A 72,089-nucleotide genomic window follows, 5' to 3' on the forward strand; every position below is an offset into this window, starting at 1 on the left:
TTTAAAATGACACAGCGAGGATGATAGCAAGTGACAAGTAAAGCAACAAGCCTACTTCCTACTGACTTTTACAGTACAGTGAAAATGGTTCTGCTCATCTGCTTATTGAGAGCCAAAAGATATGCAATTAAGTTGCCTTATTTAAAGGGTCAGTTCACCCCCAAATCAAAAATATATATATTTCCCATTACTTTTTGTGGTATTTATCAGTCTAGATTGTTTTGGTGTGAGTTGCCACGTGTTGAAAATATCGACTGCAGAGATGTCTGTCTTCTCTCCAATATAATGGAACTCGGTGGCACTCAGCGTGTGGTGCTCAAAGCGCTCCAGAAATCATGACCTGGTTACATATCTAATATAATCCACAGACTTTGTTGTGGGCAGTTTCATGTAGGAACTATTTTCTCTCTAATAAACTAAACCTGCCAAACATATCACAGCGCAGAAGGAAGCATGCAATGCTAGTTCACCTAGCACCACTGAGCTAGCTAACATTAGGAAGAAAATTTGCATCTTCTCATGGACAAGAGTCAGCATGTAAACATTTATGGCACTAAGCTGTAATGTTAGCTATCTCAGTGGTGCTAGCAGTAGATGCATGATTCCTTCTGCACGGTGATACGGTTAGCAGTTGTGCTTTGGTAGAAAGGAAATAGTTCCTACATAAAACTGCTCACAACAAAATCTGTGGATTATGTTGAGTAACCAGGTCATGATTTCTGGAGCACTTTGAGCACCACACGCTGAGTGCCACCGAGTAGGCCGACGGGGTAGTTAGCCATGCCCTTGTTCCCTCGTCACAAACCCTATGTGATTTTTCTGTTGGATTTTGGATGATTACAGAAAATTCAAGAGTAGGGTATTTGCAGACATCTGTTGTAGACCAAAAGGTGAGCGTCTCTTAAGCTTGTGTTACTATTTCAGGCATTTAACCAAAAACCCACTGGCTTTGAGACAAGGTACTGGGAGCGCAAAAATGCTTACTGGGTTTTAGGACTCATTCTTGGGGCATCCTATATATTTCTTTTGGCACTTTTAGCACCACAAGCTGAGTGCCGCCATTTCCATTATATTGTAGTGGAGGCAGACATCTTAATAGCCGATATCTCCAATGCTCGGCAACTCACACCAAAACAATTTGATTGATAAATTGCACTATAGTTACAAGGAAAAATATGTATTTTTTTGATTTTGGGGTGAACTGCCCCTTTAAGAATGTTTTACCTTTTTTGTGTTACTGGGTAATATTGTTTTGTCATCATTATAATATTGCTGGTGTGAGGCAAAATTTGAATTATTTCAGAATCCCAAACAAACATCACAAACAAACATATTTCACAAGTAAACACAGATGCCTCTTATTTTCTATCAAAACAAGGTTTTATTGCATAAACATATATGGATATATATTTTTTTTTAGATTAAACAGATTAAACTTGTTATTTGCATTTTTAAATATCCATTCAGTTGGCGACTATTGCTGTTTTCTTTCTCCTTTTCTAAGCAGCATGCCAAGGTTGTAGTACATATCTGTGTTTAGTTTTTATCTCTATACAATCTACAAGGTAAAAACATGTTTTGGTAAAAACAAATCTCAAAAGCAACTTTCAAAAACATGAAAATCATGAACTGATTCCGTCCTGTTACAGATGTACAGTATAATAATGTAAACTTCAAAAGTGTTGATAAAAGGTCTTTCAAACGAGTTCCCCTTACATAGCCATGCAAGGATGTCTGAATGGCACAATTATTAGAGAATTGTAAAGATAAAGTGGTCTATGCTGGTTTCAAAAGGACCATGACGCTATTAGACAAAGGTGAAAACATGGTCCATTGGTCAAATGTCAATGTGCTGAGAATATCAAAGACATAAACTGACTCACGAGGATAAGTGTAGCATACATTATACAGCAGTTTATACAGGACTATGAGGCAGTGAGAACATTCCATAAAAACCTAATGTGACTAAAACACACAATATATCGTAATCAGTGTCAATTTAACCATCCACAGTGAGGCCTACAGACTCTACCCTAGAGGACGTGAAACAGAGATGATGATGATGACGATGATGATGATGTGACCTTGTATTTGCATATTTATGAAAATGCCCTCTCCTGCACTCTGGTTTGATTAATAGCTGGTAGAAACTAGAAAAAATGGCTATTACAGTATAAACTGGAAAGTCAAATATGTGACAGTAGTACATACATACCTACATTTAAACCAAGGCTGTGCCACCACAAAGAAAGATTAAATGGATTCCCCTGTCTGTCAAAGACACGAAAATCTAAACAACAACATGCATACTGATTTACAGTATAATACATTTTTGCTGTGATACTTGATCTTACAAAGCTATTTTTTAATTTCAAAAGAAAGCCCTCTCCCTATCATATTTTAAACTCACATGGCTGCACGTTAGTTTGATTGAAATATTTAGTTTTGCTTTCATTTGAGGACAAATAATCGCTTCAAGGTAGGAATGAGAACAAACCACGCTCTGAGCCAATGAAGTCCAAGGGGAGCACCATGCAATTTAGGGATCCACATATGTCGCTGTTATGGCATATAACATTGCAATGAGTAGTATGAACACCAACGAGTGTATTTCAAAGACGGCATCAACATAGGCATGGGGGGGATTATGAGACAATGGGCCCCTGGGCACAGATATACAAAACCACCACCTGTCCTTCACTGGAGCAAGACACAGACTTTGTGGTGGTTTTGCCTCCTCTTTTTTTTTTATTGTTTTGCATCTCTTTATAACCATTATGCATCTTTCTGTGATATTGTGTCTCTTTGTGATAAATTTGTATGTGGTTATTTTGGTCATTTTGTGTCTCGTTGTGGTTGTTTTGCCCATTTTTGTAGTTATTCTGTGTCTCTGCAGTTCATTTGCATCTCGTTTTGGTCCTTTTGAGTCTCATCCTGGTTGTTACTTGTTAATTTGAGTGACATTTTGCAAGTGAAGGCCAGGGGGAGGCCCTGACATATTGGGCCCTTGGGCCTGTGCCCTGTAGGCCCATTCAGCAATCCATACATGAACATAGGGCTGGGCGATTTGGTCAATATTAATTGATAAAATAATATAAAAAAAATTGTAATTATATATTTCAATATCACAATACAATACAATAATCATGTATAAAAGTTATGTTTATTGTGATGAACTGTGTTCTACTGACTATAGATGTGTTTAATAAAAACTTAATTTCAGGTATTTTAAGTTTTGAATGACAATTTGTTTAAAATCATTTGTTTGAACGTCAGAATTCTGGAAAACAATAGCAGAAGATGGACACATGATAACGATACTACTCCAACGGTGAGAAATAATGACATTTCTTTATCGCCCAGCTCTACACCCACATAAAGAACATCCTCAAATTTAATCTGTGTTGTCACTGTGATGTTCAACCTCGAGGGGGCTCTATTATAAACAGAAGGAAGTGATTGTAAACTCCTACAAGGTCTTTCCCAAACTTTTCCCCCCCAGTAAGCTTTATAAAATTGTAGTGCTATCAGGTCTAGACCATAAAACATAGCTATGACCACAGACGTGACAGGTACTGCAGCAGTCACCTTCAGTTTCTCAATCCTGAGCTGTACTCTGGTGCAACAACACAGTTTGAGTTTGGGCTGAAAAATATCCTTGCTTTTGCCATTAAAAATAGTGAATGTTCACCAACACAGACCAAACTGCCCTTGCGACACTGACACGAAACATATCAAAGCTCAAATTCTCTGGTGTTGTTCTTCCCTTCTGAACACTTTGTAAACATGGCTGTTTAAGCTTTTAGCTGCAGTTCTCATTTTAACCACTAGACTGCAACCTTTTCCAAGAAAACAGCTGTACCAACAGCATGTCACAGCTCTGCTGTATATCCCTGATTTGTCTCACTAGTTTCTACCCTTCGTACATTCTGCTGTTGCAAAGAATAATACTTTACACAAGATAAGTAGCACTATATATACAGATAAATTAATGGGAGTTAGGGTTAATGTTTGATATGGCAGTGTATATACTGGCATGCTTTTTGCGTGGTTTATATTAACCACAGTTGGGCAGTATTACAATGAGATGCTGAGGTGAAATATTTTCTACAAACACATTACTAAAAATATTATAATTTATCTCAGACTGGTCCTACTGTTAACCCATACCATCACTCCACTATTATTTGATTTAAAATCTCCTTCTTCATGCATTTTAAATCTCTCTGACAGCCTGAGCTCACATTATCCACTGTCTTCAACACATCCACACAAATATTAAGTGACCAGTCAATCAATCTATCAATCAATCAATGCTAAGACTTCATAGTAGAGATAACGGGACAGTGATGATTCTTTACTGGTCCCTCACTGAGTATTGAGTTGTGCTCCTTGTAGATACACATAAAGACTTCATGTGCCCCAAGATCAGTGGACTGAGTCAAGGGTTTCGATGTTTTACATATAGTGTGATGTTTCCACATGACTATATGAGGTGACAGATTTACTATGCATCTACTGTGCCCAACATTCAGTGCCCACATTCATTCACATTCAACGCTACTTCTCTAGGGTAAATATGCAATTGTCCATAATAACAATTGTTTGCTTTTTAAATTAGGAATGGCTCAAAGCACCTGATAAACATTTTCGGTAATTAGAAAATCAAGTTTAAAGGGTGGTCTCGGTCTTGAAAACAGCAAAATAAAACCCTCCGTTTATTCTCCCGGTTCATATAAAAACTTTTTTTTTTTTTTTTTCCAGTTCAGGTTCCTTGTGACGGGTAAGTCCAGTAACTCTACATGGTGACATCTTCAATGCAAAGCAAATATATCTGTCTTCATTTCATTCACATTGTCTGCTTCTATAAGGTAAGTTCAAATTAAACTCAAAAAACTCAACTGATTGTTTAGAGAAGTGCTCGGGTTGTGGCTGGTCCTGCTTTGGCTGCAAAGACAAGATGTGAGGTCATGGCTGTTCTGTCCACTCCCCATGCTCACAGTGCAATTGGTTACTCCATGCCGTTCCGCAGCATCTGATTGGCTGCAATGAGCATGACACTGATGATGAAAGCCATAGCGAAAGCGCAGATCAGGCTTTTCCTGACACACGTCTGCCGATTCTTCTTCTTGGGATGGACTGAGAGGAGCCAAAGACACGAGAGAAGACATGAGACAAGAAGACAGTTAATTTCAATGTAGTTGATGATTTTAATGTAATTATACAAAATTAATATAAAACACAGCTTTAAAGGAATGGTTGACATTTTGGGAAATACACTTTTTTACAGAGAGTTAGGAGGCTTCCACATAAGGGACCCTGGCTCAGATCTCAGTACACTTGACCCCAAAGACCAGTTCTATTGATTAGTGTCCACTTAAAAGGTGGTCTCAAGTGCAGTTTATGTGTACTCAGGTACACTTCACATCAGGTAGGGAAACCAACTGTACCAAAACACAAAAGTGGACTGCTATTTAATGCATGTAGCAGTCGGCGAACAGAGTCTCAAAAGCATTTCTCAGCGTGGTCTCCACAGAAATCTGACCAGGGGTCCGTTTCACAAAGCAGGTTCAACAAACTCTGAGTCTAATTCTGAACTCTGAGTTGATCTACTCTGAGATATCAATTTCAATCAATCAGTTTTATTTATAAAGCCCAATATCACAAATCACAATTTGCCTCACAGGGCTTTACAGCATACGACATCCCTCTGTCCTTATGACCCTCGCAGCGGATAAGGAGAAACTCCCCAAAAAAACCCTTTAACGGGGGAAAAAAAACGGTAGAAACCTCAGGAAGAGCAACTGAGGAGGGATCCCTCTTCCAGGACAGACAGACGTGCAATAGATGACGTACAGAACAGATCAACATGATAAATTAACAGTAATCCGTATGACACAATGAGACAGAGAGAGAGACAGAGAGAGAGAGAGATGCAGGTAATGACAGTAGCTTACAACATTATTGAAAGTAATAATATTATAGTTATAGTTCTGGCTACTGTGGTACAATATGTTGAAAGTATGTATTAATATCTGGCAGTATACATGTGTGACAATAGTCATATGTGTATAATAACAGTAGAAGTATGACTAATGACTAATGATGGCAGCAGCAGCAGGAGGCATCTGGCAGGACCACGGCAGCAGCACAACCACACACGTCACGCTGTCCAGGCACTGCTGTGATATGAGTTAATCTGAGAGACAGTGGAGCTCAAAGGCTCCGGAGAAGAAGCCGAGTTAGTGACATCCAGAATGGCCGGGTTAGCTAGATGCAGTAATAGAATACGAGAGAGAGAGAGAGAGAGAGAGAGAGAGAGAGAGAGAGAGAGAGAGAGAGAGAGAGAGAGAGAGAGAGAGAGAGAGAGAAGGTGCCTGGTGTATTATAGGGGGGTCCTCCGGCAGACTAGGCCTAAGTCAGCCTAACTAGGGGCTGGTACAGGGCAAGCCTGAGCCAGCCCTAACTTTAAGCTTTATCAAAGAGAAAAGTCTTAAGTCTAGTCTTAAATGTGGAGACACTGTCTGCCTCCCGGACCGTAACAGGAAGATGATTCCACAGGAGAGGAGCCTGATAGCTGAAGGCTCTGGCTCCTGATCTACTTTTGGAGCCTTTAGGGACCACGAGTAACCCTGCGTTCCCAGAGCGCAGTGTTCTGGTGGGATAATATGGCACTATGAGCTCTCTAAGATATGACGGAGCTTGACCATTTAGAGCTTTATAAGTTAACAGTAGGATTTTAAATTCAATTCTGGATTTTACAGGGAGCCAGTGCAGAGAAGCTAAAACAGGAGAAATATGATCTTGTTTCTTAGTTCCTGTTAGTAAGGGATAGGAAACTCTGAGTGTCCGGTTCCAGAACAGCTGATTTGAATCAGTTTAATCAACTCGGAGTAGTTTCACCTGGAGTTGAGCGCGTGCACCACAACTATAAAAAGCCAGCATCAATGGAGCCCCGGTTCGACGAGTCACCATGGCAACGGGGACGGGGAGGGCTGCATTTTTCACCCCACTAGAATTAGAAATCTTAATGCACTCATACGGCGAGTTTGCACACGTTTTCAAAAAGAAGTGCAACACCGCTGCAGCTGCAAAAGAGAGGGAGACGGCATGGGAGAATGCATAAGTTTAAATGTAGTCCTTTGCAATCACAATAATATTACAGGGGAAAACTGCTTGAATGGTAGCCTATTCATTTATTTCATTTAGGTGCAATCCTGCGGGGGAGAAGCGCACTTGGCAGCAGTTTAGGATGAAATATAAAAACATTGTTCAAACAGGTAAGACCTTGGCATAATCTCATGGGGGTACCTCATTTTGATCATGTTTTACATTGTAAAGTAAATATTAAGTGGCTGTTTGACTGTGCAGTTGTTTTATCCCCAACATAATGCTGTTTTCACACACATAAATGTCTTCTCATCTATATCATGTTCTGTTAAATAGGCTAATTAAGCCTATTTAAACTAACACAGACTTCTACTCAGCCAACAGAAAGAAGGCAGATACCCGTAAAACGAGCACACTTTTCTGACCGCCCTGCATACATGTACAGTTGCCTCACAGCGCAACACACAATATCTGCTGGGATGTGAGAGCATGACTATGATTGGTAATGTTGCAAATGTAAGGACGGATTAGGTTGTGTATGTAGATGATGGACTGTGACGTGAAACGGTACCGCTCAAAAAGATAATTGTCTGGAAATGCTAAAACATCTATGCGTGGTCTGATAACCATCCCCCTACGAATATTTAATTCTCTGCGCAGTAATTCTGCACCTTCATCCACGGGATCGTTATCAAAAGGACATGCCATGTTAGTGAAAAAAGTGCCTACTACTGTGCCTAATGGACTTCTAATATATTGACTCTGATTTTTTAATGATTTTTTTTTAAAAGACAGACGGCAGAACGGCTACACCAAAACTCGCCTGCTGACTGAATGAATGAGGAAATCAGATGGAGTACGTGGCTCTGAAAGAGGGCGGAGACAGAGAGAAACTCGAGGTTCATTGAGATAAACCTGGTCCCGACCAGGTTAGGTTCATAGAGTCTGTTACTACGGTAACTGACTGACAGCTTAAGTTACCTCTCTCTCTGAAACAGGCTAGAGTTACCCCTGGTTTGAGTTACCTCCCTTTTTGAAACGGAAAACTCAGAGTTTCCCTCATTTCAGGGTTAACAGACTCTGAGTTTTCACTAAACCTGCTTTGTGAAACGGACCCCTGATCTCACTTTCTAAACTGCACAGCCATGGGTAAGATAGGGGTCATTCCTAACACTGTCTCCAAAATACAGGCATAATGCAAAGGTTGACTCCAGTGTACGGGCTTGGGATTTTGTGATTGGCGTGCCTCGTTACGTTTTAACAACAGCACGAACAAATGTCGTGTGGGGGGGAGAGATACACAGTTAATACTCAGGCATGATTAAAACAAACATCGGATTTGCAGTGTGGCAAGGGGTGTGGACTGAAGCCTGGCCACCCTATTGGCCACCCCAGTTGTAATTTTATCTTGAACAGAATGGTTTTCTGTTAGTGGTGAAACCATTTATGTACACTTATGTGTGCACCCTGGAGTGCCTCTGGAGACTTTATAACTGGCAAGTGACAGTCCAGTAAACCAACAATTGATTACAGACAGGCTATATCAGATTGCTTTCCGATGCTTTTATTTATTCCATCTGTGACTGTATCTGTTTAGCAAAGTTTAGAGCCCCAGCATGCCAGGAGGAAAAATAGCAAACAAAGTAAGGTAAAGTTAGCTCCCATGAGTACACCAGTTAAAGCTGAATTATATTTTGAATATTTTTATCAACAAAATTGAAGGCAATATTTTTGGTCACGTGCGATATCGACCTATTGTTAGTGTGCAGGTGTTCATTCACTGCTCATTACTGCATGTTTGTGCATTCTGTTTTATTTCAAATAGTAATTCATCTATGCCATTTCTGCCAAGCTTCCTAGTAGGGGCCTGCTTTAAGATAATCCAATAAAGTTACAACAAATACACTCTAACCTCTGCTAGAGGATACGCTCATTTCCTGTAATATTAAACATATTGCTCCAGTAACTGATTAGATTAGCTTTATTGATATAAAACATAACAAGCTTGTTTTTACCGTGGAGCCATCTGTCATGGCTTGATAAGTAAGGCAGGCAATTTCATAAACATTCATACAGTTAACTTTGCTACAACTTGTTTTAATGATGGTAAGATTTTATGTACATGTTGATTATATTTATTGGTTACATTTAATATAATTAGACTTTGATTAAAAACTCCATTTAGTGATGTTTCTGTCAATGTCTGTGTATCCCTGATGATACAGTGATAGAGAAAGAGCTAACAGTGCTGCTGAGCACCATACGCTGTGCTGAACATCTGCTCTCAGAAGGGCTGATACGCTGTAGAATGGGACTCTTGTACTTTGTACCTATAGCGTAAGCTTCTTTGTTACTTTACCTGCAGGAATAAGAAAGAAATGCTGGATTCACTGAATATAATTTGATCTATAGAGTTGTGTGTAGGTGCCTCAAATTGCCCCTTATTTTCTAGTTAGACCCGTTTTATGCCTCCACGCTAGTGATAGCCATGGTTGGAGGCAATATGTTTTCAAGTTGTTCATCCGTCTGTCCATCCCGTTCTCATAAACATGATAACTCAAGAAGACCTTGAGGGAATTTCATCATATTTGGCACAAATATCCACTTGGACTAAGTGATAAAATGATTTGTATTTGGTGGTCAAAGGTCAAAGTCAATGTGACTTTGCATCCATCTCACTCTAATGAACCCAATTTCTTAAGAAGGCCTTGAGGGGATTTCATAGCTCAGGAATTCATGCTCTAATTATGACAATATATCACACAGATGTCTAATATGATAAAATGATAAGGTGGTGACATTTTATATCCTAAAGGTCAAAGGTAAGCTTCACTGTGACATCAAAATGTTCTGCAAAAACACTTTCCTGGCCAATACTCACAGACATTTGGTCAGATACTAATCTAGTAACGCTAATTTTGGGAGTCCATCTTGAAACTGTGTTGATTGTATAGATCTCCTATGCCGTTGGGTTGAAGATGTGCGAAGGATTCACGTTTTAGAATTTGTAGTTTATTTTCAGTAACATGCATATTTGAAGCATTGTCAACTGTCATGGCGACAGAGTCTGGACAGACGTGAATGTAAACTGTAACTGCAACTTGACTGGTTCGCAGAGACATACAATTGTGTTGCAGTAATTCTAGTTTATATTCATAAAGTAGTGATTTCTGTGCCACCCCAAAATGACCGCTGGACCCATCCTGGCCACCCTATTGAAAACTACTTAGCTCCACCACTGGGTAAAGAGCAATCATAATGTGAGATAATATAAGTAATATGAGAAAACCCTCATTTATTTAATTCATAAAAATGACTTCCAGGCATAGGCAACCAACAGAGACTGCAGGAAGTGACTGCACCTGGCCAGGGATTGATCCAGGAAATAACCCCCATAAAATCCCAGTTGGCAGTTTATACACTTTGGGTTTTGTATAAATTAAACAAACAAGATAAAACATTTTAATTAATAAGCTTTAAAGGTGTCAGTGGGCAGATTCTTTGGACACAGCCTGGATGGCTGTTTCCCAGTCTTTATGCCAAGCTAAGCTAACCATCTGCAGGCACTATAGCTTCATATTTAGCACACAGATATATTAGAATGATATCAATCTTTTCATCTGTCAACAAGAAAACAAACTGTGTTTCCCAAAATGTCAAACTATAAACAGTAGCTTCAAGTAATTGAATAAAAATGTTAGGTACAAACAATAATCTTTGAACAATACAAATTTGCCAGTACATAAATTACAAAATGCACCATTAAAAAGAAGTCAGGGGAAATCGAGGAAGCCATTTACGCCTGTCATCAAAGACCATCCTATAACAGTGCCAGAGCTTATGCTCTCCCGCCCACATCCACCTGTCATTATCACATACCCGCAGCTCATGTGATGACACCTGAGCCACTTCCACTTGCTGAGTGAAGACTGTGACAAGCTCTGCAAAAGCTAGTAAATAGACTTTTGAGTTATAGTGAATGAATCTAAACCTGTTTCTCAAGGTGCAACTCTGTTCTCTGACCCAAACAAATACCGTACGGATGCAATAGCAGTTGATATTTCTGGTTGCTATGTTTTACTGCTCATCTCTGAGCCAACTCATCAGTGGATGTGTCTCTTGTGATGTACACATGAGGGGCACAAACTGGTTTTAAACTCTCTATGCTGCAGCGAAAACAAAGACGAGAGGAGGGAGGTGGAACTTTTCTGCTCTGTTACCTATGTGTGTGGGCTGAAAGTCAGTTTTTTCCCCCAAAGACATAATCTCAGGAGATTGAAAAAGTAAGAGGAGTAGAGACAGATGTGTCCTCCAACAGGCCTTGCAGCAAGAGCAACAACCAAAAGTTTCCTCTCTGTCAGCCCCCTTGTCTCAGTTTGTTAGAATCACACACCGCATCAATAAATCAACTCGCAGCTCTGAGTCGTGGATCTAAGAGGGACTGTGAAAGGCGCTGAAGTCCCGACGGACAGGAGGAAGATGGGAAGGAAGCAGGCATGAAAGAGGGAAGTTGAGGATGTGGGAAGAGGGTTAAATGTGGGGAGTAATACAGCTGTTCTTTACAAGAGAGGCTCTTTCTACTGTTCTTATTCCTCTTCCTAACTCCTTCCCTCAACACCAAAAAGTTTGGGAAAGAGAGTGCCAAGCCAGCAGTTCCCTGATCCCTTCTTTAGCCTCTTATCTCCTCCTTCACTGTCCCTTCTCTGCTAACTTTCTCCATTTCCTCCCAGCTGTCTCTTTTAGGCCTCCCCGAGACTGTAGGCCAGTACCCAATGGATTCATTAAGACTTTCCCAGTTTTGCGGCGTGTTTGATCTGTCTTTACCTTTGTCCTAGTCTGACTTTTGAATGTTTCACAGCAGAAAGGCAATTTCTAGCTCTGCACCATGACTAACACAGGGTCAGAATTAGGTTTTTTTCCCCATCTTCTCCCTAGAGCAACTTAACTTGGTTTTATGTCTCCAGTAAAATGCCGTCTGTGTTTCACTTTGGCACTCATTAGCAACCCCACAACCCTCCCATTCTGGTTTTGGTACTTTTAAAACATTAATGCATGACCTTGAGATTAATAATCAAGTCTGTTTTCTTGAATATGCCTCAGCAGCATTCTTGACCTTGCTCCCAGGATTACCCCAGATGAAACCTGTGGTGGATATTCATGTTGGTCTAGCAGCAGATAAAAAATTGAGGATATCACCTTGAATGTTGCCAGGCAAGACTTAGAAAGTCATTTAAAAGTTTGTGTTCAAATGTCTTTTATCACCCACAACTCTACACTTTGTCTTTTCCACTTTATTCTAACGGTCTGAAGAGAGACTTCAGAAAGAGTTTTATTCTGCAACTGTGCAATCTCACTTTTCTTAACCTTTCTTCTTGCCTTCACACTCCTTAATATTTTCCTTTATTATTTCCCTCTGCTGAATCTCCTACCCTAAAATGTTACTCATTATTTTTCTGGCAGATTTAGACACCTGTGTTGACTTGTAGTCACATCAAATGGGATTTTAAAAATTCAATCATTGCTCCATTCATGTCTATTCATGACTATTGTTGCAAAGACACATTCAAAGCTACGAGTGTGTAGGCCTACTTGCTTTATACCAACACATCTGCATCTGATACATATTTATCAGTTAGGCCTACTGACCACATCAGACTTCCACACATTACTCATCACATACAGATGAGCACAATAAGTTCTTTCTTATCAACAAACCAACATAAATCAATAATAGCCTATTTTTACACATGATCCATGATGATGAAGATACAGGCAAAAATATGCCTGACAAAAATAGCATATTGTCAATAACATAGAGGCTTCTCTAAAACTTCACACATCATGTATTCAGGGCAGCTCAAGTCTTTTTCTGAGGACCCAAGCTTCCACTGACCCTCTGTGTTGGCACCCCGCTGGAGGCAGCTGTAGATTTATAAATTTGTCTCTAGTCTGACATTTTGGGAAATATGCTCATTTTTATTCACATGCTGTAAGTATTTGTTGAGTCTTGTCACTGTGAGGTTGCCAGGCAACCAGGGGAAACTGTAGAAAGTCACTTCACCCAGCCACCGGTCACTAATAAGTGGCACCAATTGTAGTAATTACATTTCTGTTTGTGTACGGGTAAAAAAAAGTAAATAAATGTTAACTATAGTGAGCTTTAGAAGTGCTGGTAATCTGTCTGAACTTTGCAGAGTCAGAGACGCTCTGAACAGCAATTTAGTTTCACACTGTAATTTGTGTCCCAAATGCCAGTTTTGGGGCGTTGAAGCCTCAGTGAAAAATATCTACAATTAATCAAAGCTTCAGCCACAGGGGGAGAACTGGAGACGAGGACATAAGATTAACTTTTTTGAAACATAAGTTTTCTGTCGATGCACCTAGAATACTGGCACAATGCATGCAGGTTGCAGTTACATTAGCCATCATAGCTGGAAAAGAAGTATTTTGCAAGATGGCTGAGTTGTTACTTACAGTTTTCTGGTGATTTGCCAAGCTCCTCTCAGAGTTGTGACATGCCAGTTTCCTTTGCTGCATCTGGCATTTGATTTTTTGGGAGTCATCCTTGCAAATTTTGAGACTATTCCAGATGGTTGACTTTTTGGACATCTCACACATGTGGTCAAACTGTCCCAGCTTCAGTAGTGACAGACTGTTGGTGACTGACGTTAGATGAGAGTGAGCTGGTGTCACAAAACTATCCCAGAGTTTAAATGTTCTTGTCTGAGAACAACTATGAATAATTAATGTTGGTACATAATGCATAATGATGGATTATTAAATCTTAATTTTGGGGCTATTTGAGTATTTTGGGGTTATGCATTTGGACACTGATTTGAACGTTGATTACATGGCATCAATCAAAGGTTTGAAGCATTCCAGGCTACTATTTTGTATATTCAAATATCGCCTCTTGGTCAGCGGACTACATTTGACGCATTAGGTATCCTCCTGCGTCTGTTGTTGACATTGACGCCGTGTCAGTTTACACTTGTTACATGTAGTGCATCTTATAATACACTTCTGTTTTCACAGGTCATGTACAGTGTCTGCTGGTTAGATGCATACATTCTTTTTCGATTCACATTTATGTTCTTGTGCAACAACATCACGTGGTTGGGTTTAAAAAAAACATGATGTTTTGGCTCAGCATGCACACAGAAAGCAAACAGTTTGTTGGACCTATCCGCCACACCTCCCGCCTGCCCTATAGGGAATTTCCAGCTGCTTATATCACGTTGTTACTGACGAAATCTCGAACTGATGCCATTCGGCGGCATTATAAACTGACGCCTACATAAGATGCCTTTTTGCGTTGGTGCCTGACACCGAAATCATTGACAAGGCAACGGTATTTGATGACTTGGGAATGAGAATGGGCTGGTCCAGTGGACATAATTGTTAGATGATGCAATAGTTGTTGAGCGGCTGCTAGGAAGAGTAAGAGTAACCTGTTCAGCTGCGTCTTCTTTCACTCCTTCTCATGAACATAGTAATGTGGGAGGATGGTGTTCCTATTTCTAATCCACCTAGATCTAATTGGTCTATTGTCTCTCATAAATAGCAGAAACAGTCATCAATGAGCTTAACACTGAACCCATTTGAAATGCTGAACAAATTAGAAATGTGGCTAGTAATTCTAATTTGGCCTTTCTTCCAGTATTTATGCTAAGCTAAGCTAATTGTTTCTTGGCTCTAGCTCCATACTTAGTGCACAGATTTAAGAGTGGTATCAATCTTCTCATACAACTCTCAGCAAAAAGACAAACGTGTATTTTCCCAAAATGTCAAATGATTCCTTAAAGAGTTTGACTGAGGATACAGGTAATTATTCTGAGAATGTTTTTGGTCATGGATACGTTTTCTTAGCTCTGTGTCAAATTACTGCTGTAAAACATCATATAAATTGTATAACAAAATGTCTTTTTATAAGCACTGGTATTTATAACAGAAAAGTTTCCACGAGAACAGCTTCCTCACCTCCCTCATACTCAGGGCAGTTCCCTGAGGTTTCATTGAGGCTCTCCTCCTCGGTGATGATGATGTTCTCTATGTCCTTCATTGTCAGGTGGTCCCGGAAGGCGTGGAACAGCACCTGCTTCAGCTCATCCAGAGACAGCTGCTGCATGTCAAACTGCAGGGGCACAAGACGATCAATGCAGAGACACAGTCATCCACAAATGAGCTTTATGAGGGCAGATAAATATAGAAGATTAGAATGAAGTGAGAAATGTACAAGCTGCTGTATTTTATTGCCAGAATGTGTAATTTCCAGGTATCATATATAAGTAGGAAAGGAGTCAGTTATAATGTAATAGCAGCTTGCTTGCCTATGCATCACCTGTGCTATTTTTGGGTGCCTGAATCAGTATGCAAACCTGCATGTGTGTATTGACAAAAAGGGATAAATACAGGCAAGCTCAATTGGTTTAATGGATGTATCAATTACAATGGAAATAGCGGCACATTTATGTCCTTGTAGGTGTTTGTATTCTCAGTTGTGCGTTCATGTTTGTGTTTAAAATGATAAATGGACTCTAAACAATCACTGACTCGAAGTCTGTATCCTAGCCTCTGTCCTGTTCCCTGCCTGCTCTGAGAAAACATCATGTCCTTCCTGTCCCCTGAGCAGATCCCCTCTGCATATCCAAAGACGCACACACACACGCCATCTTCAAACCCACTAGCATCGATGTCCAGGTTATTTACCTCACTGACAGCCGCAAATACAATCAGTCGCTTGGTTTAGCACAACAGATGGACATACTGAGGCAGGCGAGGCAAAGAGGAAGAAAATAGGGGGGTATATATTGAGAGAGAGAGAGAGAGAGAGAGAGAGAGAGAGAGAGAGAAAATAGGAAAGTATGGAGAGGTCAGAGAAAATTGAGATGAGGAGTGTAGTGGGAGACACAGATGGAGAAAGCAGAACTGGCAGACAATTATGGTAGCTAGAGACGTAAAAGAGTTGCGATGGTAATGTGGAGATGCTCATTTCAACAAGGGAACAGCAATACTGCTCATCCTTTATTGCCATGCTCGCTAAGCACTAAGAACAGCATCTGTCATGCTCGACCACCTTAGGTAGAACAGCAGATACTATTTACCAAAGGAAAACTATCTGATGAGAGGTTAGAAATTGTACTACTAGTAGGACTGGGTATCATATCTCAGTGGCCTACTGGTACCGACCAAAATGTGTGACCATCAAGTACCAAAACTTGACAGTGAATGCCTGTTTTGGGAAACAGAATCGCTCTCTTGCTGCAAGTTAGATGAAAAGATTGATACCACCCTCGTGTCTGTCTGTTAAAGGAGCAGTGTGTAGGATTTAGTGGCATCTAGTGGTGAGAACTGCAGATTGCAACCAGCTGAACTTCTCCCATGTGCCAAGCCTGAACTCCCAGTCAGGATTCCCTCAGTGTTCATTACTCAGGAGGGTTTTACTGGGAGCCGAATTATCTACAGAGGTCTCTCCCTCTCCAAATCAAACAGACCCAGGTCAGACCAATGATTTGTGGCGAAACAAGTTGAAACAGGCAACTACTTGCAATCTTCTGCGATCTTCCGGTTCACACCATTGCAACTAGATCAGACGGTGTATCTGTGTTCTGATTTCCAGCTTTTCAGGCTTATTTTGTGGCTGAATATAATTTGTAGCTTCTTAAAATATGAATGAGGACAGTGATAGTGAGAAACTGGCTACAGCTGCATTTGTAGTAGTGAAACAGTGAAAATAGCAATATCTCTGCAATGTTCTAAAACAGTTTCATCTCATCAGGAATGTTTGGTCTGAACTGGGCTTTAAGCTGGTAAAAACACTGAATGAAGCAGTTTCTCACAAAAAATAAAGATAAAAAATCTTGTTTTTCCAATGCTGCTCATCTCAGAGGGGCTGCTAACTATAGCCTTTTTTAGATAGGAGATGTGCAAATTTGCAGGAAAGCCCAATCAGTCTTTTTTCAGCATTGGCAGTAAAAAAACAAAATCGGGTAATACAGAATGTGCCTTTTCCGGGGCAATGGGGGGCGTGAGCAAGTAACAAACCATGTAGCTCAGTGTGTGACGTAAACAGTGACGTGGGAGGGAAGCCGCGGCTAGTCAGTCCTTAGGCGATTCTCTTGTAAGTTGGCCCGTTTTTCACTGTTCCTGTCATATGACGGTTAATGGCCTCTTCGTTTGCGAGGAGGGTGCGCAATTCCTTGTCTCCCCAGTTGCTCATCTTTACAGTGTCTGTCAGGTTTGCGTTTCCTTCTTGCTACTACCTGCTTGCTAATTCTTCTTGATGACTTCTTGATGAGGACCCACTCCTTATGTACATGTAAACATCTAATTTTCAGGCAACAAAAATAATGATTCTTATTTTCAGGTGATTTTGCACTGAAACACAAACATACTTATTATATCACATTTCTGCCCATATATCCCCCTGAATCCTACACACTGGACCTTTAAAGATGAAGCATTAGCTTAGCAACTGGTAGCACGGGGAAACAACTATCTCGGCTCTGTCCAAAGGTAACAAAATCTGCTTACCAGAACCACTAAAGCTCACTTTATTTATGGGAGGTTATGTGCCTGCATTGACTTTATAGAATCTTTTCGTCACTGTGAGGTTGCCAGGCAACTAGCAGAGAATCCAGCAAGTCACTGCTCCTGGTCAAGAAGTCCAGCATATATCCCCTAGTAAAACCTCAACATATCTTTTTTAGAATGCAGTTTTTATAAGCATTAAACAAAGGAGACAACATGCTAATTAGTGACCTTTAAAGGTGCTGGTAGATGGAATGTTTTCAACTTTTGGAGAAGCCCAGCTGCTTCCAGTCTTTATGCCAAGCTAAGCTAAGATATCTCTTGGTTATAGACTCATATTCAACAGATAGGAATGTGGTATCAACGTCTTCATTTAACCCTCAGCAAAAAAGCAAATAAGCATATATGTGATATTATTCCTTTCACCATATATTCCGATTTAAAGCAAGATTTGGACATTTATTTTATTGAGCTTCTCAACTGTCAAGACAATATCAAGATTACACTTAATACTTGAAAATATTTATCAAAGTAAGGTACTGAAAAATGTTTCACTTCAATATTTTAATCTCAGGTATTGTTTTTGCACTTGACTTGGAAAAAAAAAAAATCAAATTATACCCAGCTGTATTTATCAATGTTATCTGCAATGTCAGATAACAACACTACAACAAAGGCAATCAGTGGAACATGACTAAGATATTAATGATATCATCTACCAACAGACATACACACACGATAAGAAACACACACACACACACACACACACACACGAATATTGAGCTGTTTCTTATTTGTTTTATATTTTGCATGTCTGCTGGTGTGTGCACTGATGTGCAGCCATAATACACTGCAAATGTGTATTGATCCAATCTAACCATTCAGACTGACTTTTCAGGTGATTTACACTGTAATTATGGAAACATGCCTATGGACGCACGCATGCACGCACGCACGCACGCACGCACACACGCACCACGCACACATTAATAGCAAACCTGGGACACTGCAGTAAACGGAAAATCTTCTCACTTATACACAGACAAACACACTCATTAAATTGTGGAGTCTCTGTCTGGTTTTCTATCGTTTACTCTTCCCCCTCGCTCATGCAAATACTCTATTTGGTAGTTACGGTAAAAAGAGAAAACCTCAAAAGAGTGTGGAATCAATATTATTCACAATTTGGCAAACTTGATGAAACCAAAATGACCTTTTTCTTTTGTTTTGGAGAGGGCTCCGTTTCTCTCCAAGGCTATTTTGAATAGCTAACAAGCAAAAGTGACAGGAGAGGATAAAGACAGAGGGTCTGTCTGACACAACAAACAAGATTCAAAATAACAGCATAATAAATTGCATGCACCTCGGCCACAGCGAATGGGAAAAAAACAAATCAAAATGTGAACAAAAGTGTTTCACCACCTCCAAAGTCTTTGAAGGTGCTCCACGACAAAAACACAATCTCAAATTAATCTTCATAACAGGCCTACATTTTCAATAATGTTGATTTTTATCTATGTCTGATTTTTTTTTTTATAATACACGTGATTATACTTCAGATTTATGCAGCCAAATAAAAACACAGATTGGATGTTTAACTGCTCTGACTCATGCAACCTCGTGTTGCACTCCAGGGCAGAGAAACAGGGAGTGGCAGCTGCAGTTTGAGGGCCTGAGCTGCCTGATCTCTGCTCTCCTCCTTGCCAAAGCTGTCTCTGGGTTGAATGGATGCTGGAAAATGGAGGAACAACTCTTTGGACTGCAGCCGCAGGACAGACAACATGACAGCTCAGAGCAGGAGCACGGAGTATGTGCAATGTTCCTGTCTGTCTGAGGGGGGGGGAAAGCCACAGTGGAGCTGCTACCTGTTACCAACCAACAGAGTGATTTCTCCTGCTGCCTGGTCTCTGAAGGACATACACACACACGCGCACACAGATGAACAAGGGATGCAAAGACTCTAGAGTTTGCCTGTCTGAGCATTTCATCTTTCACTGAATGAACTAAAATATGTGATGTGTGTGTGTGTATTTGTGTGCCTGTGAGTGTGCGTGTGACAGGAAAACAGCAGGGGGCCGTGAGCGGTGACCGGTGACATACTGAAGGAGCCAGGACACATCAATCAGAAGAACAGGTGCTTACACGCCGTCCCTCCCGTCTAATCCTGCCTGCCCTCATACAGAACAAGCTTGTTTCGTCAGTCGTCCACCTGCTTTGTCTCCTGACCCTTCTCTAAAAAGTCACCCAGAGTGACAAGCTGCAAGCATTGTTTCTTTTATTCTGTACTTTCCTATTTTTCTGTCCGGCAGCAGTGTTGTCAGGGTTAGATGGCACCTTCAAGTCCGAGTGAAGTTTTTGTCTCACTTTGTATAAAAATGCTTTAACCAAAAGGAAAATGTTTACAAAATGCCCTATACTATGTACACAATACACACACACACACACATAGAGGCAGTGCTGTAGTACTCGAGATACACTTTTTGAAGGTCTTGGTCTCATGACTTGACCGCAGTTTAAGTCGGTGTTGTCTCAATCTCAGATAAAGAGGACTCTGGATTTTATTCCTCAGGGATAATTGTCTGTGCAAAAACAGAGGTGTCGAATAGAGATGGTTAAATTGATTTCAGCTCCTTGTGTGTTTGCTCACAGAAAACAAAGGAAAATTCCCACACATGAAAGTAACCTCTGCAATACCCTTTGATTATTTTTTAAAGATATTTTCACGGTACATTTATACATACACGCATATATACAGTATGTCGATAAGAGAGGTGAAGGTGAGTACAAGGCAGCACCTGCTTTGTCTCCTTTGTGGTGAAAGAGGTGAATGGGGAGGAATCATTTGTTTTTTTGTGGTGGTTTTTATGGAGATGTCGATCTTTCGGGTCAGTTAGAGGAGTGCCTGTGGTTTGCATGTTCCACATTTTATCATGTGTCATGCAGTGTAGGACTCGCCCTGGTCTGACCTCGGTCTCGTCTCGGCCTCAGTTCACCCTGGTCTTGATTCTTGATCATGACTTGGTTTCAGTTTAGGTGGTCTTGACTACAACACTGCATAGAGGACACATCTTGGTATAAAATTGCAGGTACAATAAGTTATTTTTAACAAAGACAGCAGAGGCTACAGCCAACCACGAATGAATAATAGATGAATTAGGTCCACAGAAACAGAATCAGTCACAATTGAATGTGATGAAATGCAATCCGAAGCAAAATGTTCCACAGTCCAGGCACGGAGAGCGAAGAGTCCCTGTCCCAGTCCCTTTTTAGACACCAGAGATAAAATAATTGCACTCGTGGAGGTGCACTTTGGATGAAACCATTCACCAAATGGCAGTTATTATGTAACGTTTAAAAAAAAAAAGAAAAAGAAAAAAAATTACTCTACATTTGGCATCAGCGGTCATCAGTATGAACACTGCAGACTGTCTCAACAGATGCAGACGGCAGTGATAAGCCTGTCACTGGCCGGATATTTCATTCTGCCTCCCTCATCCCTCTTTTTAGTCTCTGTTTTCATTGAAAATATTACTGACAGGTGGTCGGCAGAAAAACCCTGTGTAACTTAATATAACTTTAACCTAACACTTGTAATATGACTTTTGACATAAATAAGTGCAGACTGGATGTTCACAAGTTCAAAGAGTCTGCCATTTGATTTTCACACAGTGGAAATAATTGGACATCATTGCCTGCCTGGAGAGACTGACCTCAGCCAAAAAAAATGACAGTGTAGTTTTTCTAAAGTGCTTAAAATGACCTATGTTAGTTTACATTTTTCTGGCAAATGGTCTCTTTCAGTCGGACAAATAATGACTGTTCTGTCGTCTTCACAAAGGTGGGAGAAGAGTGATGATGATGATACTGTATATTATTTCAAAACGTCTTGGGCAGAAGGTCAGGGTGGATAGATGGCTGTGCGGTGTATGTTACTTTGATACCTGGAGACCATGACTGGCATCCCAATCTTTAATATCAGTCATTCTTTCAACCATGACCACAAGTTTCCCCTGGAGTAGTGCAGCATTTTGGGAAATGTGCTTTTTACTTTCTTGCCAAGAGCTAGATAAGAAGATCAATACTACTCTCATATCTGTGTGCTCATTAAGCTGGAACCAAGAGGCTAGTTTTCTTAGCTTAGCATAAAGAGTGTTGACGCCACTGTGAGTCTCCAAACGGAGACTCCGGGAAGCAAGTGCACATGCACAAGAAATAGTCCTGCACTTAACTTTCACGTTAAAACTACAACTTACATAAAAAAAGGCAAGGTGGCAGGTGGACTGCTGTGTATTGTTGGACAAACCCAGGGTAGCTGATTCCTGCTGTTTACAGCCTAAACCAGTGACTGTATATAAAGATAAAAAGCATGACAGCTCCCAAAAGTGAAGCCAAAACATCTAGATCGCACCCTGGTGGCTGGCTGCAGTATAGGTCATAAACTCAGCCCCCTTCATATCAGCGGATGGAACATGTTGCGAAGTAAAACATTAAATTACACATCAAATACATTTTTCCAAAGATGTTTCTGTCATGTTAGGTAGTTCTCATCATGCTGATGTATCTTCAAGTGTTCATTTTCTGATAAGTTTGGCTTTAATTAGTTATATGATGCCATAAAAACGGGGTGTGATGTCATGATTAAGAGCTGTTTGTCCATCAGTGTGCTCACAATCAATGGTGCTGTTCTCCATTGGGTTGGATGGATTGATGTATGGATTGTAACTTGATACCATCGCTTCACTTCCTGATCGCTACTGTGCAGACTCTGGTTCCAAAACCCGCAAAATGGCAGCATATTTTGGCTTCATTTTTGTACATACTGGATGTAGAAAGACGCAGTTTACCTTTAAAAACAGCCTATGGTCTAAGCTACACTTCCGGCTATACTTAGCATCATTGCTGTGTGTGGTTGGGTGTGGTCAACCACTTTATTGCTTTGTTGCATGTTAAACCACAACCAACAGTGATGTCACATGGTCTCAGAGTACATCTGCACATCACTGCAGCAAGGAGTATGCTATCGTTATCGACTCTGTGTGTGCTTATATCACTTCTACAAAACTCTGGTGCAAAAGATCTGCCTCTGAATTTTGGAGATTGTGTGGAAAATATATTTATATTGGTGGAACTTTTATATTGAAAGAGAAGTGCTCTATCAAAAATATCACAAACACACTTAGCTATGCTTCTGTCCCTTCATCTAGATGTTTTTGTCTTCCTCATTTAATGATAAATAGGGGAAGAAAGCATGGAAAATTTGGGATGAACACTGCATCAGTAACAAGCTTAAAGGAGTTTCTTTGAAGATGTTACACAGACTTTACCCAGTACAACTTTTGCTAGAAAGATTCAGACTGAATATTGATTAGAAGTGTGATTTCTGTGGACCTGAATTGGAAAGTATTTCACATCTATTTCTTCACTGTTTATACACAAGAACATTTTTGGATTGATGTAGCCACCTTTCCAAAAAAAAGGAACTCATGATGAATGTTAAAACAAATGTTTGATGTAATGTTTTACTTCAGTCAAAGAGAGTTTTTGGAATATTCTATATTCATGAGAAAAAAATGGTCAGGAACCAAGCTGAATTTCCTGCACTTTATTAATGAATTTAGACCTGTAGCACCATCTTAATATTAGAAACAAAAAAGCTATTAAGACCCTTAAGTCATAAAACAATTATAATAGGATGCACGTAACACAAGCTCTGATGTTATACATTGCAAATGTAATTTTTATGCCTCTGGCCAGAGGCATTTTCAGCTTGTCCATGCATCTGTACTATTCTCCTGAATGTGATATCTCAGGAACGCCTAGAAGGAATTTCATTACATCTGGCATAAACGTCCACTTGGACTCAAAGATGAACTGATTAGATTTTAGCGGTCAAAGATCAAGCTCACTGCGACCTCACAAAATAAGTTTTGGCCATAACTCAAGAATCCATAGGCTAATGATGAAGTGATGACATTTTATATCCAAGAAGTCAAAGTTCAGTTTAACTTTGACATTATAATGTTCTGCAACAGCACTTTTATGGCCATTAGTCAACGCCATAATTCAGGAACAGAAGAGGAGACATTTGGTCAGATACTGAGTTGGTAACACTAATTCTGGATGTCCACCTTGAAACTGTGCTGATGGTATAGATCTTCTGTGCTGTCGGGTTGAAGACGTGTATGAACTTCAAACGTCTCATCATCACTCGCAAAGCTCTCCACAACCTGGCTCCCTCATACCTGTCTGAGCTCCTTCACTGGCACACTCCCTCCTGCACTCTTAGGTTTGCTGATGCCAACCTCCTGGAACTCCTCCTTACTCTCAAGAAAACCCTCAAAACACACCTTTTCAAAACTGCCTATAACCTCAAAGTTCAGTGTACTTCACCCCTTCCGCAGCATTTCTCTCCCTTCCTCCCTATGGATTTTGTTTTGACTGCTGTTGTTGTTGTTCTCTGTGAAGCATCTTTGAGTATCCTGAAAAGCGCTATATAAATCCAATCCAGCCTATCCCAGCTGACATTGGGCAAGAGGCGGGGTTCACCCTGGACAGGTTGCCAGACTATCACAGGGCTGACACATAGAGACAGACAACCACTCACACTCACATTCACACCTACGGACAATTTAGAGTCACCAGTTAACCTGCATGTCTTTGGACTGTGGGAGGAAGCTGGAGTACCTGGAGAAAACCCACGCTGACACGAGGAGAACATGCAAACTCCACACAGAAGGGGGGTTTGAACCAAGAACCCTGGTTAGCACTGTGAGGCGACAGTGCTAACCACTGTCCTACCATGCCACCGCAATTGCATCAATTATGGTAACACCCTCATTTATTTTATTCATAAAAAAATACATCCAGGCATAGACAACCAACGGAGGAACTTCAGGAAGTAACTGCACCTGGCAACTTGACTGGTTGGCGGAGGCATTCAACCACAAGGCAGTCATTCTAATTCTCTTTTTTGTTTTGTTTTTTATTATCTATATATATCTGTTTTTACCTCTGCGCATGTATACAATAAATAAAGTGAACAAAAAACTAGAGAAACTAGAGCAAAGGTAAAAAAGTTAAACCTCTCGAGGTCAGCAAAAACCCAAACCTCTAACCCCCAAGAAAGAAACATTACTCTTTAAAAAGAGGGCTATACATGGTTTGGTGGTCCTTGTGGGGGCAGTTACTCAGGCGATAGAGCAGGTTGGGAATTTATTGTACGGTTGGCTCAATTCCCAGTTTCTCCTGTCTACATGTTGTATCAAGTAGAGCAAAACCCCCCAAACTGCTCCTGATACGTATTGTCCTTTAAGACAGAAAGCATCTGCCAAAGACACTGATAACATTTCTCGCTACTGTACATCAATTTAAGATTCTTCAGACCTCTCTCCAGCGCTATCTCAGCGTAAACATATTGCTTATAGACCATAAACATTGTTGTGATATTGGCTTGTGTTTGTTTTCCATCTTTAGGCACTCTGGCTTCATTTGCGATGGAAGACTGGGTGCTCCCTTTTTCAAATCTAATTTACTGACTGTCAGCAGAAAAGAGGCAACTTGAGTCAGGAGTTTTTCAAAGCAGATACAGTATGCATCTAAATCTCCCCGAGCTTTTACCCGGACCACGCTACAGTGGAAAATAAACAGGAAAACAGAAATGTTTTTTAGATATTTTAACGGCACACTGAATCTAAACAAGCAGTGGACACACAAAATGTATTCAACAGATGCACAAAATTCACTCACTGAGGTGAAATGCAATTACACACAAAACAAGCCAACTCCTTCTTCTCCTTGAAGAAGTCAATCATTATACATCTCACTGTGCCAGGAGAATATTATCTGAACATACTGAACTGAGTCATTATGGCCCACCATGATGTGCCTCCTTCTCTTCCATCTTTCTCTTTTCTACACAATGACTCTCCCTCTCTTCCTGTCTCCCTCTGAGGTCTGTGAAATATAAACAGACACACAACATACACACACACAAAATGCTGCTCTCACTGTCCCCAGAGACACACTTCCTCCCACCATTTCCTCCCCCTCCTCCTCCTCTTCCTCTCTCTTCCTATACGCTTTCATTCCTCGCTCCCTCTCCTGCTTCTCTCCTCTTCCGTCTCTCATTTTTTCCTTCCCCTTCTTCCTGTTTTCTTTTAGTCTCTCTGTCTCTTTGTGGGAGGTGAACATTTTAAATCACCCCTGAGACGAACACAGTCTGCGACCTTCATGAATCACAGCCTCCCGTACCTCTTCTTTCATTTTCTCCCACTCTCCTCCTTTGTGGTTTTCCTTTATATTCCTGTATCTTTATGTGGGGCATCCCCCTCGCCAGCACCACCAACACCACCCTCCCCATTCCCCACATATTGTCCAGCTCGCCGCTCTATTCTCTCATCTCTTTCAGCCGTGCTGGCTGGCACACTGTAGTCCGTCTTGCTCCATCCCTGCTTCATGGATGCAGTGTGTCTCATTTATAAAAGGTGTTCCATTTCACACGATGTGGAAAGAAACGGTCTTGATGTTAAAATCAGTCTCTGATGCGTGAATGGCATGGATAGTTTTTTTTTTTTTAAAGATACTTCCTGAAATGATTGCACAATGAAATCTAGGGTAAAAATGTCTATGTAAATGTAGCCCAGTATGTGTTTGTAACCTGAAACACACACACCTCCTCATTTCAGTGACTCACCCTCTAAATGTTTCTCCTCTCATTTGACTCAAGGAAAGCAGAGAACAGCTTCCTGAGAGCTGTCACCCTGCTCAACCAGCCGTCCTCGCGCTCAACCCCCCCACTCCCCCCACCCCCCACCCCCTTCCCTACACACTCAAAACCCTGCACTTTTCATTATTGTCGCATGTCTTACCTAAGAGGCAAAGAAGCACTCTGAGAGCAGCAAATTTTCTGTTCGGAGTAATTTTCAAAAACAAAGCAAGCACGTTCAAAAGCATGTAGATGAGCTGCAGCCTTAATCACCACTGAGGCCATGTTTGGACACTTAAAAGCGCACAAGCTTAGACTTTCCTCATACAGAGGCACATCCCTGAAATCTTTATTATGGTAATACCCTCTGCAACAATGCGAATGATAAACACACACACACAAACCCAAACCCAAAAACATACACATACTCACATAACGAAACACACTTAATTCTCAGCAGGTCTCTTTTCCTTCAAGGCCCTGAGTTGAGAGAAAAAAAACTCTGTTTTTGTCAGAGAACAGAAGAAGCAGGTGGGGGGCCTGAGAGTGTGTTTGTGTGTTTGTGTATGTGTGTGTGTGTATTTTTGCACTTTAGGTAGGTGTGTGCCTGTGCAGAGTCCCTGCAGAAACCAGGATTGTGCTTAAGGATGCAAGACTTGCTCTGACTGCTGAAATACACAGTGAGAGGTGAGGCAGAGTTAGTGAGCAGAGGCATAAAGGATGTAACTGATAAGCGATGAGGATTGTGAGTGATGAGAAACAGACTCCGGCGTCGGGAGGAGGAGGTTTTTGTCTTTCACCTGCCAGAAGATGTTGTCGATGGTGTTGCCCAGGAATCCTTCTCGGTTGTCGGATGACAGCAGTTTGGGCCCCAGTATCGTCATGAACTCCTCAAAGTCCACCTGGCCGTCCCCTGCAGGCAGGCAGGCAGGCAGGCAGGCAGGCACACACACACACACACACACACACACACACACACACACACACACACACACACACACACACACACAGAAAAGGGTAGGGAGACAGACCGGGACAAAAGAAAATCAGAAACACAGACAGGAAGGCTGGCAGACAGGAGCTAAATAATGCATTTTATGCTGAAGTTTATTCGCTTGCTGAAACAAAGAAAAGCGCCCTGAGATAGATCAACAGATGGATGTGCCCCCATCCGTGACAAACACCCATGCATCATCAACACTAATTCACCTATCAAATAAGGTATCTGCACCTGTGCGAGTGTGCGCCTGTGTGTCTGCGTGCGAGCGATTGCGGGCTCGTTTTTGCTTTGAAGCAACAATTTGGGGAACATTTTGCAATTTTAAATTCAGGGGACACAACTTGTAAGTGCATTATGTATTCTACTCCTGCATGTTGCTGGAGATAGCAATCAACAGCCAGCGTCCCGTGGAATTAATACTCGCTGAACATCTCCACAGCATGTCTTATAGCCGAGTTACTGCATAAACTTATTATACTACATATTGCCAATATTGATGTTACCATCAGTTTACAGCGTTATCTAATGTTCTATTTGTTATGTGCTACAAGATGATGTAGAAGTAGTCTGCACCAGTCTCAGTGCTGCCGTGTTAGTATTGGTGGCAGGATAATTTTTTATTTTATGGGTCTGTAATTTCTGAATAATTTCCAAGAAGTTCTCTGGAAAGAACTGTGTAATTTGGTGCTAATTACAGGGAAAATAGAGACAACATTCAATTTGCGCTCTTGCACTGAATGAATTTTAATTAATTGCTGTGTAACAAAGGGGGTGTTTTAGTCACAGCACAGTAGGCCAGCTGAACATGCAAGAAAATAGAGTTCAACATGTATGGAGAATTGAGTTTTCAATTCTATTTACTTAGGTTTAAATGAAGCTGTTATTTCAAGGAACTCACCCCCCCTCCTATGATTAGTGCCAAATTACACAGTTGGTTCCAGAAAATGTCTCCGAAATAACTAGGAAATTGCAGAGCCGTAAATGGAAGCATTACTTTGTAATACAGTATATCATTAGTATTAAACAGCGTCAGTTCTCTGCTCTGGATCCTGACTGCAGTGTCTCAAAAACACAGCTTTAAATTAACATAATAGAATCTTATATTTTAAGACTACTTTGCCTTAAACCTGAGGGCAGGACAAGAATATAATTGTAGAGATCAGTGGATTAATATTATTGAAGAAGGGATTTAACGGCATAAAATTAATCATCTGGAGGACCGTGCAGATTGTCTAACACCTGATAATAATTGACATTCCTAAACTAATTGCGCCTATGCCTGCTTTCAGTGCTTTATTAGTGATGACATCGAGATGATAGAAGTCAGAGGTAGAGGATTTTAAAAGATATATTGTCTCCCCTTGGAACAAATGGCAGCGCTGCTCTCAGATGGTCAGACAACTCAGGGAGGCAAAAGCAAAAAGCTTTTAGCTTTGACCTTTGATATTTACTGCGAGCTGTGGAATCAAGAACAGGCAGATAAGAACAAGTTGAAAGATTGACTGGCTTGTTTGTGATTCAGGGACTGCTTAGGACTAAATGCAATCCTCTGTGGATTTACAAGCAGAGCTGGAGTTTAAGGAGCAGGAGCAGACAGGTTCTCTCTTTATTGTCTCCAGGGGAATTTATTTTTGACAATTGACCACCTGCTGCTCTTAAGGCAGTTTAGAAACAGGGGAACATAGGCTGTAACTCAAAAGCTCATTTTGCTTCAAGCAAGTAAAAGAGGCATTATGTTTTTGGTATCATATATTAACTTTTTTTTTCATTTACATCACATTAAAATTCAACACAGACAATTTGTCATTCAGCTTCTTTCTTTGGAAGGAAATCATTCTCCTTGTGCCCTTCATATTTCAACACAGACACGACGGTAAATAAACATTACACTCATGCAGTTTATGTTAAACAGCCCTTTATGAAAAAGGTTCACTCTGTGTGTTTGCGTGCATGCTCTGTGCATGCACCCAAGTGTGTGTCCTTATGTAGTGCCTCACCATCCATGTCCAGTCTCTGCATGATGATGGCCAGCTCCACTTCACTGGGCATGTAACCCAGGGAGCGCATGGCCATGCCCAGCTCCTGTTTGGAGATGAAACCATTCCCATCACGATCCAAAACACGAAACGCCTCACGGATCTCTGCACGACAAATGGACAATATATCACTGTACATTACTGTCTGTCTGGCTTCGTCTCTTTCCTTTGGGGATATAAGACATATTATTTTACTGTTAAAGATAATTTTGGCCAGTTTTTTATTGTGTGAGTATTTAATGAAATCTACAGAAATAATTCTATAGATAAAAATATTGTTAACGTTGATGTTGATCCATTTATTTTTTAAGTTTTACGTTTTTAAGTATGATTTGTCTGTCTTGGTGCATTTATTTTCTTGTTGTGTATGTGTCCTAAAGGTCGGGGGGTCATCACAGCAGATGAAAATATCTGTTATTAGTTCCTCAGTCTTGTCTACACTGCTTGCTACACTACAAATGTTAACAAGACAGAAGAACAGCAGTATTAGTCATTTGTTCAGGTTCATACACTTGACATACAAATGACACACGTTCACTCTTTCCTGGCAAAGAGTTCTTGTCCTCGTGTGAAGGCAGAAATAGCATGATGTTGTCATAGTGATGTCAAACCTCTTAGGCAGGAGGTCAGGGTGGTTGAGCCATCACACTGTGCGACTGGTGACTGCAGTTTGCGTCCCATCATTTACCCTCCTACCTCTATTCTATATCGGTTTCTTTAAATCAATACTACAATCAGTCACTATTTTTATACCAACAATGGATTAAATGACTACTTGCAGGTTACTCCTAATGACACACTCACAGAGAATTTTCATCTGACTCTGCAGTTTCCCTCCGCTTTTGTTTTCCAGCCCACAACTTATCTGTTTTGGTTCACTGTTTTCAATGATAAAGCTCTAAAAACCCACTGTAGTACACCACCTGTTCAGCACCAAACAGCAGACAGACACAGTGAGCGACTCGCTGGTGCACAAAGTGGAGCATCTAGCAGCTAAAGAGACAGATATTTTCCTCAGGAGTCGGTAAAGACCAAAAACACAGCTAACAGAGAGTGAATGTTGGACTTGCACGCATCACATGGCCAGATACATGACTCCAAATGAATGATAATTTTGCTCTGTATCCACAACTGTTCGCTACTGCGTTCAACTTAAAAGGTGATAACATGTCAGTGTTGTGTTTACAGCTTGTTGCACTGCCACCAAGAGTCAAAAAATCAATTGAATGCAGGTTCAAACAAGCAGTTTTGGTGCTTTACCCAAACCAAACCTTAACCACAGTCTTGTCTCACTCCCAACTCGTCAAATACTGATGGTTGGCCCTTTGGCACCACATACTGATGCATCCAAAAACCCTTGTGCAGCAGTATGAGATACACTGGGTGGCTGCATTTTTTGATGCTCTGAGCAACTGCCGCAGTATAAAGAATTAACAAACTCTGGACTTTCACCCGAGAAACCACTGTTTGTGTCAGGCGTAAAACCAAAAGTCAATCAGGTTATTTTAATAACAACACAGTGTGCTGGTATGAGTAGCAAATTATGCTAGTAGCACATGTCACATGACTTATTATGTTAGTAACAACAGCATTTTAAGCTAAACCTAATTTTTTTTCTACACCTAACCACATGATCGTGTTGCCTAAACCTAAGAAAATCAATTTAAAAACAAAGTGTTTTACCTACGCAGGCTGTTCTCATGCATTGCTCGTACATTTTCCTCCGTAAGGTAACGCACCAATACCCTTTCTGTTTCTGTTCCTGCCAGGCTTGTGTGTTTCAGGGGGCGTGACTGGCTCTTCCCGCTGCAGCTGACGAGGTACACCTGTTTCCACTCAGCTCATCAACCTGCCTACTAGATAATTGCGTCTGTGTCGGTTATGCTTAGCGTACTCCTTTCCAGTGCTGCTTCTGTAGTCATTTCGCGCCTTGTGCATTTTTGTGCTTACTTGTATTTTTGCCCTGTTTTCCATGTGCTCAGCCTTCGTGACGTTTCCAGAGTTTTGTCTCTCTTCACTCGTGGACAACCTCCTAGCCTGCTAGCACCCTGCCTCCACCGCCTGCAATTTTGTTTTTTCCTTCGTCAATAAACTTTGTTTGTTTCTATACATTTGCATCCATCTCTGCTTTGGGGTCCAGCCAGAAACCAAAACCTAACAATATATCCCACATGATCATTAGCCAGTAATTCTCGTCTAACCTACATATTTGGGAAGACTGTGATCACATGACTAATGCGCTGATGGGAGTAAAGGGACTGCTTAGAATGCTCCCCTTAAAGAAGCAGGCTGGGGTGTTTGGAACTGTGTGAATTTTGAATGAACTTTAAGGCATTTTTAGGTACGTCCTCACCGTGTTTCTTTTACTTAACCTACCAAAGTAACTCTACTTCTCTAAACCTAACTAATGTTATGCATGTAACTTTAAGTTAAGTATATTACGTCATTTGTGGGGGGCTAATTTGTAGAATATCACACAAACTGTATGAGGATACGATGACCTACGTTCTTATTTTTAAAAAAGACTGTATGCATTTATCAAGCAGAAACTGTACATTTCCTGTGAAAATGGAAGTTTATTTTGAAAAGACACAATACAATTAAAGAGTGTAAGTTGACACACCATCTCTGGGGGTCCAAAACAGATGCTAGAGGGGTACCTAGAGCATCACAGTTTGACATGTGGGACCTCTAACAAAACGTCAGTATTTGACGAGTTGGAAGTGAGAATTAGTTTTTGACGATCGAGGCACCACATTAAAAAAATGCTGATATGTGTCAATGACAAATGACCCACTTGTTGTTTAGGTTTTTTAATAAGTTGTAACTATAAAAACAACTTAAAGACTTTTACACAATGCAACAGCAAACCATCAGATGGTGTCCGTGAGAAACACTAATCCATGAGATGAAATAAATGATTAACAGATTTTAGCAGGTCTGTAGATGGTGCAGAAGGGTGCTTCCCTGATGCTGATAACAGGCTCTCCCATTAACTGGAAGTGCTGCGGCCTTTCTCTCAGGCAAATCAAGGTGAGGGCAATCTCCCGCTCTCCCTTCGCCCCTCCCTTTCCCTCTCTCTCTTTCTGTCTCTCTTACATCTTTATATACTTATTGTATTTTACAAACCCCAAGGGACCTGTACCAATCCCTCCACACAGCACAATCTCCACCAGCAATGCCAAGAGCATTTCCGACTCTCTCCTCCCACATAAAAGGCTTCCTCCTAACTTCAAATTGTCAGTAAACGAACACAGCTCACGAGGCATCTATCTGTTCGTGCTGCAGAATTACTCAAACCTCTGAGGACCTTCTTACAAAACACCCTGGTCAATCTCTGGCTAATTACCTGTCAATCAGTTGGCACTATCTGAGTGGGGGTGGAGCTTTGAGCCGGGGTGAAGGTGGTCGAATGTATCGACTTGATAAAGACAGCAGGGAGACAGGACAGAAGTCTTTATTCAACATCTTTTCACAAGCGAGCACTCCATTCTTTCTGTGGATCCCTGCACTTCAGGGGTGGGAGAGGGTGTCATTTCGGCTGGCATTCAGCATTTGTGCAGATCTTTACAGGAGAAACACAATCGAGAAGAGTAATAGCCTGCTACGAGACAGAATTTAAATCACAATTTCGCCGAGACTAATCCTTTTCCTAACTTAAACAATGAATTTTACATGAAGTTCATCTGTCTCTCTGTCTCTCTCAGGCTGTGTGTCATTAATATTCTCGTCCTGACATGCTGCTCCTTCCTTCCTCTGTGTAATAAGTCCGTCTCAGATCTGCCTCCTATGACTGTCTTTGCTCTGTCAGCTGCGTGAGAGCCGAAGTTCACTCGCAGCCCCCATATAAGCCTGTGAATATCCCCAGCGGCTGATAACTAGACTCGAGCGCCGAGCCACTGCCTCCCTTTCTCTCTCTCACTAAATAAAGTGAGAATCAGAGGCAAGGGATTGGGAATGCGGGCGAGCGTGCAGCCTCCCAAAACAAAACGAGATGTATTTGTATGCAGCTCAACAGTGAAGAGTACATTTTCAATAGGGTACGAATGAGCTGGTCCTTGATGTATTGCTGTGCGATGCCTGCGTGTGTTTGTACGAGCATGCAGCCCAGCCTGTGTGCTGCTGTGTATTACGATTTCATCCCCCCAGGACTGTACATGTTCTCACTCTGATTGATGAACGCCTCAGAAATCAGAGAAAAGGATAGCGGCGATCCAACACAGGGGTGATTAACTAGCCTTCTATCTACGCTAACAGATGATCCTAGAAGAACCTTCAGCATCTCTCTGAAGTGGGATTAGGAGTTTTTAAATGCTGGCAGCAAACACCACGGATATTTTGTCCACATCAAACACGCCCGTTGGTTGCGTTGGATTTGTGGCTGACAGGGCTTAGATAATACCCGCATCATGATGTCTGGAGTCTAGGAGTCCAAATTTAATTTATATAATTGCTCGACACAGGTCCAAACTATTTTACCCAGACAGAGGCCAAACGGACTAATGATGGTGAGACATTTCAGTCACTGTTCCAGCTCTGCTTTCAGTGCACCAAAGCAACTGTTCTAGTGAACTGGGTTGAGTCGAGATGTGCACAAGGGACATTGGATTAAAAGATTTATGCTACAAAGTACTTCATACCAAAGCTCATTCGAGCAAACTACAATAGACCACATGTATAAACACAAACAAACGGCCTCAGTCAGAAACACACTCTCATGCTCTCGGTCCTGGCTCGGTGACGAGATTAGCTGTTTCTTTCCCTCCAAAGCAACCCACGTAACAAATGTATGCACTCGTTGCAGAGTAGAGGTCTTTGTTTTATGCAGCCTGTCATGCAGCACACATGAGGTTGACATCGGATAGGTCCCAAATGTAATGACATATAATGTGCTTCAGGATCCGACAGTCATGCAATCACTGAACACACACTGACTGCATCAGAGTAAAACCCCTCTGTGTCAGTTTAAGCCAATTTAAAGGGTACCTGCAGTTTGGGTGTTATTTTCTTAACGCTGGCCAATGATTATGGTAAATTTGCACTCAGCAAAGCAATTGCTGAGCTCTGGGAAAAAGCTTTAATTATGTCCAACAGGGCAAAAAGCACAAGCAGTCAGATGATCATAACCTGAAAACAAGCTGACAATTTTGTCAGCTTAGATACCTCTTTATTCGAAGGTAATACTGAAAGTGAGTGCATCTGTAATGACACTAATAATCCCTAATTCTGATGCACAGGAAAACTGCAATTGCACACAACTACAGCAAACACGTTAGGTCAAAATTGAACCACAAAGTTTGGCAGTTTGAAATTTGACTGACCTTGTTTGCAACCTGGCTGTGAGACAATTAAAAGAATCCGCCCAATCATGCTTGTTGTTGCTTGTTGTACAGAAACCAAGAATGAAAGTGCTAACAATTGTTTTTTGGTTTAATGCTGCTATCTCAAAATCCAACCCATTCTCATTCCCTGGTCATCAAATACTGCCACTTTGACACACCCCTCAGAGTCTGATAGTGACGCACAGGGCACCATTTAGCGTATTTATGTGACGCACAGCTAGCTGAAATAAGTACATTTGTTACATAACATTATGCGACATAGATGTTACCTAATACGTTACATTTAAAGTATGTGAGTTACGTAATGTCACGTTAAAACAACACTGACCTCTTGTTTCAAATAGGAAATGAACTGTGGTCTCCTGGGTGATTTTGTTTGACCCATCCACCTCCCCTCCCTCCCACCGTATGCAGACTTTCTCTCTCTTCATACTACGTCAGGTGCTCTCAGCATCAAATATCACTGCAGATGGGTTTAAATTGGAGTTAGTTGAATATCAGGCATGTCTCATAAAGATGTTAAGGGTGCATTTGGCGTCAATGTCACATGCTGAGTGGCGTGACAAAGCATCTGCATCTGACCACTTGCAAATGAGAATGGGCTGCAAGATCACAGGTTAGTTATTATTATTATTATCAGGAGTGCCAAAACAGCACGCATAGATGCTGTTTTGATAACTGTAGCAACTGATTTAAGCTGAAAATGTCATATCAGAGAGTACCCATTATATATTAACGCATCACACTGTACTTCAATCATCGGACAGTCCTGACAGGGATCTTGAAGGCTGAAATCAGGAGTGATCAAATACACCAGACACTCATTTTGGAGTTATCCATAATTATCCTGTGATCTCAAGAAAACAAAAGACATTTTCTCAAGATAAATTATCTCCACAAATCGGCCTTTGTTTTCTAAATCAACCCGTTATCATGAGAAAATGAGTTTTGTTATCTCAAGATAATGAAATAATTAACTCATGATCACGAGATAACAACACTGAAACTGCTGCTCTATTTTTTTTTTCTTACCAATGTTGCCACATTCCCAGATCACCACTATATTCACTCATTTGGTGATTTATTAACATGTCATTGTATCTAATACAACCAATGGCCAGAGCTACAAAAATAAAACCCATGTTGTTTTTCTTTAATCAGTATCATCTTGTATGAGACAACACTCACATAAGTCCTTTTTGAAGTGATCACGTTCAGACATTTTGGTAAATTTTGGACTTAAAATGCCTGGAGAAATAAATGTCATTAATACAAGTCAAGCTGCATAATCTCCTTATAATAAAAGTAACACAGCCCTATTAAGTCTAAATAAGCTTATCAACATTACTAGTAGGTCTAATCATTAGTATGTTTTATCATTGGGTGGCTACTCTGCAGCAAGGTATTTATGAAAAGTAAACAAATCTGTCTATGCACTACTAAATTCAATATTTTCCTCCAAGATTTTTCCCATCTGGATTTGGAATCCACAGCTAAGGAGCTGCCAAGGAGACTCAGGACAAGCCACCACTCTTGTTTTAAAATTTGTTGTACGCCTATAGGGTACACATTTTTACAATTGGATAATGTAAGAATCACTGTAGGCCTACAACAATGATAAATGAAAATGAAAATGTTCAAAAATAACCGTGATTTTTTTCCACGTAGCCTAATTTTTGGTCAAAGCCACAGGGAGCCATTGGAGAGTGGCCTAAGAGCTGCATGTGGCTGCAGAGTCGCAAGTTTCCTCGCCCTGATCTAACCACGCATCTAAGGCCACATTAATTGAATGCAAAACAACATACTTTTGTTTTACAGAGGCACCATTCAATACGAAGGATTTCACTTATGTTTTTGGTTGTTTACAAACACACTGGCTTCACTTCAGCTTAGTCGAAGTCGAGTTTCATTTTCATACATTCTGTCAGTGTTGGTGGCATCAATTTTCATGCAAGACGGATTGAAAACTTGTATTAGGATACCAATACATTGGTGTCCTATTTCTGCTGTAGTCATATATATTTTATTTCTGACATACACTGCTTCACTCTGAGTCCTGTAACTGATTTTATTTCCTAAGCAACATAATTGGAAACCAATGCATCAAGTCAAGCTCTGACAAAATGGCTAAATGGAAAAACTTTTCCCCGGGAGAACTGACGCATTGTAACTGCATTGTTCCAGCAGCGGAACATTAATTGCTAGTACCTCATACTTTACTCTGCACCCCCCAACCTCCCACCACCCCCTCTCTCCCTCTCTGTGTGAGCACACTCACCTCCCAGCTCCTCTGTGGAGATGCTGGTGAGCTGGAAGGCTTCGCTGCCTTCCGTCAGGGAGCTGCTCAGATAGTTGTCTGGATAGAGCAGGCCCGCCCGCACATGGTGGAATGGCATCTTCTCCCTGCAGAGCAGACACACACACACAGAGTCTAAATAAACTTTGCATGTGTGTGCATGTGTGTGTGTGTGTGTGTGTGTGTGTGTGTGTGTGAGCAAGAAAACTACAGGTAAGAGGGATTTGTGTCTCAGTGTGTGCATGTGTATTCAGACTACCAGCACGGTCATGAGCCCTTTTTAGAAACACAAGCTCCTGCGGAGGGAGCATTGTTCCTCATGCTCATTCCTGGGAGAAACCGCTGTCTCCTTGTGGCAGAATCACAGTGACAAATTATGTAATCACATTATAATTCAATGGAGTCACAAAAAATATTTCGCTGTTATTGTTCGGATAAATACCATCAGAGTACAATCAGGAACTCAGTATTATCTAGTGAAAATTCTCTCGTTGTCTTTCTCCTGCTCACTCTTTGTTCAGGAAAAGCACTAATGTCCTGTCACTTGCTATCCTTTCCTCTAACCCCCCCCTCCCCCCCCCATCAGATCCCAGCTGCCACCTAACACCTCACCAAGAGACCTGCAGGGCTTGACAGGGCATCAATCAACCGCGGCCTCTTCTGTCGTATGATCAGAGTGACTCTTTGCTTTGATTCATGAGCGCTGCCCCTCTGAGGGCTTTCCCAGTGTAACATTTTGACACTGGCGATATGCTTCATGTAATATTCCTGCCAATAGTACATGCTGAACTGTCGAGGTGAGAGAGAGAAAGAAAGATAGGGAGGGAGGAAGAGATAGAGATCCCGGGAGTATTTCGTGAGCGTGCCGCTGCCAGACAGAAGAGATAGAGATGGGAGTGGGGATGTCTCTGTCATAGAAAACAAGGTCCAAGTATAAGCCTCTCCTTTCCTCTCCTCTGTCCACACTGTTATTTGAGACTTAAATCCTTTGTGGATCTCAATGAATCAGAGCCAAGGGAGGAGCAGGACACAGACTGAGCGTAAAGACAAAGACAGTGTAAAAGGTTAAGAGCTAAGGGACAGGCGCGAGCCTGCTCTGGTGATCTGTAGAGGACACCAGGTGTGAAAATAACTGTGTGTGCATGAGACAGAGACAGACAGCAGACACAGTGTATGTGCAAAAAGGTGTGTTTGTGCACAAGGTTTGTGAACTCTGAAATTTAGCCTTCAGTCCATCTAGTCCTGGGTCTGCTCTTGTCCCACCTGCACAATAAAGGTACTCAACATTTATCTGTTCTGCAGACAGGAGTTTCAGCAAACAAGATCCATATACACACACACACTGAGGTCTTATTGTTAGATGGAATAGTTGTGTTATATATTCATGGATGGATTACTGAACGGGCCCACTGGGCACAGACCCCGAGCCCCAAAGTGTCAGGGACCCCCCTGATCTTTACCTGCAAAATGTCACTCACACTAACACGTCCTGAGCAGAGACTCAAACTCACCACAAAGAGACGCAATGTATCAGCAAATACATACAAACATAACTACATAAATGGGCAAAGCAACCCAAAAAGACACAAAGCAAACACGAGACACAAAATAACCACAAATGTATACATATCAACCAAAAAAAAGACACAAAATTACCACAAAGAGACACAAAAAGACCCCCAAAAAAGACACAAAACAACCAAAAAAGACACAAAATCAACTCAGAGACACAATGGGACACAAAATAACAAATATATAGAAAAACAACCAAAAAAAAGACACAAAATTACCACAAAGAGACAGAAGAAGACCTCAAAGACACACAAAACAACTACAAAGAAACACAAAACCAAAAAAGACACAAAATCACCTGAGACAAAAAACAAACACAATAAGACTCGAAAAAATAACTACAAATATATATATATATAAAGCAACCAACAAAAGACACAAATTGACCTCAAAGAGACACAAAACAACTACAATGGAACACAAAACGACCAAAAAAGACACAAAAACAACTCAGAGACCAAAAACAAATACAATGAGACACAAAGTAATTACAAATATATAAAGCAACCAACAAAAGACACAAAATGACCTCAAAGAGATGCAAAACAACTACAAAGAAACACAAAACCAAAAAAGACACAAAATCACCTGAGACAAAAAACAAACACAATGAGACTCGAAAAAATAACTACAAATATATATATATATATATATAAAGCAACCAACAAAAGACACAAATTGACCTCAAAGAGACACAAAACAACTACAATGGAACACAAAACGACCAAAAAAGACACAAAAACAACTCAGAGACCAAAAACAAATACAATGAGACACAAAGTAACAACAAATATATACAAAAACCACAAAAAAGACACAAAATTACCACAGAGACAGAAGAAGACCTCAAAGAGACACAAAAACAACTACAAAGAAACACAAAACAACCAAAAAAGACACTAAATCAACTAAGAGACAAAAAACAAACACAATGAGACACAAAATAATTACAAATATATAAAGCAACCAACAAAAGACACAAAATGACCTCAAAGAGATGCAAAACAACTACAAAGAAACACAAAACAACTAAAAAAAGACACAAAATCCACTCAGAGACAAAAAACAAACACAATGAGACACAAAATAACTACAAATATATACAAAACAACCAACAAAAGACACCAAATTATCACAAAGACAAAAAAAAGACCTCAAAGAGACACAAAACAACTACAAAGAAACACAAAACAACCAAAAGACACAGAATTAGCTGAAAGACAAAAAACAAACACAATGAGACACAAAATAACCACAAATATCTACAAAACCACAAAAAAAGACACAAAATGACCACAAAGAGAAACAACATGACCTCAAAGAGACACAAAACAACTACAAAGAAACACAAAACAACCGAAGTAGACACAAAATTAACTCAAAGAGACACAAAACAACCAAAGTAGACACAAAATTAACTCAGAGAGATACAAAATGGACGCAAAACCACAAAAAGATGCATAACGGCTACAAAGACCAACAAAACAGCACAAAGGCCATGTGTCTTGCTCCTATGTAGGAGAGGTGGTGGGGCCTTTTGCATATCTGTGCCCAGCAGCTCATTGTCTCATAATCTGTCCATGGTTATATGCAATCCTTACAGTGTGACTATGTGACTTTGGAAAGAAGAAATAACACATTTTGCCTCTTACAAATAAAAAGAATTTCTGAACACTGGAACACACTGCTGTTCAGTTTCATACACTCAAGGCTTTTGTTGCTGCAGCCTTACTTGGTCTATGACCAGTTGCTTGTTGTTAACTAATCTTAGCTGGTGTTAGTTTGCTGACTTTTTGACTCTTTTCTTCTTGTGTTCATACACTTAAGGTCAGATTTGCCCACTGTTAAGCAAAATAGTTTTGCCTCAAGGTGCTTAACGGTGCAGCATGGTAACAGCAATGAAATATTGCCACATCAAGAGACTAAATTAATTTGAATAAATAAAGTTGAATAAATTAAGTTGAATAAATAAAATAATCACAGAGAAGATTGGCAGCCCCTCTGTGGCATCAGGTTTTTTTTTTAACAACTCAAAACAGCACAAAAGCCCTTTTCTTCAGTTTCTCACAATGGCAGACGAAACAACAGAAAGGCTGATTGGAAAAAGGATCACATCACACATGTTCATTTTAAAGCGATGGACAAAAACGTTTGACAGCAAGCAACAGGTTTATATGAAATATACGACTATAAATATTACCAAATGCACGAGGTAGAGAGAAATTGGCTGGTTTTTTTTAAAGGCATCATATCTAATTTAACAATAATATGTTGTTGTTTATTTCAACAGGTGACCAATTAGGCCATCAGGTGTACCAGTACACATGCATGTACTTGAGTAAACATGTTGGACACACTTTTTATGGTGCTAAGTGAATTTGTTGGAACGTATGTGCAAATACAGCAGAATTGTGCAATGTTAATCTATATGAATGCACACAAGCATGCAAAAGGTTAATTTTTGAGTGTATTTCAGCAGAATGAATACATGTCCATGTTTAAATTCCTACTGGTGCAAGTTTATATGTGCACTTGTGGATGTTGGGAGCATAGATGTAGGTTTTGAGGGTATGCGGAGGACACATTCCCCTAAATATTTGGAACATGTGCATTTGTCCCCCTCCAGTAAAGGCATGAAAGTAACATTTATTAAGTTAGTGAAATTTCCATCATGAATTGATGCAGAAAATGCAAAAAATGACCCTTAGAAATTCACCAGAATGCAGAAAATTACATGCTTGAGGCTCAAAGTTTCCTGGGTGAAGACCCCAAATCCCCCTTTTCATACATGTCCCTGTCAATGTTGAAACAAAACTACGCCCTTAGTTGGGAACATGCATATATATGAGATGTACCACTGTTATTTTCTCCCCTTTAGATGGCGGTGGTGGGTGGAGAATTCACATTATGATGCATGAAGTTTGTCAATATGGATCAGTGATCTCTGGTGCATTTACAAGCGAATATGTTCATGGAAATGACCAAAGAAATGATCACAAGAGTCAAAAAATAATCACGATGAAAAACGATGAACATTTAATGGCTGTTAAATAAGCCACAGCCAGCTGAAAGCCCCCGATTCTTCAACTCCTCAAATTAAACAGGACCCAGCAATTATTTAATGAGTGGACAAATTAATAAGACATATGATATGAAATTAATATGAGAATATATTTTAACAGTCCATCTGCTCTCACAATTGTTCCACTGACAGAAACACCCACTCACTCGTGGCGAAAACCAGCAGACGCATACACATACATCAAACTCAGCCACACACACTAATTCTCTTTCTTTCTACCTCTCTCACTCACTCCCTATTTTTCCTCCCATATATTTTTGGATTGTGGTTTTCCCACTCGTGAAAACACAGACTGTTGTCACAGAGACGGGCATGAGAGCTGACAAGGACAAGCTTTAGCAGAAAACCTCCATCTGATAAGCCTCATCGCCTGGCTGAGAGCGGGAAGAGGAGTGGCAGAAAGACAGACAGATGGACAGACAGGTGAGAGAGAGACAGAGAGGGAGGAGGGGGTGCAAAGGGGATGAAAGGAGCAAATGAAAGCGGTCTGGCTGACAGTGTTTGAACTGTTGGGTCACCTGCACCCCAGGGAGTCGAGATTCAAGTCCGCAGCATGGTGATCAGAACAAATTTAAGCTCAAACTGGAGGGAAGAGGCTGAGATGAAGGGAAAAGGAGCAACTGAGATTGAGCCAAAGGCTGGGAATAGGGAGAAAGGAGAATCATGTTTTCTCCTCACCTCCCTCTGTCCCCATGGAGTGGAATGCATTAGCAGGATGGCAGAGAAGAGCGGAGAGGTCACAACAGTATTTTTCTCCAACAGCACATGCACAGCGCTGCCATCACAAGCAGGCAGACAAGATAACAGTATTAACAGAATCAAACCGTATTCATCAGATCAAAGGAAACAGGTTGTTACTACTGCCGCAGCCACTGATTAACCATCAAAACATGCAAAGCTGTGTGATTTGGCTGCATCCAAGGACTGTGATGTGCATGCGATGTGTAAGCTGGCCAGGCAGACATCAAAATAAATCAACAAATTATTCTGTTTTCACTTCAAGCCACTAAACCGTCAGTTAGCTCTCCACATCTCCTCCACTTTTCAGAGATAAGGCCCCTGCCGCCTGCCAAATATAATGAGGGACCACAGTTGATCAGCTGAAGCACCATGTTGTAGAAAGGCAAACTGCAACTCTGTGATTTGTCAAACAAACTGGACGGCAGACAAATTTTACACACCAAAGGACATGTTACCTCAACAGGCAACCGAGAATAAAATGGCTTCTTATTAGATCTGCAGCTAAATCAATTACAAAGACAATTAATGGAAATCAAATTCTAACTCGCTCTCTTTGCTGTCTCTGCTCAATGTCACACTGTCAGTGTCCTCCTGAAGTCACCTTGGGCAAAGACAAGCAGCCTCCACACAGCTGTGATCTCTGCTGTCTCTCTCTTACCCATCAAGGCAGTACTCTAAAAACATTTCCTGAACAGAGGCGCTGGATGGACTGCCCATCTTGTCGCCTACAGCCGTCTCTCCCGGAGGTCAACCTGGGTCATCCAACACGCTCTCTCTGACCCCACCACCAGCTGCTGCGTCAACTGAATAGTTCTGATGCTTCACCACCAGCAGCCCAGGCGGAGGTGATGTGGACGTGTGCGCCCTTGATCTTCTGTCAGGTGGTCTGAATCGACGCTCGTTGGGTGTTAAGAGTCCCACCCGACGGGTAAAGAGTTGGACACCCACGACAGTCTGCCACACTGCGCGCATCTGCAGCAGAGCGAGCGCAGCTGGACTCACATCGCCTGATATTCAAAGTCGCTGCTACATGTCCCCCTCATTGTACCGAGAATGGGGTGTCTGAAAATAAAATTTTAGAAAAAAGAAAAAGAAAAAGAAAAAAAAAAAAACATTCATGCGCGCTACCCGCCAAAAATGCTCGCACTCACACCGCCCAACACCACGCACGTACCGTAACACCCTCCATCCGTTACCATCCACAGGCGGGTCCCCCCGGGGTATCAGATGATGAATGTGAGGCAGGTGACAGATTTGGCCATCACGCTTTATGACTGTGGAGTTCTAGAGCATCTGGCAATGAAAATGAATACAACTGGGCTTTAGACTGCAGCCAGCCCCCATTTATCACCACCAATATGTGAGCTGCTACAGCCTGAGTGAACAGGAGAGCGGCTGATAAGCCACAAAGCACGATATAGTGATGAAGTGCTGTACGTCCCACTGCGTGCTGAGACAATTATACTGTAATTACACTTATAGCGCGCGTGTGATGGACCTATAATCACCTAATCACACCGATCAAACCCACACAGCGCGCACAGACGCGCGCGACGCACGCAAACAGCTGGAAAGAGATTTTCAGGAGCAGTTGAAATAGTCGGAATTGCAAATAGACACAGACATCATTACGTTGTCAGCCATAAAAACAGCACAGCTCATCTCTACTGTCAACACATACATAGAGGTCTGTTTACACACGCTCGCGCACATGCACGCCCCGCACAGCCCTGATTACAACAGGTGCAGTCGCCTGCGCGGCTCTGCAGCCATCAGCGGCACCGACGCATGGGCGGGCGGTCGCGGTAATCACCTTTATCACCTTTAACACACCAACCCAGAGGTGGCACACTAATTAGCCGTCGGGGTATAGCCTACCTGCCTGTGAAACGACTGGTCCCCCGGTGTGAGATTCCCCCCGCTCGGTTACAACACCGTTGGCGGAGATGCTGAGGGTCTTTTGAATTGCCAAGATGTGTTTAGTCTGTTTGCATCCGTCCTGTGCTCTTGAGGAGTCCGTCCGACAGCCAAAGATGGACTCATTCAGTCTGTGTGTGGGACCTGCCTCGGGGATTCACCAGTGTGTCATGAGCTCCACACTTTTTAGATAGTTATTCAAAAAAATCAACTGGTTAGGTGAGGAGGAGGAAGAGGAGGAGGATGATGGTGGTGGTGGTGGTGGTGCTGGGAGATTTTGTCCGCTGTAGCTGAAGCCCAGACCCACATGAATGGCCTCCCATCCGTTTTCTACATCTCACTTCTCATCGCCATATCTTGAAAATTTGGGATGAAGCAGTTGGTAGGTAGAGTGCCAAATCTTCGTCCTATCAGCTCGCCCAGACGGACGCCACCCAGCCGCCCACGGGTCTGGGTCTAACAACCGAAGCTGGTGCTGCTGCTGCTGCTGCTGCTGCTGTTGCCGTTCGCCTCTTATAAAAAATAATAAATCACGATTAAAATTCAATCTACTCTGTCGAGTCAACACCGGAGGATGCCCGGTGAAAGCTTTGAGCGCAGATCGGCGAAACAGCGGAGGGATGGAAAGGGATCTCCCGACGCTCCCGGTGCATTTATCTCGGCTACTCCCGGTGACAGGGTTAACCCATTTATCGGTCCAGTCCGGTAAGGGAGGGGCCACATGGGGGCCACGGCAGCAGAGGTGCGACTGTGTATAGGTGAGCCGGGAAGGAATAGCCTCTGCGACGCCGTGGCGCTCAGTGGGAGCTGCCCTACTCGCAGGTGTGTGTCTGTGTGTGTGTGTGTGAGTGAGTGAGTGAGAGAGAGAGAGCGAGAAGGGGGGGTGGGGGGGGGGGGGGTGGGGTCCGAGCAATTAAGGCTTCAATGGATCAATGAAGCTACAACATTTCCCCTGGGGAAATGTGTGTGTTTGTGTGTGTGTGTTTTCATTTAGCCACTCTTCACAGCTTTAAGAGTCATTGATGACCAATTATGGTGCTTAGGAAATGACATCAGCCGCAGTACTTAAATGATGCAGTGTGTGTCTAATCCCCCCCTCACCTTTCCTCCCCACCACCCATCCCAAATCTTCATCTCCTTATTCTTCTCTCCACCCAAACCTGCTTTTCGCCGCTGTTAATAGACGTCCTCTCCAATCCTGTTATCTCCTGATCGGGCTGCCTGCGTTTTTCGCTCCCTGCCTCTAGTTAGAATACCCCGCCACTATCCCATTTACACCCCCCGTACTAATTATGTAATAGCCTTTGTGACGCCTCTGTTTTCCCCCCGCCAGTGGGACCGCAGCAGCTCAATTGCAGTCTCAGCCTTGAGGTTGAAAAGTGTGTCTCTCGCGCTGCTCCGCTGTTATAATTAAAAGTGGTTACACCAACTTATTTAACCATGCCAATCGATCTCCCACCCGCTGATCGCAATGGGTTAATGCATTTAGTGTGCGCCTCGGGGGTTTAACAGTGTGATGGGCCACTCAGACTGCTGTTTTCTCTGTGAGTTGAGGCATTACGGAAAAGTAAAGATAACACAAGACTGATGGATGTTTCACCCTGGCGCTCTAACTGCAGTGGGCATATCTAATGAGCCTAACAAAGGTTTTTGAATATTTTCTCGGGGAAATTAGGCCAATCTAAAACACAAATTCATCCAAATTAACCCCTTAATTCTCCTGGAAACCACGTGGAAGAGGTTTAAGTTGTCTGAACACGTGCTCATCTGTGGTGCTGATTTATTTTTTATTTTTTTGGCGCTGTCCACGGTGCTGAAGGGCTTCCTCCAGCAGAGGCAGGACAGATGAAGGTGAAGTGATGCGCCTCATGTCAGCGTTTACAGACAACCTAAACTGCATGAGTGCAATTTATGCGAGTTGAAATTAGATCTGAGTTTGTTCAAAGGCACCAGGATATTATATTGAGAGGCGGTTAGAGGCTATTTCCTTTTCATACATCACCCCTAATTCTATAACAAACCCATAAATGTCATTTGATAGATACAGTGTCACTTAGGATTGATGAGCCTTGTTATCATAACAATATTATAATACGCTGACCCCAAAAATATCACTTTACGACTACTCTCTTTTGGTTATTTCTTTTCAAATAACCAAAATTTCCTGTCTATTTGTGCACTGAGCATTTACAGCTGTGTGACAAATTAAAAGAAAAACCATCATAAGGTGTGTTAGTCTTTTACCCTCCAGTAACGGATATTAAATCACACGCAGCTACAAAAAAGGTCAAGGATGACACAATTAAGCCCGAGACTTATGTTCATTATGGTCCTTCGTGTAAAGACATTACGGCAGGACTATGTGGCATTATACTAAAAACAAACCAAGACAATAAATGTCACAATCAATAAAATAACACTAAAAGCTCAAGATCCAGCTCAATGAGTAATATGTTTTATATCCTCAAGCGTGTGTTTATCCTTTTAACCGAGACTTTTAACTTCTAATGTCTAAGAAATGAACCCAGGCGCTAGATCTTTGCTTAAATTTGCATGCTTATTCTTTATTTTTATACAGTAGATTTAGAAACTCATGCATCTTAACTGGGTGCTTTCTGTACTTGGTCAAGAAATAATCCAACTTGAAGGAGGTCATAACATCAATTAATTAAAAGCATCCACAAGCACCAGTGCTCCTGTCACAGATTCAAGTCTCTTAGAGCTGGGGTAGGCGGTTTCATTTTGGCGTCATTGGGCGAAAATCCCATAATGATCTTTGTGCATATTGTAATTCAAGTAGACTGAGAGAGCACTAGACTTCTTCACCCCCTCTTGGCTCTGTTTCAGGCTTTAAAAAACTAGGCCGTGACAGGAAACTTTGGTCAATCACAGGTCATTTCAGAGAGAGGGCGTTTCTGTTACAAATGCAGATTCCTGTGCACGTCCCTTTGGGGAAAGCCTGATTCAATGGTGGAGGATCCTGCAGACAAAGCTGCTATTACAGCATTGGCAACAACTGCCTACACTGCAAAGCAACCCAAAATAAAGACAGTTAACAATAAATGAAATAAAACACATGACAGCGTCGGGAAAGCATGTCAAGGATGGAGAAAGACTGTTGCTAATAGTTTAGCTTTCTGCTAACTGTAGCCAAAGCCTCATGGCTGCAGCCTCAAGTTCACCTTTCATCAGAGAGAGCCTCCTCCACCGCTACAGAGACAGCCTCACCAGGAGGAGAGCAGGCAGCAGCATCAGAGACGGACCCCCTGTCAGAAGCCAGCCAGCGCAAACCAGGCAGCTGCAACTCCCTGCCCGATCAGCAATCTTTTTTTTTTTGCTGGCATTACACACTTTAGACCCAGTACTGCCACTGACCACCAGCACTAGAGGATTTGCACTGGCCGAATTTAAGCCACTACAGCTGCTGCAGAAGGTCAGTCTCCAGAGCTGCTGCCTGCTCTTCTACTGATGAAGCGGTGCGAGGCGGAGGGACCATGGAGTGACTCACTTGCTAATTCTTGTCTCACTTTTGGACAGGGCAAAAACAAGCTGAATCAATGACGTGCGTGCAACTCTACCATGAAATATGATTAAATAAATTAATGCATAGGAAACACTGGGTTACTGCATACGTCCGTGGTCGACTGGTGGGGAGGGCTTAGGACACAGAGGGGAGAGAAGTGAGCTGCAGGAGGAGGGTGTATTTTCAAATGTTGCTTTTATTTATTTTCTGTGTACCCCAGTTTTAACTCTAGTAGAGGGATGGACACCATACTTCCAAAAGATATTCCCTCATTTTGTGTGCTCTAATAATGATGATGGAAAAGGCTGACTAACCTGTCGCTCTAAATCTGTCACAGGTGGTTATATGGGTAGAGATCTGGTGACTGTGAAGGCCATAGTTTATTATTCACATCATTTTCATCCTCATCAAACCATTCAGTGAGTCTTGTCTCATTTCCCCTTCAATTTGTCGCCCATCAGTAGGTTTAAAGCGTAGACTTTGACTTTTTAAACCAGTTTCAGCAGTGAAATATCAAAAAGTGAATACTGGAATGTAGCAATTGAAATCTATAACGTTCAATCTACTACTGGGTCCCATCCAGGTCCTTGTTCTCTAATTGTTGCCATATTACTGGAGTCCATCTGCCATCCTAATGGGACACAGCTGTGAGGCTGATATCTGGCCAGGTGATAATTTAAATCTCATGGTGAGTTGAGCACAATTTCCTCAGGTGTTAAGAAATCCAATCTAGTGCTTTTTTTTGTAGGCGGAGGGCGAGTTGGTCTTAAACTGTTCATTATGCTGCAAAGATGGTGCATTTGCAAATCATTCACGAGAAAAAAAATCACTCTGTCACATAATGACAAAATGTCAGCAGCTCCTCTTTGTGCTGTCCATCAATACAAACCTCTCCACCGAGTCAAAGAACTTGACTTATTTTCAGCCATGTTGCAGCTCCCTGTTGACTGACTGACTAATACACTTCTCCCTAAGTATAACATGGATTTTACATTCACAGCTGGATTCTGCTAAGGGACCTGATCGAATTGACAATTGGCAAAACCTCAGGCTTCACAAATATAAAGAAAGGAGTCACGAGAGGAAAACCATCAAATAGAGCCACAGGGATGCGCTAACATGGACTCTGACCTCACAGCAAATCAATACAGGGAGTCACGTCGGAAATCAAAAGTGGCTGCCCTATTTCTTCCAGTAATGTTTGCTCTGTCAGACCATTTATTGCTCACTAATAGAGATATGCTTTTATCCTGCCTCCTGAGCTTTAATCACTACATAAATGCGACCATGACTAAAACATAGCCTGAAGTGACAGACTTAACACTCTGGATTTTTCTAAATTAGATTGTTGACAGTGGAGAGTGCCAAGAAATATAAGGGAGCAACATGCAGTAAAAGGTCTTAGGGCTGCATTTGAATCTTGGATTATTTGTGATGATCCCATGACTCAAATCAAGTCCAATTTACTTAGTAAACAAGTAAAATAACAGTTTTAAATGGTCCATCTTTAAAAAGAGAAAAAAGGGAAACGTTTTGAAAAAGAGGAACGGGTCAGAGTGAATTTATAGATTGAATGAGTCTCTGTTGAGGTCACACTACAGCAGTCTTCTGAACAAGAATATTAGCATTTCAAAGTTCAGGTTCAGATATGGCAATTTATTTTCCCCACGACACTGAAAGGTGATGATAATGTGTTGTTTTAATAGCCTCTTTCGGAGTGGTGTATTTATGAAAATGAAAGGATTATCTTGCAGGGCGGCAAAGTTTGTGTGAGTCTTATGAAGATAAAAGTCAAACTGGAGATAATGGAGAATGAACTGTACCTTTATGTCTTTATACCGCAGTGTAAAGCTGTAGAAGACACGGTCCTCTTCTGTACATACTCGTGTGGTACTTCAAATACTCCTCATATGAATTCTGTCTAATTTGTAAAGTTGCAACTGGCAGAGGAGCGGTGCCTTGATCTTGTATCCTGCTCCCTCATGAAGTGGGAACCTGGCAGCCACGGGAACATGAGAGAGCACATTATGGTTTCAGATCACAACCCTGCTGTATAATACATTCAACATCTCTCCAAATCCAACCTCATTTTCATTAGCATTTAAATATTGTCATCATCCATTCCACTCCACATCCCCGCCATGCTTATTCCAAGTCCTGCAGCAACGATGACCTTCCATGGGGAAATAACAGGTTCCTGTCAGCCAGGATTTTGCGGCGTAGGCATCATCGAAAATTCAATTTGAAACCCCTAAAAGGAGGTTAATTCACATTCACCTATGTACCCAGGATTGTGAACAAGAGATACTAAAACAATCAGCAGATAAGTGTGATATTGGGTGTTTGTGTGCGTACGTGAATAATTAAATATTTGGCGAATGAATTAAAGACAGAGATCAAGAGAAATCTGTGGTAAACAGGTGAAGCTGGAATTGGACCTGAAGTCAATGCATCATTTAATCGCAACATTACAGCTCAAAGGTCATCCAGCCCAACAATATGCAAGGCCATCATGCATGCTGTAAAAGTCTGTAAAGTCTAAAAGTCACGCACTGTTTTAATGTATACCAATGAAAAGTAATGCCCCAGAAATGGTACTAACCGACATAATCATGAGCCAGTAATTCTTATGCGAACATGTGACCAATGTGCTGACCGGGATAAAGGGGGAGTCAATATAAAGAGCAAAAGTCTGCATAACAAGTTGAAGTGGTGAATGGGTCAAACCAACATAGGACTTTCCCACAGAAGACCGGTGTTCATGTCCCTCATGAAACCAAAGGCCCGTTTCCACCGCAGGAACTTCGGGTAATTTTACGGGGCCGGAGCCGTTGGTGCGTGTCTCCACCGCAGGAACCACCCCCGAAGGACAGAGTTCCAGAACTTTTACAGGGGCTAAACAAGTCCCTGCCTCGGGGTAGGTACTCAGAACGGCCCCGAAAGACTCCTGGCTGGGGCTTGGGGATTACTTGGTGCTGATTGGATATACACAAGACGGGATGTGACGACAACAGAAAGCAACAAAATAGCCAGCATTTTTAAAACTCAGAAGACGAGGGTTAGCTCGTTCATATAGCTTCCGCCGCCATGTAAAAAAAACTCACTAAATGGCCCGTGAAAATTTTTTTTTTTTTTCCAGCGGATATCTTAGTTACAACATGATTGAGCTAGCAAAGCAGTTTTGTGTTGATATGTGTGGTATTTATTCAGTTTTGGGAAATCACAATGTCTAGAAAGCATCAGCTGACAGGGACAGCTAACAGCAGCAGCAAAGCTCACATCAGGACGTGATCTGTTAAAAGCCTCTCGTTGTCGGATACGACATGAAACTACTCCAGTTAGCTCAATCATGTTGTAACTAAGACATCCGCTGGAAAAAATATTTTTTTTCACGGGCCATTTACTGAGTTATTACAGACACTGCTATCGGCTAACCGCTAACGGTGTCCTTACATCGCCCCGGTCAAAATGGTCGCGCAACGATTACGTCACATCCAGAGCCCATAACTTTACAGGAACCTTCCTCCGACTCCGCTCTCTCAGTGGAGACATGGCGGTTGAGAGGGCCGAGCGAGAGGACGTTCCTGTAGTAGTTCCTGCACCCCAAATAGTACCAGGAACTTCTTCAGTGGAAACAGGCCTCAAGTGAACTTTGCATGATTTTAAGATACCTCATCAACATGTTTCTTTTCCTAGACCTAACCTATGTAACTTTGTAAGTACCTAGCTTTACGTTAAGCATATAACATCACAACGCCACTCGTGGGGCACTTATTCATTAGATATCATACAAACTGCTGTATGTGAATTTTCAAGGATACTTTGCCTGTAAAATACCTTCAAGAGCTGAGGGTAAAACTTAAAGTTGCAACACCACATAAATAATGCAACACTGACTTGATTTAACATGCAGACCTGTGCAGAAAAGACTGTGTGAAGACACAGAAACATTAAACAAGATAATGAGACGTCATAAAAATGACTGACATTGTGTAGGTTGTGGGGGCTGAGTGGAAAATTAAAATCTATTTTTCTCACATCATTTTGCCCAGAGCACTAAGGCTTAAGCCAGAGGCATCCTGTCCATGGTTGGGTAGTTATGTGTAAAGGCACTACATATTCCAAAAATACCCATAAATGTCCTGTAACTGCTACATTACTGAAAGACTTATGAGTTGTGTTGGCTGTGAGACTTTTTTTGGCACACCAAAGCAAGAGCAAGATAGTCAAAGGTAAATGTTTTAAATGTTTAACAGATATTTCAGGAAATAAAATTAATGTTGAATGTTTTATCTGTGTGACAAGTAACTAAATGTGATCGCAATACATCACTGAGCAGGATTACATTACTGGATATCCAATATAAGTACCTGCTTTATAAGACTGTGCAGCGTTTAAAGGAAGTAACCTTATTCTGTCAGTCAGTGTGTCCCCATTCCATATCATGTACAAATAGAGTAGCATACTCTGTGTAGTAAATTGAGATATTTTGGCAGAACCATCACACCACCATCCACCATTTTCCCATCCCTTTTTTCCCCCAGCTGTGAGTAGCTCCTTTGCAGACTGAATTATGGGGAAATGGTGTCCATCAGCACCACACTCAAAAAATGGAGCAATTTTAGATTGCATGATTGCATTAGTGAGCATATTTGATCTAAGCATTTCCCCCACTAGGAATATGCTGTATTTGCATAATGAAAACACTGTCTGATTTAGTATATAGTATGCAACTAGGGCATAGAGAGTGCTTTTGAAAAAGTCAATGAAGCTTCAGGTGCTCACTGTTTGTAAGCCGTCAGCTAAATAACTACAGTGAAGTGTTCTTTGACAGGCTGTAATGACATTAGCCACGGTAACTTTAACATAGTTTGGCGCCCTTGCTGTCCGCAGACCATAAAATTAGGAATTACCGCCAGCTCCGGAGTAGTAACAGGCAAAGTGAGAGGTTGGTAGAACTGCTAATGAGTTAGCAGTGCACTGCGACTACCTCGATGATGACCTGCAAGTACCTGCTGGAGACATGATGGATGTTTCCTCAAAATGTAACAGTGCTTCCATTTGGAGATTACTGGGTGACTCATCATCTCCCTGAAATAGATAGATACACTCAGGAATACACACACTCACTACACAATATGTCACAACATATCATCCTGCTACTTGTCAGTCAGTGTCATTCACTGTGGACATGACTGATCCACAGATCCCCCCTTGTGCTCTTTGCAGATTTCATTTCCTCATTTAATTATCCAGTAATGTTTTGGTAAATTAAAAGCCCCGTTTATCCCAGAGTCTCCCCCAGCATTCAATAGAAGCTGCTAAACCCTGAAACAATTACATTTTTAATGAGGTTTCAGGGGAAGTTTTAGTGCAACATGATGGCCTAAATGCTATTTTAAAAGCTTTTTTCCACCTGAGGGAAAAAAATATGAGGTGATAGAAATCTTATCGTTTTTGGCATGAAAATGCTCAAATGTAAAGCATGAAATATCAGTCTCAGGAACCTTCAATGCAAAATATATCAAGAATCAGTCTTCAAAAAAACCCGTATCCGTGGAACGCTGGCAAACATACACACATACACACACCCACACACACACACACACACACAGCATGAATAAATCTCACACCTTGGTAGGTTTAAGCTGTTCTAGTCTGTTTTCTCTTCTGAGCCAGGCAGCTGCCAGTCCATCATCCCTCCAGACACGGGAATTCAGCTGGTGCAGCAGCATTCCTCTTATCCTGTCTGGTTCCAAATGGTTTGGGTTTGGATCAGCCTGAATATATATCCAAAAAGCACACGTACAAACACAGAGTACGTGGACCGAGTCAACAAGCTGATAAAAAACATTTCAGTGAACACATTCTGTGTGAGTATTGTTGAATCTCTTTGGATCTTTGTGTATAACTGTATGAAAAGCGTTAGTAAAGGTGCGCACCCAACCCGATTTAATCCAGACTGTAGAAAGGTAAATACAAAAACGCAGGAGGAGATGAGCAACAAACAGAAAAATAGAAAAAGTTGCTGAATCAATGAGATAAGACTGAGAGTGCAGCACAGTAACAACATGTCTCTGTCTGAGCAGCAGTATGAGCACGTGTATGAGATTGGTTCCTTTAAAGACTGTTAGACTGACTGGATTTACTTATCACCTACACACACACACACACACACTCACACACACACACACACACACACACACACACACACACACCCAACACACTGTCATGTTTCCATCACTTCAGGAACTTACATTGACTTACATTAATTTCCTGAAGACTTACCCTAACCCCAATCCCTTACCTTTCCCTAAACATAACTCAAGTCTTCACCCTAAAATGTAATGATTTACGTTGTGGGGACTTGCATTTTGTCCCTGAAAAGACAAGGCAAGTCCCCACAATGTCAGTAATACACGCCGTCCCACACACACACACACACACACACACACACACACACACACAGCTGCATGCTGGTAACAGACCTAAATGAGGTTTAATTAAAACATGATTACATTACTTTTAATTCATGATATGGTAATGTCGCTGGCATCACTGCTGCTCTCTGAAAAAGTCTTAGGGATAAAAATTAACAGGATTATAAGTTCATCTGAGCTAAAACTTCATGATTTATAAAGTAAACAAACAATTCTGAGTGCATAACGGCAAATGAGTTGATTCTGACACTAAAAACATACATTAAACTCTACTCAAGAGTCAGTAAAATCCTATATTTTCCCATGTTCATGTTAATTACTGAAAGGCTTTTTTTAAATTAATTATGAGCAGCAACTCAACTATGTTGCACAAAAATATTGTATTAAATTTGCAAATAGATTAACTGCACAATTGCTTTATATTAGTATATAATATTATCTTCTATTATCTTGCAGGTTTGTTGCTACAATCAATTTCAAACTTTTGAATTGTATTTTTTGACAGGAATACTGTCTCACACCTGGAGCTACAGGTTAAACAGAATTGATAAAGCAGCTCTGTGCCCGAGGCATCTTGTTTCAGCAGATACATATCTCAGGTAATACTGCACGGACAAGATTTTACTTTATCTCAGACTTTCGCATCTGTCCTCTGTAGCTTAGAGTAGATCCTTTGGGTTGAATTTAAATGTGCAATACACTTTTGTCTTCGTAGCCAGCATATAGCAGCATGTTAAAACAGTCTGGAGATTATTGCAAGTGAAGACCATTCCCTGCAGCTAATAATTCTCTTGTCAATAATGCATGAAGTCATATAAATCACAATACGTCTGTTTATCTGGCCTCCCCAAGGTCGCTCCTCTTCCTCTGCTTCCTCTTCTCATCTATTTCTCATCCTGCAGCCCTCATTTCTCCCCCACAATGGCTATCTGAACATTATTCCTCATCATCCTTTCAATCCGGCTCTTCATGCTGTCTCCTAACTCTTACTCAGCCGTGTAAATAAGTAATGACCGTCTTGGCATGATTCTAAGTTAGTTTGTTTTCTCCGAGACAAACTCAGGCTGCAAAAATCAAACATTTCTGCTCCGCCGAAGGGCACATCTGTGCATGTGTGCACACTGCACGCCCGTGGATGCACGCACATGCGCGTGATCGCACCCAAACAGGGACACACACACACGCACATATGCGACAGTGCAGCTACACCCCCGAATCCCTGCTGAGCCATCACAAGTCACGGCTCTCTAAATTAAATAACATCAAATTAGATTAAAGTAAATGAAACATCACTGAGGAGCAGGGGACGAGAGGATGGAAGGGTTGTGCAGGGACAGTGAGGGGAAGGAGAGCGGCAGAGAGGTGGGAAAGAGAGAGGCAGCAAAAGAGTTTATGTAGATTTAAGGTGAAGGAGAGGTCGTGGAGAGAAAGAGGTGAGGAAGAAGAGAGGAAAGGGGAAGGTGAAGTTGAGGAGAAAGAGTGAATGATGGAGGAGCGAGGAGAGGGGAAGAGCAGCGAGGTTACAGTAAACAGACATTTGATGAGGAGCCAGGAGGACATGTGTGTGTGTGTGTGTGTGTGTGTGTGTGTGTGTGTGTGTGTGTGTGTGTGTGTGTGTGAGTCTAAATCTGTATAACATAACATCTCTCTTTGTAAACCAAATCTGAATAGGAAAAATGTGATGGAAATACATGTCGTTTCATGTGTGGCCAGCTTGTCAGACTCAAGCAACAGGAATATGCAACTCAGCTGCCATGGGAATTGCCATGGCAACATATTAGCTTTCTGAGTCATATGTTGATAATTGGACCAAACTCGCAGCTGAAACCAGAGCTAATTTCTATGACAACGCTATCAAACGTTTTGCAGTAAATGCACCAGTCAGACAACCGTTTAAAGAGTGCAGTGCGACAACAAAAGGCTGTTTTGTTCCATTCAAGTTCTGGTGAAGGGCCATAACCACACTGTAGAGTGTCGCTATTGCAAAGCAGAGAATATTTTGCAACTACAATAGTACCCTACACTTTTTTTGTGAGTAATGCTCTTCCTCTCTGGTAGCGAAGTGCCCTATAAAGTCCCCACTGCAGCAGGTGAATAAGAGCACCGTGTTTCCTCAGGTATTAATATCACCCCTGGGAGGGAGCACTAAACTGGAGACGGAGGCAGGCGACCGTGCAGGGGATCTTTATTCGGTGGTGGGCAGTAAATCAGCTCCTGCTAAAGGCACAAGGATGCAGAAACCAGAGAGAGTGATGGAACGCCACCTGCCCCATCACCTCCCACCCCCATCGGCTGCAGCCTGTTCCACTCACCCCAATCCGTTGACCTTTCCTCCCCCTTAATTTACCTGTTTCCCTCCACTTTCCTGCCTTCCAGCCTTTTGTCTTTCACATGCATGCCCCCTCTGCAAGTCTCCTCGCCCTCCTCACCTTATTCCAGTGCTCCTGCCTTAGATTTAATTTAACTCCCTTACTCCACCTTTCCCTCCACCAACCCAGTTTTCTCAGCTCATCGTCTACAGTTGCCTTTTCTCATCATCCATGTCTCCCTCGATTCCTCCCCTACACCGTCTTCTCGCCTCCTGCTGGCACAATCCCCAGAGACGCGGAAAAGGAGGTCAGCTTTGTCACAACACAGGTTCACATCTCATTGCCACAGCATTGGGGCTGCCAGGACGCGGGATTGATGGTTTGGGGGTTTTCCACTGGCCCAGAGAGTAGCTGCACAGAGCAAAAATCATCTACTGAGAGATGAATACAAAGGGAGCCAAAGATAGCTAGAAAGTGGAGAAGGAGAAAAATCAAATACACTCTATGGGAGATTAGTTTAGAGGGAGATTAGAGGACCAGATGGGAACCACCGGATCTGTTTTTGAAAGGGTAAATCTGTCAATGGGTAAACCCCTGAGTTCTCGCTCTTAATGCAAAGTCAATAAACTCAGTGTAAAATAAATTAGGTAATTAAAGGAAAACTTCACCGACACAATGATCATTTGTATATCAATTAGTCACGCTGTGTTACCTTGAATTTGTGAAGCAAACCTTCCTGTATGCCTCCAGAGAAAACAGTGGACATATTGATTTATTGATTGATTGGGAACCACGTTTAACAACAACAAAACTATATCAAGACATCAGTTTACAAACTCTCACACAACTCATCCATTGAGTCATTTATCCAGTCGTGCACTCGGTAGGCTACTTCGCAAGTACATGCATTTTTGCAAAAACCTTACTATTAAAAACTGAACTGACGGTGAGACTTATCTATGCTTTCTTCACACAAACTCCAACAATAAGGTATTTTAGGGAAATTGCATGTGTTTGGGAAGGACTGAACAAACAACTGATAAATGAGACTTGGATTATGCTGCGTGAGTTGTGTGAGAGTTTGTAATAGATGTTCTGATATAGGTTTGCTGTTGTTAAACATGGTCCCAAGTCATTCAATAAACCAATATGTCCACCATTTTCCATGGCAGCAAAGTAACACATTGTGACTAAGTGATATACAAATAGTCATTTTGTGGGTAGTCTTCCTTCAATAGTTAATCTTACTTCCTTTAATTTGTATCTTTCTATAAAATCTTGAAGCAGCATCAGCAGTTTTTGTTTGCCAACTCGAGTGTTGTAGAACAAACTCTGAATACAATACTGAGTTATTATGGTGCACGTGTTATCAAACAGTTGCCTATTAACACATGCTGCAGTAGCATTAACTTGGAATTGTGTTTCTGTCCGCAGCAGCCCAGCAAACTTGTGATTGGCTCCAGTGAAAATATTTTTTCTTGGGCCATCGCTTCATCCCACAAATGCACGCTCACATGCGCACACATGTAGGAACACATATTGGGCTGAGATTGTCTGGGACTAAGCCCCAGCACAGAGACTTTACTAGGGTGGCTCGCCCAACTTGGGCTGGTGGCCAGCAGCCGTGAATCTAACCTGTGCAACAACAGCAACAGAATGTTTGGGAGTTTGTTTGGGTGTCGGGGGCAATCCAGAATCAGACCTCCCCTCTGTTTGGGCTGGCTGAATTCAAGGTGCTACAGCCGCAGTCTATCTCAGGATCTTGTTTACGAGTGAGGGTAGGATGCAGCAGGAGATTGACAGGCAGATTGGGGTGGCATCAGCAGTGATGCAGGCGCTTAACCGGTCCGTTGTGGTGAAGAGGGAGCTTAGCCAGAAAGCGAAGCTCTCAATTTACCGGTCGATCTACGTTCCAACCCTCACCTATGGTCACGAGCTCTGGGTAGTGACTGAAAGAATGAGATCACGAGTACAAGCGGCCGAAATGAGTTTCCTCCACAGGGTGGCTGAGCTCAGCCTTAGAGATAGGGTGAGGAGCTCGGACATCTGAGAGGGACTCGGAGTAGAGCCGCTGCTCCTCCACATCGAGAAGAGCCAGTTGAGGTGGTTTGGGCATCTGGTAAGGATACCTTCCGGACGCCTCCCTTGGGAGGTGTTTCAGGCATGTCCAACCGGAAGGAAACCTCGGGGTCGCCCCAGGATGCGCTGGAGGGCTTACATCGCCCGGCTGGCCTGGGAACGCCTCGGGGTTCCCTCGGAAGAGCTGACGAAAGTGACTGGGGAGAGGACTGTCTGGGCTTCTTTGCTGAGGCTGTTGCCCCCGCGACCCGGACCCGGTAGAGTAGAGAGAATGAAAACTACAAGTACAGTCTGTGAGCTCCCAGCAAAATACACCACTGCCCAAAGGCGTGTATCAAAACAGCGGCCCCTGTTACTGGACTGAAAGGCGTCCCTTCCATTCTGCAAACCAGCCTATGATCAGCACCATGGACAGCAGCCGAAGTACCAAATTTGATCTAACAGCCTGCCCTGGACTCGAACTATCATGGCCTGATTGCCTTCCTACATGGGCTCCTGACAGCTCCTGGCCCCCACTGTGCGGCACCTGTTGTATCTATATTTATTATGTTGTCTGTCCACCTGTCCAATATTCAATCTTTCACTCACTCGCTTTATGATGTAAAATTGACGTGTTTCCTTGACAGACAGCGATCTCAGGTTAATACACTATACTGTGGTCCTTTTAGCAGTCATGACTTGTTACACAGCCTATGCTGTGTCTTAACATGTTTCCTGTTTCAGATTTTGCTTCATGTTTACTGACTAACAATGTCTCTTTGAACTGCACTGAACTGAAAGAGACAGAGATAATGAACAGGATGCAGTAAGTGTGTGATTCATTAATACTAATGAGTAAAGCGTCGACAAACAGCATCAAGCAGGTGTGAGCTCTCTCTCTCTCACACACACACACACACACACACACACACACACACACACACACACACACACACACACACACACACACAACAGGGCCAGGCCAGGGACAAAAAACAAGGTAGAATGATGATATTTGCCCTTGTTTGAACTACAACAGTGGGCAAAGGTCTCCATCTGTTGCCAGTTTAATGCCCCATAATAAACTCTCCACTCTATCTGTCAATAATGCCTTCATAACACTGCTTTTATTGCTCTCTATCCTACCAAAACGGACGCTTCTCAAAATCTCAGTGTCTCGTCTGAGCTACAATAATGTCTGACTAGGAAGTCTAAATATGACGGATGTTTGTTCGGCAGTGTTCACAGTGAAATCAAGTAAAAAAAACAAATACTTTCTGTGCATGTCTGCGTTGACATTGAACTTAGCTGCCACCTGCATGTCACCATCTGTCAACAGCTTGTGAGGAAGAAATAAACATACATGTACATGTACCATCATAAACACCAGCTTTCCTATTACATGCAATCAAATACACGCGAAATAACAAATCTAAACATCTTGCGTTGTAAGTTTTAGTGATAATTTCCCAATTTTCAACCAGATTTGTGTCATAACAATGTGGGTAGTATGTGTAAATGAACTGTGGTAAACTTGCCTACATCTTATAAACACAGATCTGCTGGATGACAATAGGGCTGTTGCTCAAACTACAGATTTTATGTCCACACTTCAAACAAGGAAATTTTACAGGGTGCTTTCTGAATCACATACTTATTCTTTTTACTTTAAATAGGAACTGCAGCTGCCTGTAAAAAGCATGTACTATTGCATACAGTATGCACACAGTCAGGACATACTGCTGTCTCATGAGATGACGCCCTGAACTTTGACCTTCTTAGTTTTATATCCGTTTAACTTTAAAGTTATAACTGCATGTAGATTCTAACATTATAATTGTGACAGAGAAATTACATCTGCATTTCTCTGTCATTGTCATTTTTCTTAGTTATGTCCTATTGTTGTTGGTCATTTTTATGATTGTTTCATCACTTAATCAATTAATATTCCTATTATCACTATTTGACTGCTCATCAGATGCTTGAATGGGCTGTTATCCATCATTACAACTTCATCCGTCATGCCGTCACCTGTTTGCAGCTCAGTGGATGAGACGTAGCTTCCACTGTGTAGAGAATTGTGGGTCAGAATAGCCAGAAAAGCATGGCTGAATCCAAATGTCCGCACTTCACCGCACTTGCACACTCACGGACTGTGCGACACTAGGCAGGGTTGATCAAATATGAAATATTCTGGCACTGCATTGCCTATTCCTCATGAGAAAGTCTGTGACCCAGCCGCCATGCTGAAAATAGTGGAGCCGAAACCGTCCACCGGCTGGAGCAAACTTTCTCATGTTACAACTAAAGAGTCCACTAAAATGTATTTCTAAAAACATTTAGGCGTGAAATAGGCAATGCAGCAACAGAATTTTGATTCATATTTGATAAGCGCCATCTAGTTGACTGTTTGACCGCAGTTCATGAGCAGATTGACATGACTGGCAGCTACATTAGAGACTCCTGGGCTCTGGTTGTTTTCTTTCACATGCAGTATAGGCCATCAGAAGCAGGACAAGGCAACAAAGTAGACAGAGGAATATGAAATCTTTCACAAATTTGACTCATGTTCTACCTCGTGGACATAGTGACGGTTTCAGCAAATATGACAAAAGTTATTTTTTATACAGTAAAGTTAGTAAAGTATAGCTGGAAAGCAATAATTATAGTTGGCCAGCCTTTATGAGCTTGTTTATTATTTATTTTTAGTTAGATGTTTTAACAAACCAGCACATAACTCTGATGCTGTGCAGAAGCCAGATGTCAAATCTTCCCATCAGCGCATGAAAGTAAAGAGAAGCAAGCTCACGTAATTGCCACAGCTCGGCGTCCTGCTGCCACAGCCGGTGGCACACGAACAGGGTGGGGTAGGCATTCAGGGACAGGCTCACCTTGATGTGGGACAGCCAATCAGACACCAGTATGTCTGTACTGGTGTCTGATTGGCTGTCAGACACCAGTATGTCTGTACATCTCATGTGTGGCAGCAGCTCTATAAAAAAAGACCTCTAACCGTCCTGGACAATGGACCAGGAAAAACAACAAGCAGAGGAGCGGGACAGATAGAGATGATGCACTACAGTGACACACACCGCGTCTGACGTCCATCTGTTGTGGGCCTGAATAAAGAATTACCTGCGACTCAGACAGTACTTTGTTTTTTTCTTCTATTCAGTCTTTATGAAAGTCAAACAAAACACTGAGAAACTCTTTGCTGCAGCTACACTAACACTGGTATGAGAAGATTGAACGTCCCAATCGATTTCCTGCAAATATCAGTGTATGCGCACGCGTGTGTGTGCCCTTGTTTGTGACTGTGTGCGTGTCAGTATGCATTCATGTGTGTCTGCTCACACAGTATTGATTCTGCAACAAGAGGATCAAAGACACGCAGGAAGAAAGATTCCTAGTGAACAATTAAAGGCTAGTTCATGTCACTCAGCAGGTTCTCATGGAGCTTCACCCTCTTGCTAATATTCATTCGATCTTTTCATGTGGGGCAGACGTACCAAGAACATGAAAGACTGCTTGGATTAATGAAATGATGAGGAAGGAGAGAGAGAGACAGAGAGAGAAAGATCAATCACTTGTTCTTTACAGGGGTTCAGACTTAAATGGAGCATGTGAGGAAGAGGAGACAGCGAGGTTTCTCTGCAATTCTAATGTCGCTGGTGCTGTGAATGGAAATAATGAGGGTTGTGTCTAAACTAATTTTTTTCATTTCCTCAGTCTTTGTCTGCTTATTAGCTTCGTCATGAAAGGGAGAGTGTGAGCCAGCGATATAATGGGGTAAGAATTGGGAAGTGATAAGAGTGTGGCTACGATTGAGTTTGAGTAAATGACGTGTTTGGACTTTGGAAAATGTAAAACAAGGCTGGAAAAAATGTGCCTCTGTGTTTGTGTGTGTGTGTGGGGGGGTCTTTGTATGTTTGTCACGCACGTCTGTGTTGGCGTGCATGTTTGAGTGTATGTATAATCTGATTCAGGACCACATCAGTAGAAGGACAGAGAGATCAAGGGCATACTTAATATGGAGAGGTGCTTTCCATTAATATGACAGCTAACTACAGGGTAACAAAATCTGAAGTCGTACTTTAACTCCTCTGTTTTTATAATCCACTCAGTTTAGCCAGAAAGAGACAATTGAGGATGTTTCTACCTTTTTATTGATTCCCAGCTCAGATTCACATTTATCAAGATCCTCGCTTTAATGTAAGCAGCTTCCCAGTACAGCCTCTGTGTTTACTGGTAAAGCTGAGGTCAAGGACATTTCAGCAGCAGCTGCTGTAGGTGGGGAGATGTACTCTGACTTTCCCTGGGGATTTGCAAAAGCTAAAATCAGATATTTGGAGAAGCTTTCAGGATTCCACAGAAAATGTGAATAGAATAGTAAAATAATAGAATTTGTTGTGTTTACAATATGTTTTGGCGTAACTACTCTCAGTGACTTACAATCAAATCTGAATTTTGAGTGATTTTTTTTCCAGTCACTGCACATAAATCTCAAAGCTATTTGTAGACAGTTTCTGTACAACTGGAATGTGCTCGCCTGTCTTGGTATCTGAGGTGGGGTCCAGTTTTCAGTTAAAGTTACAGTATGCAGAATTTTCCTTAAAAAAAAAAAAAAACAGCAAATAAACAATGGACTCAGAAGCAATCCCTCTCAGTCATCATATTATGACTTTCCATACGTGTTTGGGTGTATTGGGTCTTATTTTCTGAGTTCAGGAAGTTTCTGCAGGCATCCAAGACACACAGTGCAAATAAAAATGCAAAGAAAGAAAGGCGAAATCCCAAACCTCGTGAGCCCGCCAGGCTCACGGAGAAGAGTTGGAATGTTAGCATGGCAGCCGACTAGTGCTAACGCTAACGTCCCCACGCTTCTCGGTCTCCGACTCACTGAGCCTGGCGGAGAAGCGTCGGGATGTTAACACTAATGAGCTGCCATGCTAACGTTCAAACTCTTCTCCGTGAGACCGTGAGCCCGGCTCCCGACTCAGTTGGAGTTGGAGCGTTAGCGTGGCAGCCGAGTAGCGCTAACGCTAACAGGAAAGCAGGGAAATAGCTAAACACAGCAGAGACCGAGAGTGAGTGAAAGACATTGCTAACTGCTAAACTAAGTTGGCTGTTTAGGTTTTATTTCCTCGCCCCTGTGGTGAGTGTGGTGTTGGAGAGCAGAGGTAGAGGGAGGAGTGGCTCATGACACACTTTGTTTTGCTCTACAGGCAGTGCACAACAGCAAACCTAGCGGTGAAACGATTTCGCTTATTGCTCCTTTAACAATATATGAATGTAGATAACATCAAATTATGTGTATGCAAAATAATGACATGAGAAAAACAAAACAATCTACTGGATACATCCTCACGAAAATAAATCTCATCTTACACTAGCATGTCATATTTTGGTGTTTAGGTCCGCTGACAAAGTGGTGGTGTTTGATGAGTTGAGATGATAACGGGTTGGGATATGTTGACGACAAACTGACAAGGAACAAAGGGAAACACATGGGTATTTACTTTACTATATTTACTGTATATACGCACAGAGAACAAGTCACAAAAACAAGACAGCTGCGGGAGTACAAGGACTTTGGAATAAGGAGGAAAACAAGAGGGCCGGCTAACAATGGAGACGATGAGGGGGTAATAGGTAACAACACCAGGGCGGAGCAGACGACACTGATACAAGACAGACAAACTCTGGAACACAGAACTGACAAACTGAAACAGTGATATGAAGCAGATGTGTCAGGAAACAGACAAAGATTAGGAGGTTAAACAGGACTCGAGACATGTGGCGAGTGACCTTCAAAACAAAACAAGACCTTAAAAACTCAACCAGCAATGAGCTTAGCCAATCATCTACATATTTGTCCAGTCGCCCAACCCTATTGACAAGTCCTTGAGGCAGATCTACTTCTTTATCTTCTCATGTTGGACTGAGGGCAGACTGGACGCTACAGTGACTCACTATCACCTCTCAACATACAAGACAGGATGGGCCAAGGCTAGCTGATTAGCTGCTCATTTAAGCTCGAAAACACAATACATAGACGTCTGGACGTCACATCAAATCTGTTACTTTTTCACATTCTGTTTCCCTTTAAATATTTTAAACAAAAAAGTCTGGCTCTATCTCACACACTGCACCTTTCAGGGTCGTTAACTTCTTGTAGTGGAGAGTCTGTGTTGAGAGATGATGTGAAAGACGTTGTGAGGAGGGATTGTCGCATTTGCACTGAGGAGGATCATTCTGTGATTCAAAGGTCACCATTTCAATCCGAGCACAGAGTAGCTGAATACCTTGGAAGTCATGAGTTCCATCTTAGAGCATTTTAGCAAGACACTGAACTCTCTTTTTAGTTTGGATGAGTACAAATTCCATAAAAGGAAAGGACAGGGGTAATTTAAAGTGGGGGATCTAATATGAGTAGACACAGATCTTGTTAGCAGACTTAAAGTATTTAACATACAAATAAGCAACAACTGGAGGTTTAGACTGAAAACGTTGAACAGCTCGTCGCAAAAATATTCTCTCTTATATGTGCAAGCAAAAATCAAAAAACACACAGTAGCCTCACACACACACACACACACACACACACACATACCAGAGGCAGTGTTCGCTAATTACTGACATGAGGATTCTCAAGGGGGCAAAGAAAGCAGAGAGGTGCCCCTCGGCATCCTGGGACCTGTAGTGCCCTCCGGCATCATTGGACCTGCGGTGCTCCCACTTAATCACCGCTGCTCCCAGCTGGTCACATGATCAGGAGGAAGTAGGCCATAACGGAGGAGCAGAGGTGTGTGTGAGAGGAAGAGAGAAAAGGAAAGAAGAAGGGACCATATTAGCATAGTAAGACTTCCAGCAAATAATAACACACACACACACACACACACACACACACACACACATTTTAATATCTAAATATATGTGTAACAGACAAACAGGGAGAGGCTGCCAAATCTCAGATGATAAGATGAACAGCCTGAGGATTTAGGAGGTTGAGCCAAAACACACACTCACACACACACACATACTCACACACACATACCCTTTCTTGCTCTCACTCTCTAAGCTGAATCCATTGAAATCTCTTAAAGATAAGCCGCAACCTGGAATTTATTTTACCGTCTCCATTTTGCTTTTATTTGCATATGTTGTTGAAAAGTGTGACATGTAGATAATCAGCTTTTCTTCTCAAGTTCTCGTATCAGAAAATCAAAACAAGCTTGTTATAGAAGGCGTCCTCTCACAGCACAAATGCACGCAACACATTTTATGGTTTCAAAAAACACAGAAAAATCCTTTACACACACGTCAGTCTCCGACAAAATCAGAGGCCAGGGCTGCAGCTTGTTGTTCTGTGCAAACATCTATCATTCTGCTGTTTCCTCTGCTGAGTCATCTCCTTCAAATTGTCTTTGTTCATGCCAAACAACTGAAATTTTGACACTCTGGTGGCAGAGTTGGAGCTCGTGGAGTGGCTCAGATTGGCTCCTCCAGATGACGTCCTTAATGTTTGACAAGTTAGTTACTTAGTGTTAATGCAGTTTTTTTTTACAGGTTACAGTGGTTACTACTTCTGTTTTTCAGAGCTGGAGACACTTGTCACTTGTCAATGAATTCCAATTGTAACCCTTTCCACGAAAGATGCAAGCCAGATGTTAGTGGGAGAGGGGATTAATATAGGGGAGAGCGGGGCCACTTGGGACATTTTTGTATCGACATGAAATAAAACCTGCTACTGCTAGTCAAAGACTACTTAAAACAGTAATTGAAATAATTTGATCCCTGAACAGATACAAGTATCTGCTAACATTTTTTTTTTTTTTAATTTATGTTTTGCACAGCTAAAATATCAGCCACAATGGTGGACTCACAAATGCGGACTGAGACGAAATCCATAGTTCAACTGTGCACGCAAAGCTCAGATTTTACGACCGGATGGACTCCGTTCCGCGCACCAGTGACTGCTCGGCATGTATTTTTCACATCGCGGGGATTTTTCCCAGACATTTTTACAGGAAACTACAACGCGGAAGTGCGCTCGACTATGAAAGCCCGAATGACTGCAGACATTCCTCGCGGAGTTGATCCCCCCCCCCCCAATGGGCCAATTGGCGATCAGATCGCCCATTGGCACAACCCTAACGGAAAGCTCACATGAAGGACAAGACAATCTAGCGGAGAAGAAAGGGAAGACACAGACTTATAAACACTCTGACGATCAGGGCAGTGGGAAACTTGAAAGGACATGAGGAGACAAACAACAGACTTACAAAATAAAACAGGAAACAACATCACATTCAAACCCGGACAAAAAAACAGTAGTACAAGAAAAATAACAAAGAGGACAAAAAATTACCAACATGCTGCAGATTTGAAAACTGAATGTAAGGAATTGTCAGAAGGTCTCCACTCTGAGCCTGAAGGTGAAGAGGGTGAGGCTGAGTATGAGCACGGTGAAGGCATAGGCATAGTTGCTTTCTAAGCTACTATAAAAGCACTGTCCTAACTGTCCCCCTGTCCGAACCAAAAACGCTCTCCCCTACGCATCCAGCTGACATGAACGTCAGCATTCATTTCAATTCACATTTCTGGCCACGTGGTAAATCTAAGTCTCTCTCTTTCTCTCTGTTTCTGGTCTCCAGAGGGAAATATCTGGCTCTCAAGCTGCTAAATGTTCCACTATGTTCACCAGCTAGTCATTAAATGTGTCTGTCTGCTGTTTGGTGCAGAGCAGGTAGTGTACAGTAGGTTTTTAGAGCTTTTTCAGTGAAAACAGCTGACTGCTGCAGCCAGAAACACCATGAGAGGTGAGACTGATCCAAAACTTGTGGGACAGACAGATAAACAACGAGCTAAAACTCACAATAAAGCTCTGGAAAGCACGAAGGGAGCTGCAGATTCGGTTGCTAATAATCACCATGAGCAATCCCTTTTACGTTGTCACACTGACTATGTCTGCATGCACAAAATATTACGATTTTTGCCCTTATTCCAAAAAAGAAATATTCCTTCTAAGCTGTTTATATGGCTAATGAAAATGAATATTCCACTAATATTCCCATTTATATGCAGTCGTGCAGGTTAATCACATCAAAATATGGGAAAATGACATGGCTATTGCTTATGGCAGGGTTTTTTCCACAGGTGGTGGACTCCTTCTTTAATTTCTTTAACCACCTCCTTTATAATGATATTTGGATATGTGATATTTGCACATATCCAAACGTCTGTTGATACCTAAATGGAATATGCTGTTGACATGACCTGTACCTTCAAAATATTGTCATATTCAGAATAATAGTGGAATATCAGTGTGCATATAAACGCACTCATTGTTTTCACATTGTCATTTCCTACATTGCTGTTATGATCTATTATTTTACAGACCATGAAAAACTTTCAACATTTGAATCGAAGTTCAGTGGAAAGATCAGTGAAGAAGTGAGGAAGTTTGATAATCATGTCTAAATGGTCATAAACAAAATGTTTCTGACCACCGCACCTCAGGAAGTAAAATAAAGACGGTAGTAAAAATCTCTCTGTGTATTTTACTGCTGAAATTCTATGGAGAGAAAAACAGTCTGTAACAGCAGACAAAGAGTTAGACTTTGTAAAGTCACAACGATTGAAATATAGGATATTATTTGATAGAAAAAAGACATTTACATCTTCAAATTTAAATGCAAAAAACCTTTATAGTAAAAGGAAGTGAGGCCTGAAGTTGTTTGCTTGAATAAACTTAGCCGAACCTTTATATCCAAATTACAGTTAAAACAGTTTTGCAATAAAAACAAGTTCTAAAAAGATTCTCGTCTTTGTACAAAATGCAATCAGAATGGCATCAGTAAACACATGACGCTGTGAGTGTTTGAGGAGTCTCATTATCTCCCGGCTTGACAGTATCCTGTCCTATTGATCCATCGTCAAATCAACAGTGTCACCTCCTGTTTGTGAGCTGCATAACAGATGAAAGGAGGCCTCAACCTTCATGTACAGGGGCTGTCCACACAAGGGAGAATCAATCCACTAATATTTGTTGAATGTAAGACACACACACACACACACACACACACACACACACACACACACTTAAGGAACAGAGAAGACATTAAATATTCAGCAAGCCACTGGCTAATTACAACATGCCCTGAGGAACTTGATATTAAAGAATGACCTGTGGTTCACAGGTGCTTTTAACGCTTTTAGATAAATCGATTATAGGAAGACTGGAAAAACAAGACTACCCCGAACCCATACACACACACACACACACACACACACACACACACACACACACACACACACTTGAGATCAATATCTAATTTGACACAGCCTTCACCTTCACCAGATGTGCAGAGCAAAGCAAAATGCAGTGTGACCTCCAATCACTGAGCAGTGATGGTCACCATATACCTCACTTTTTTCTTTCGATGCAGGATGACTTCTTGTAAAAATGTTACTGTAGCGTAGCTTTCATACTAAATGTGTCAAATTTATCAAAAAGGTGTTTCCTCAAGGGGACAGAAGAGTAATGCTGGACAATGTCAACCCTATAACTATGCAAATATGTTCGGAGCAGTCCAGAAATGACAGATGGGCATGGCAATTGCTTATTTTATCCTTTGTAGTGTGTCATAAAGTCGCCCACCTGTTTTATGCACATTTTAATTTCGAAAAAAAAAAAGTACTGGAAACAGACGTGCGAATAAGTCATGACATACATAGAGCATGTGACTTAAATGTTAGTCAAACCTCCACTCCACTTAGAGATCAAAAGCTGCGGCAGGTGAAAATATCAGGTTTGTGTGAAGTGATGTGACGACTGCAACATGCCTCAAATTAGGACATGAAGGTAACACCATATTTCCCTCTAGTCTGGGGCCATTTTGTGGCCGTTTTGGTAAGCAACCGGAACCAGGGCGAGAGAGATAGGATCCGGAATTTGATGGATGCGCCTTTCTGTCAAAATAAAAGCACCAAGCTAATAAAAATGTGGTGAATCTTTTTAATTTAAAGGTATAATATGTAGTCTAAAGACGACTAAACCAATATTATATATTTTGTTTAGTTGTGTACTTTGATTATCAGAAATGTTTCCAACAATTTTTCAAACCCAGATAAATATGAAATATTAATAAAAGTTATGGACTGTGTCATTAGGTCACATGTCAATGGCAACGTAACTCCAGTTACCATAGCCATTAAATGAAGGAGAAGAAGAAGAAGCAGACCGGATGAGACATCAGGGAATGAATGTTACTGTTGCTAGGCTAAGCTAACTCGTCATGGATCATGATTATGCATTGACAGTTGCTGCAACTTCTGACACCAAAGCTGTCCCGGTAAACAAGCCGGTAAAACAGAAATGTTCAGGTCAACCAAGCGATCCCAGAAGAATTTGGGATAAGAAGAGAGCTAAATCAAGGAAAAATATTGGTGTGGCCTTTTTGAGATGGAGAGAGCTTCATGAAAATCTAGGACTACGATTCGACACCGACCTCGCATGTGTTCTACTAGACAGGTAAGCAAACATCTGGCTGATGTTATCGAAATATTAATCATTTCCACCAGTGTATTGCAAGCACTGCTGCCCGCCGGGGCACCAGCGCTCCGGCCAGCGGCCTCCGCTGCGGAGCGGTGTGGAGCAGAGGCTGGCTAACCACAACATCTAATGATAGGTTTCACTTTCACGGAGTGAGGAACATCAGATCTATATCTGTTATATGACTACAACTCCCATGATCCCACAGTACTTTGTGACGTCATCCAACTCCGTCTTCTGTTATTGTTTTGGTTTCAGACCCCTAGCGGCAGAAAATTAAATATTGCACATTTAAAGAATAGAATTTACAAGAAAAGCCCCAAGCCATTAAGTTAACCTTTTTCTTTTATTGTATTTAATTGTATTACAAGTTATTGTCTATTTCAGTTGTCTGTTTTATTTAATATAGGCACTTGATCCCACTTTTGTACATTATACCTGTAGTTTGTAAATGCATTTTTTCGATAAAGTTTGGGGCGGTGGGGGCGGAAGAGAGAGGAAAACTGCATGATGCTCGCCATGTAGCATGCTCTATCAACCACAACAACAACAACATCCACAACAACAACAATATGGTACTAAACCAGAGACGGAAATCGATGGTGCTCCAGAATTTAAAGTTTTACTTTGGTGAATTTGGTGAATTCCGGATCCGCTCTCTAGACCGGAACCAGAATCCAGACAAAATTCAGAGTGAATGGAAACCAGGCTCTTTGCCGTACGTGAAGAACCTGGTGACGCAAGGCTAATTTCTGTCATGTTTTCCACATCGCGCTGAAATTTGAGTGGTGTTTTTTTAATGACGTCATCTCTTCTCCCCTCTTCTGCAATGGTTTAATGGCACTGGACTGGACATTTAGCAGCATCAACTCTTTGTCTCAACTTTACAGATTATCTGAAATTTCATAAAAATTTGCACCGTATTTGGATGGAAACTTGCCTGCAGTGGAAGACAATTGATGCAAGCACCTTACAACATCTCAACATAAAGCTAAAATCTATGCTTTTTTGTTTTGTTTTGTTTTGGGTTTTTTTTTTGCCTTCTCTCTAAAAAATTATGACAACCTCTAAAATAAGTTAAGTGACATGGCCTGGACCTTAAGTGCACAGATCAGTATCAAAACCAAAAGTCCCCCATCTGGGGGACTTTGAGAGCGACTTTGCAAACACAGTGTGAAACAATACACTGATCACCAAGAATATAGTGATGTTGCACATCAAATTAAACAGCAGAACCTTAAATGCCCCAAACACAGCTCAAATAACTAAATAAACGACAACAAATCCAACTCCATGCAGCACCTATATCCCGACCCACTCGGTATATTTCGGGCTCTAACTCAACCACACATTATGCAAAACACACACCGTTCATCTCAAATGAAAGCTGAGACTCCTGTTTCCACACATGTGCACCAAAGCACTCTACCCCAAAGCATCAGAGAGCTACAGGCCAAAGAACAACAACAACAGAAATCTTTTCGCCAAAATATATTTGTAATATCTCTCTTACCTTGTTTTTTTGCCGTGAAAAGCTCATTCTGCCGTTAAATCACGCTTCTTTCCTGTTTACCAACTTATTGTCCGTCATTCAAATGAATCCGGGCGGAAAAACTTGACAGCTGGATTTTCCGTGGATAAGTATAACAATGACCACTCACAGCAGCCGTCATCTCCCCACAACGCGTTCTGCTGACTCTGATTGGCTTACAGTGCTGTCAATCTCGTTTTGGTGGGTATAGCGTCATTCTATTGGCTCTAACGAACCAAACGAGGTGTCAATCACTCAAATCGGCCAACCCCTCAGGGAAATACGAGCCTCCAAAGCTCAGAATAGAAACTCAGTTTCAAATGTAGTAAGTTTGTATTGGT

At 41.7% G+C, this 72,089-nt stretch overlaps 1 protein-coding gene across 2 annotated transcripts; it reads right to left on the reverse strand.

Moving 5' to 3' along the window:
• Positions 1–1,439: 1,439 nt before the first annotated feature.
• Positions 1,440–52,876, reverse strand: caln2 (calneuron 2). 2 transcript variants are annotated; one of them, XM_049592907.1, is made up of 6 exons: positions 52,866–52,876; positions 37,001–37,125; positions 29,342–29,485; positions 27,145–27,257; positions 15,091–15,244; positions 1,440–5,139 (listed from the first exon to the last, which is right to left on the reverse strand). In XM_049592907.1, the coding sequence occupies exons 2-6, from the start codon at positions 37,116–37,118 to the stop codon at positions 5,012–5,014; spliced, it is 657 nt and encodes a 218-aa protein (XP_049448864.1). In that variant the 5' UTR covers positions 37,119–37,125; positions 52,866–52,876; the 3' UTR covers positions 1,440–5,011. The 2 variants fall into 2 exon arrangements, with proteins under 2 accessions (XP_049448864.1, XP_049448863.1); XM_049592906.1 differs by lacking the exon at positions 52,866–52,876 and adding an exon at positions 44,292–45,169.
• Between the last annotated feature and the right edge of the window lie 19,213 nt (positions 52,877–72,089).

The sequence above is a fragment of the Epinephelus fuscoguttatus genome, linkage group LG12 (assembly GCF_011397635.1).
Source record: "Epinephelus fuscoguttatus linkage group LG12, E.fuscoguttatus.final_Chr_v1".
In the NCBI taxonomy this organism is placed as follows: domain Eukaryota; kingdom Metazoa; phylum Chordata; class Actinopteri; order Perciformes; family Serranidae; genus Epinephelus; species Epinephelus fuscoguttatus.

Excerpts from the sequence above, each read along its gene's own strand:
- caln2 (XM_049592907.1), bottom strand. The coding sequence starts at position 37,118 with ATGCCATTCCACCATGTGCGGGCGGGCCTGCTCTATCCAGACAACTAT. Across the intron at positions 27,258-29,341 it reads GCAGAGACTGGACATGGATG|GGGACGGCCAGGTGGACTTT; the intron begins GTGAGGCACTAC and ends GCCTGCCTGCAG. Across the intron at positions 5,140-15,090 it reads CTGCCCTGAGTATGAGGGAG|TCCATCCCAAGAAGAAGAAT; the intron begins GTGAGGAAGCTG and ends GGCTCCTCTCAG.